General features: G+C 32.4%; 4 protein-coding genes across 9 annotated transcripts; 2 read left to right on the top strand and 2 right to left on the bottom strand.

Annotated features, from left to right (window-relative positions):
* The first annotated feature begins 26,234 nt into the window (after positions 1 to 26,234).
* LOC105790398 (trans-cinnamate:CoA ligase, peroxisomal) lies at positions 26,235 to 28,325 on the top strand. Its single transcript, XM_012617973.2, has 2 exons — positions 26,235 to 26,512; positions 26,609 to 28,325. Exons 1-2 carry the CDS (start codon positions 26,315 to 26,317, stop codon positions 28,151 to 28,153), a joined length of 1,743 nt encoding a protein of 580 aa, XP_012473427.1. The 5' UTR covers positions 26,235 to 26,314; the 3' UTR covers positions 28,154 to 28,325.
* A 3,880-nt stretch (positions 28,326 to 32,205) lies between these two features.
* On the top strand, positions 32,206 to 33,612 carry LOC105793078 (uncharacterized). The gene is made up of 3 exons (XM_052634489.1): positions 32,206 to 32,381; positions 32,620 to 32,947; positions 33,026 to 33,612. The coding sequence occupies exons 1-3, from the start codon at positions 32,206 to 32,208 to the stop codon at positions 33,518 to 33,520; spliced, it is 999 nt and encodes a 332-aa protein (XP_052490449.1). The 3' UTR covers positions 33,521 to 33,612.
* Positions 33,613 to 38,987: 5,375 nt separating this feature from the next.
* Positions 38,988 to 49,395, bottom strand: LOC105790396 (SUPPRESSOR OF ABI3-5-like). 3 transcript variants are annotated; one of them, XM_052634747.1, is made up of 15 exons: positions 48,900 to 49,395; positions 48,704 to 48,744; positions 47,695 to 48,439; positions 47,543 to 47,614; positions 47,361 to 47,453; positions 47,201 to 47,280; positions 46,340 to 46,493; positions 45,840 to 45,912; positions 45,669 to 45,763; positions 45,520 to 45,588; positions 43,871 to 44,050; positions 41,949 to 42,141; positions 40,369 to 41,310; positions 39,957 to 40,108; positions 38,988 to 39,518 (listed from the first exon to the last, which is right to left on the bottom strand). In XM_052634747.1, exons 1-15 carry the CDS (start codon positions 49,140 to 49,142, stop codon positions 39,339 to 39,341), a joined length of 3,312 nt encoding a protein of 1,103 aa, XP_052490707.1. In that variant the 5' UTR covers positions 49,143 to 49,395; the 3' UTR covers positions 38,988 to 39,338. The 3 variants fall into 3 exon arrangements, with proteins under 3 accessions (XP_052490707.1, XP_052490708.1, XP_052490709.1); XM_052634748.1 differs by lacking the exon at positions 38,988 to 39,518 and having other exon boundaries at positions 39,965 to 40,141; positions 40,351 to 41,310; XM_052634749.1 differs by lacking the exon at positions 38,988 to 39,518 and having other exon boundaries at positions 39,965 to 40,141.
* Positions 49,396 to 51,088: 1,693 nt separating this feature from the next.
* On the bottom strand, positions 51,089 to 64,095 carry LOC105790397 (transportin MOS14). 4 transcript variants are annotated; one of them, XM_012617971.2, is made up of 25 exons: positions 63,727 to 64,095; positions 63,221 to 63,544; positions 62,947 to 63,045; positions 62,604 to 62,822; positions 62,364 to 62,483; positions 62,106 to 62,189; positions 61,968 to 62,027; positions 61,660 to 61,788; positions 61,305 to 61,366; positions 60,833 to 60,889; positions 60,604 to 60,724; positions 59,445 to 59,579; positions 58,944 to 59,024; positions 58,236 to 58,349; positions 58,056 to 58,135; positions 57,715 to 57,850; positions 57,182 to 57,331; positions 55,653 to 55,738; positions 55,323 to 55,510; positions 55,106 to 55,198; positions 54,434 to 54,621; positions 54,151 to 54,262; positions 53,309 to 53,466; positions 52,309 to 52,425; positions 51,089 to 51,708 (listed from the first exon to the last, which is right to left on the bottom strand). In XM_012617971.2, the coding sequence occupies exons 2-25, from the start codon at positions 63,431 to 63,433 to the stop codon at positions 51,484 to 51,486; spliced, it is 3,027 nt and encodes a 1,008-aa protein (XP_012473425.2). In that variant the 5' UTR covers positions 63,434 to 63,544; positions 63,727 to 64,095; the 3' UTR covers positions 51,089 to 51,483. The 4 variants fall into 4 exon arrangements, with proteins under 4 accessions (XP_012473425.2, XP_052490128.1, XP_052490129.1 ...); XM_052634168.1 differs by having other exon boundaries at positions 63,221 to 63,537; XM_052634169.1 differs by lacking the exon at positions 63,727 to 64,095 and having other exon boundaries at positions 62,969 to 63,045; positions 63,221 to 63,267.
* Positions 64,096 to 72,089: the final 7,994 nt, after the last annotated feature.

Below are 72,089 nucleotides of genomic sequence, written 5' to 3'. Positions count from 1 at the left end.
GTCAATAACCACAAATATGAAACGATGCCCATTTGAGGCCTTCGGCGATATTGGCCCGATGACATCCATACCCCACATGGAGAAAGGCCATGGAGAAGTCATAACATGAAGAGGCGAAGGAGGTGCATGCATTTTATCACCATAAATTTGACATTTATGGCATTTCTTGGCATAATTGATGCAATCCCCCTCTATGGTGGACCAGTAATACCCAAATCTCATAATCTGTCTAGCCATCGTGAACCCACTGGCATGCGTTCCGCAAATACCCAATGTCAAATTAAATTTTTTATCGTATAACTAATTTTATTTTAGAGCGTATAAACTTGAAACCATATATATTTTTAAAAAAAATTCAAAGCAAAATAAGGAAAAAAAAAGATAATTTAGTATAATAAACTTGCATCACTAATTTATTTATTTAGGTCCCCAAATTTATTTATTTTAGAATTTTTTATATATTCTTTAGATTTTTTAGATTTTATATATATATATGTATTTTAAATATATATATAAATGTCTGAATTTTTTATAAATATTTGGATTTTAAAATTTAAATTTTTTTTGAAAATTTTAAATTTTTGTTAAGAGAGACACCAATTTATTCATTTTCAAAATTGAATAGGACCAAAGATATTTACACCAATATGTAATTTGAGTTATTCAAATTTTTCGTTTGTAAAATTTAACTCGACTCGAACTCAAAACTCGAATTACTCATTTGAATTGACTCGAAAAAATGAAATAACTCAAATAACTTAATTCAATTAACTCAAAATTTAAAAGGAAAAAAAAAAGTTAATATTTTCAAATCGAATCAAGTTTAGATAAGTTTTGATCGTGGTACCAATGATATCGAAACTGAAACGGATGAAGGAGATATTGGTTTAGTAAGTGCCGGAGTTATCTCGATTGTTGGGGATGAAATTGAGTTGATGGGTTTAGTATAGACTTTTCACTCTTGGTCAATTAAGTGAAGGCCCAAAAGCTTTCATTAAACTTTAAATGAGGCCAAGCATTTGGATGAGTATTTGGGCTACAAATTTGTTAGGCTCTTTTTCAAAGTTATTTTATAGTCAGCCCTTTCTATTCCTAATTGAAATAAAAGGATTAAATCGGGACTTAAATTAGGTAACTGTTTTTACATTGAGATTTAGATTTATTTGTTCAAGTTAGTCTCTAAATTTGACAATTGTTCTCGTAATGGGGTTTCAACTGTTGGGATTTCAAGGAAATATCATCAATGACTAACTTGGAAAAAAAGGTTCAAGCCCCAAATTCGGAACAATTCTCAAGTGAAGGATCTAACTTGGACAAAAAAAAAGTTCAAGCCCTAATGAGGGCATAATTACCAAATTCAGGCCCCAACAAGTTATTTAATTTAAATTAAAAATAATAAATATTAGTTAATATATTATTTCAATAAAAGATTAAATTTTATATAAAAATATATTAATCTCATTTTTTAATAAATTAAATTAAATTTTTAAATTTTATTAAAGATATTATCTAAATCACACTAATTATTATGAATATATCATAAATTTTTAATTTGAAATTTTAAAAATTAAAATATTATTGGAATCTCAAATGTTGTTACACGTATCTCAAATGTTATTATAAGTATATAACAATGACTTCTTTATAACATCTAAAATTTCAGTAAACAAATGAGATTGTTATAAAAAAGATTCACGAATAAAATTATCATTTTTAATTAAAAATTATCCTATTAAAAACATGTTTTACTTTTTAAAAATAAAATACCCTTTTGTTATAAATTTATAATAAATTGTATTTTTTATTTTTTAAAATTATTTTAATTTTCATATTATAATCGAATAAAATCATTGAATTAATTAAATTAATTAAATAAAAATCAATAACCAACAATAACTGGATATAATAGTAAGGCATATTGCGCATCCAAAAGGAGAACCTAGGTTCAAACATTAGAGAAAAATTTATTGAGAGGGATAACCACAGACCATGAGTTAGAGTTGTACATGGGATGAGTTGAGCCCAACAAAAAATTTAGGCTCATTTGCCAATAGATTTAAAATTTTGCACAAGTTCAACCCAGCCCGTTTATATTAATTTTTTATATTTTTTTAAAAAATATATAATACATTAAAAATACTAAAAATATTAAAATAAATATTTTCCAACAAATTGAAAATAAATTTTTAAAAAATATATATACTTAAATAACAAAAAATAAATGTAACTTAGCAAGCAAATATGAAAAATAATAACAAAGTAGTAATAACATAATTACGAAATTGTAGTAAAATAATGAAAAACATAACAAGAAAATAGTAAGAAAAAACAATAAATCTTTTACTTTTATATTTGAGCGAGACTAAATTTGAGTTAAAAAAACCTTACTCGAGACTGATCCAATTCTTAAACAAATATGGCTTGCCAAAACCTTTTTCGGAGACTATCGAAGGACAAATCAACCCTGAACATGATATAAGAAAAACAATAAAAAAATGGATGCTTTTTCAAGTCCATCAAATACCCATAGCCGGCACTCGGCTGCTTTTATTTGGTTTGACCATGATCTGGAAAGTCCAAATGAACAAGACTGCCCTAAAAGCCACCATCTGACATTCAATCAGTGTTGTAGGTTTTGATTAATGTTTCTTGGGTTTCAGGTGTAGATTGGTTGTTAAGTTATGTTTCCACTACAATTCTAATTATATTAATATTTGTGGGCATGAAAAATGGCGAAAACATTTGGTCAACTCATCCCCAATTTGTTGATTAAAAGTCGCCATCACGATTCACGCACACAGATGCTGTGCCTGTGTGTAACTCATTTCTACACCTACAAACCCACCTCCTCCTCTTCCTCGAGTTTCACGCTGCAACATTTTTTATATCTATTCCTTTGCACTATCATGAAATTTCCTCTTCTTTTCATATTTCCTTTCGAGTTTAAAGGAAGGGTATTAAATCGATTAAATCGAAAATTAGTTGAAATAATTTTTTAATCTAATCAGGAAGAGATGATATTATTAGGAAAAATAATTTTAAAAGTTCGATTGGCATTAACATTGTTGCAAGTATAGGAGGACGTTGGTTCGAATACGTTGAATCATATTATCTTCCTATTTAAGGGTTAGGAAAGGGTTATGGATAGTTTTACTCATTGTATTAAAAATGTAATTGATAACACGTGATTCGCAACCCCGTTGTTGAAATTAAACCAGACTAGTCAAATTGAGAATTGGTCGACACATTAGTCCAGACTAAGAGAGAGAACCGGTATGAATCAAGAAAAAAAATTGGTTAAATCAACGATTTAACTGACTGAACCGGTTTATATATATTCTTTAATATTTTTATTTTAAATAATTTATTTAATTAAAACTAGATCTACAATCAAATTAAGTACTAAAGATCTAACTAATTCGATCATCGATTCTTTTTAAAAAACGATTGTGTTAAGTAAAGTTGTACCACAAGTTTATAAGTAGGAGCCAATGTACCCATATTCATTGTATGACTGGCTTTGATTTTTTCCCCCAAATATTTCAATTCTACTTCATTTTAATTTTGGATTAGATTGTCAGACCCTTTCTCATGGCTGGTAGGAAAAAAACAACATCATGGTTGTTGAATAGACCCTTAAAATATGTGTATTATTGTTAATATAGAAAGATATGGGTTTAACTATGTAGAAGCGCATTATTCTCCTATTTATGAATTGGGAAGGGGTTGTGGATAGTTCTAGACATTATATCAAAAAGAACAGATATAATCAGAACATATAATAAATTTAATAATAAAATAATAAAAACCTTTAAAAAATTAACAATTTCACATAAAAAAAACACTCTTAAATTATTCATTGTATGACTGGTTTGACTTTTTCCCCAAATATTTCAATTCTACTTCAATTTAATTTAGGATCAAATTGTCAGATTTCATAACCTAAAAACTATTAAACCCTTCGTCTTGGCTGGTGGGAAAAAAACAACCCCATGGTTGTTTAATAATAGAAACCTCCACAAGGTACATGTTAAAGATAAATGTGCACTTTCTACACCATAAGTATAAATATATTTACAATTTGATCAACGTGTTTTTAATATGTTCAGATCATATTTGTGATGACATTTAACATCTAAATTAATATGTTACTGATATGCTTTGAAGATTCAATTAGGATATTATAAAATTTAAAAACTAATTTGAAGTCGGGATCATGAGATGAGGATGTTTAATGCAATTAACTGACAACAATAAAATGGCTCACCTTTCTTAATAAGCTCGACTGGACTTGATTCGAACTTGAATAAGAATTTTAATGCATTTTATCAGATTTGATCCAACTCAACTTTAATTCAATTTAAATAATAAAAATATTGAAATTTAAATATTAACATAAAAATATATTTTAAATATTTTGTTAATTTTGAAACAATTAAACGAGTCGACAAAATGATCGAAAAACTTGAATTTAAAAATTATTTTGAAATCAAATAAAGATCAACTCGAATCGTGAACGCCTCTATTATATGATATTATGATAGTTATAAGGGCTAAATAGGCTAATTGTTAAATATGCCACGGTGTTTTTTCAAGATTTAAGGAAATAGACAGATTTTAGAGGGAAAGAGAAAGCGCGTCCGGTTAGACAAGCTTTCCTGCTAACTGTGCAGGAAGCTCGCTTAACTGGACACATTTTCATACACTCTCTCCAAAATTGACCTATTTTCTTAAATATTAAAAAAAATCGACGTATATTTCTTATTTAGCTCATTATAAGCACGTTATCATTCATTGATTTTTTTCAAATAAAAAATTAATAGCTACGCAAAAACTCATAATTTTATGAGAAAGAAGACGTCAACATCCATGTCAAAACTTTTTAACATGACAACACTATCCGAGGTACACAATCAATTAAAATATTGCCTTGGGTAAATTATACTATTAGTCTTCTAATTAGTAGTGAGTTTTTGTTTTATTCACCAAATTATAAAAAATTTCAATTTCATCATTAATGTTTTCGATTGATTCTATTTTTGACACCCTCGATTATATTGTCAAGGACGTGACCTTTTTATTTAGACAGTAACACATTTAGTCTTCAACACTTATAAATTCTATCAATTTGGTCATAATTTTAAATAATTCAATAAATTCAACTCTTCTATCGAATTAGTCCTTGAACACATTTTGTTTTTAGTTATATAAAATTGACATGTAGGTTAAAAAGTATCAATCGTTGTGTCATATAATTTTTAATTTATTTGAATTTTCACGAATAAAAATTATTATTTAATTAATTTCTTTTAACCTAAAAGAAAATTGGTAATTATTTTTCGAAAATCGGTGATGGTACCATCGTCGACCACCATCATCGATAGTTTTCTCCAGTATCAGAAATTTTCTTAAAAAAAATTACAAGTCTAAGCAAACCTATAATCTCTAATCAACCTAGACAAAAAAAAAACCCCAAAGGCTTTGAGTAAAACCCCAAATTTACTCTAAATTTTTTTTTCAATTTAGTCATTCTAAATAAGATAATTGTGTAAATTAGTCACTATCGTTGAAATTTATGTTTTCTTTCAACAGATTATTGATGTGGCACATTAGCACATCGAGTGATTGACACATGGCATTTTTGTTGACTTTTGACTAAAGTTTAGGGACCTCCCTATAATTAGTCCAAAATCCCCCCTAAACTTTATAGAGAAGTCCCTAAACTTTAGCCAAAAGTCAAGAAAAAAAAAAGATCACATGTCAGTCATTCAATGGCTAATGTGCCACATTAGCAATCCGTTAAAAGAAAATGGAAATTTTAACGGTACTGACTAATTTGCACAATAATCTTATTTAGAATGACTAAATTGAGGACAAAAATTTGGAGTGACCAAAATAGGACAAACCCTATTTTAGAGTAACCATGAGTGTAGTTTTATCCAAAATTTTAAAATTACTACTCCTTTTATAAATTTTTTGAGAATTTTTATATATTCCTAAAAATAACTTAGTCCCTCCTAAAATAATTAAATAATAATTAAGTCCTTGTAAAATAATTAAAAATCAAATAAGCCCTTCACGTCAATATTTTTTTCACAATAGATGCCGTGTTAATCGTCACGTCATTCCATACTAGATGCCATGTCATCTACCACGTCAGTACTTAACAGTTTACCAGAGGCTTCGACAGAAAACCATGTTCGAAGAGTTCAATTGATTGCTAACTTTGGATTGAAGGATCAAATGGTTGTACTTTTCAACAATGACTTGATTAATTTTTGAATTATTTTCCAAAGAATTTTTCAATACTTGAACTTTCTAAAAGCAATACTAAATTAGTCATACCTTTGAACACTTTTATTGAAAGTATAAGCTTATTGTATTGAAAGATTCTTGGGTTATAGTCTAAGATGCCAAAGCTATAGTGGGTGACCAAGAATTTGTAAACTGCTGGTAAATTACTAGTGGGAAAGCCCAGCTTCTACTTTGTCTTTAACTAAAGAATTCAAGCTTTCATTGGAAGTTTACAGTGTCAAGGTGGCTTTGCCTCTTTCAATACTATTTCTTTTCTTAAAAGAAATTTGTTGGAAGATTGATAGTTTTTTTTTTATTTATATACTTTCAGTCAATCATATTTAGGGTGGGTTTAGATGGGCGATTAGGTGCGGTGCGGTGCGATGCGTTTAGTTTACTTTTTGTCTCACGTTACAGTATCACTACAGTATCTAATCTCACCACCACCGCTGTTTTTACACTAACCGCAGGTAAACTCACCGCCCATCCAAACCCACCCTTAGATTCAGTACGATAAATTTACAGATATCAATTTACTTTTAGTATTTATATCTATGTATTATAAAATCCTATTTCGGTTCAATTTAATAGAAGTCGAATATTGCAGGGTGTTAAACCTAACGTCAATAATGACAATATAGAACGATCGCAAAGCAGAAAGAAAAGAATAATAAAACACACAAATCTTACGTGGAAACCCTTTCGGGAGAAAAAAATCACAGGCAGAAGAAAAGAAATTCACTAATGTTGAAAATTGAATGATACACGAAGAGTTTCGACCGCATATCTATTTAAAGGTTGAAAAAACCTTATTCTAATCAAAGTCAAATAGAGGAAGTGTAGTTCTATACGGATTCTACTTATTTTTACCACTGTATTATTTATTTAACAGGAATTTGGGTCACACAACTCTAACACAGGACCAAATAAAAAAAATATTTTAGGGATCAAAATTGAATTATAATTTTTTCGAAAAAAATCAAAGTATAAATTAATCATTATAACGGGCTAAATGATAAAAATACCATATTTAGAGGCTTCCTAAATCGGTCAAGCAAAAGTAGAAGAATAATTTGATTATGGATGAGATTTGTTTTTCTTTAACGAAGGTTCTGCCTTTCTTGTACTCCAAAGAATACTTTTGAATTTCTCTAAGAAGAAAAATAAATAAAGTTACTTTCAGATAAAATTATTTTGGGTGGGAGTTGTTTTTTTCTATAGAATCTATAAATATTATTATATTACTATTTAAAAATATAATTTTATTCAATTATTTACTCTCAAATATAGATCTGTTTTCAAATGTCTGTCCAAAAATTAAGAGAATTGGATAAATATATAGGTTTGAAAAATGAGTTTGGGTAAAAAAAATAAGATGCGTTAAAAAATGGGTCGGGCCTCGGGTAAGACTTTTTTGGCCCGGGTCCGACCCGAATTAGCAAAAAGATAAAAAAAAAGGTCTATTATTTTCTTACTGTTTCGCTGCTATTTTCTTGTTGTTTTCTTATTGTTCTGCTACAATTTCGCTATTATGTTATTACTATTTGTTATTGTTTCGATATTGTATAACTTTTGTTTTATTGTTAATTTTGTTACTATTTTAGAGACATTTGTTTGTTAAGTTGTACCTATTTTAGTGTCATTTAAGTATAAATATTTTTTAATTTATTTTTAATTTGTTGGGAAATATTTATTTTAATGTTTTAGTATTTTTTATATAAAAAAGTGAATTCAGGTGGATCGAACCGAACCTAACAAACAGGTCTAAAATTTTGACAAAGCTCGGTCTGACCCGAACCATGCGTATGTCTAATTAAATAATAATGGAAAAAGAAAATTCAAGAATCTAATTTGTCTTTGACGAAGAATTCAAGCTTTGAAAAGGAAACGATAAACAATGTCTCACGGCAAGCTTATAGTGCCAAGGTGGCTTTGCCACTTTCAATGATATTTCTTTCGTCAACAAAAGGAAAGTTGGAATTATGAGAAAACTTTTTCCTTTTTTTTTTATTAGAAAATTTATTAAGCCTAGGAGTAAAAATAAAATATTTTATTTGTGAAATTAACTTTACTATTAATATATTAAATATTAATTTTATTATTTGTGAAATTAACTTTTTTAATAAATAAATAAAATGCAAAAAATTTAACAGTGGATATTCATATTAATTTTCCACTCCAGTCCAAATCTAAAAAAGGAAAAAAAGGTTCTTCCCACTTAAATTTAAGAGGTAAGTGGTCTTAGCCATCGCACCCATCATTATCATGCAAAACGAACCAAAGCATTTTGGTTCCAAATTCCTTACTTCACTTTTGAAGTTTTGGTTTATTGAGAAACTTCTATAATATAGCTTTAAATATCTAAATATAAATATTTTATCTATAATTAGAACGTGTGCGTGTGGAATCCATAAATATAGAATACTGATGTGTGTTTAAAAATAATATACGATAAACAGTGAAACGTAAGGTTTGAAACTAATAATATTAACGCATATGAGATATGTATGAAATTAAAACGAAAAATCGTTTAACGATTGTAAGTAAAAGAAATAAATAAATACATCATATTAAGAATATTTATCTTGGTACTTATCAAATTAGTGAAAAGACAATTCAATACTAGAAATATATTTTTAAAAATTAAATATCGAGTTTATTTGTAACACCAGCGTAATTAATGATGTTATCTATATATACAAATTTGGTGAGGGATATTAAAATTGGTGCACGCTACAGTATCTAATCTCACCGCCACCGTTGTTTTTACACTAACCGCAGGTAAACGCACCACCCATCCAAACTCACCATTTATCTATGATCATTCTAACTTGGGTTCAATCCCTAAGCATGTTATTTTTAGTTTTTATTTATTTATTTAAAAACTATATAAAAATATGAAAGACAAAAAAGTCCATCAAAACAATAATAGTAGCCTTTTAATAAAAGGGTATATGAGTCATTTTTTAACTGAGTTGGAACTCGATTAGCTCGAACACCAATTTAATAAGAGGTTTTGTTAATAGTATACATATATAATATGACTGTGGCAGTGAAATTAGCTACAAAATATTTTTAATAAAGTAATGTATGTTAACATAATGTTTTTTCTTTTACTATTTTTATATAAAATGCTTAAATGTTTAGATATTAAACCGAGAATGATGTGTATTTATTTATAAATACTTATCATTCTATTTATGATTTAATTGTTGAATAAATCAATATAATTATTTTAGTAAACATTATTATTTTAAAAATTGTTTCCTCAGCCATAAATATTAAGTATAATACTTACATTTAAGTTCAGTATATCACTTTTAATTGAGTGACGAAATTAGTTATAAAATTATAAAAATATTATTTCTTTCAAATCATAATTAATATTATTTTTTCGCACACGGAAAACGTTAATCATTATTCAAACCCCGAAAGTACGTCAGATTAAGCAAAAGATATTAGACAAAGATTTGTGGTTGGTAAACGTGTTTAGATGGAAACCCAAAACACTAGCTGGTTTGAAAAGGGTTAATTACTTTTTAGCTCTTGAATTATTTAATAAATTGTTTAATGTAATATTTTATACTGAAAAATAAATAAATGGAATAACCTATATAATTATGGATAATTATTTGGTCGTAAAAATTTTAAAATTTCACCAAATAATGACAAGTATCCTTTGAATTAAATAAATAAGATATTGTCACTGTGTTAATTATCGAAATTAGGAATTTTTTTTTGTTGAAGTTTAAGATGGTTTGGAAAAAAATATATTAATCTCAAAAAATATGATTGGATAAAAACCTGGTCTTGTTTAAAATATGCATCAGGCTTGATCTTCTAGATTTAAGGTTCGAGCTCGACTTAACCCAAAACACTAGAGCATGCACATCAAATATTTATTGGATCACATGATGTTATTTAGTTTGAGTATTGAATTGAATGTTGAAGCCAAACTTAAGTATCAAATTGGAACAAAAAAAAATGTAGATACTAAATTAAACATTGAAGCTAAATATAGGTACCAAATTGTATATTAACCCAATTATTAATATCTCTAACAATAATTGTTACACAAACAAAATTCATTTATTTACCTTGATAAGTTTAGGGATGGCAAAAAAAAAAATCGTAACCGTCAAGTTCCGAACTGATTTGACCTGATAGCGTTGAGCTTTTTTTTCTTGAAATTGAGTTTCGGGATGAGTAAGGTCAAGTTAGCTTTATAGAATAGTCGGGTTGGGTCAGGTCGAATTTAGCATGAAATAGCCCCGCCCCGCCTCGCCTCAAGATATTTACGAAATTACCCTTATATATTTTTAATATTAAATTAGGTTTAAAATCTTTAAACTTTATTACTACCAACATCATTTTATCATCTTTATTCCCATTTCAACTAATTTATTTTCTCCTCTCATTTTAATTTATTTTTCCAAGTCTCCTTCTCATTCCCATTTCTTATTTTTTTCTTCTTTGATGTAATATTTCTTTCTTTCTTTTTTACTTATTCATTCCAAGCATATTTAAAAAAATATTTTTAATTTAATTAATCACAATTTCAAATAAAAAAAGTTTGAACTTGAGTTAGTTGGGTCGGATCGAGATTAGATATAGAATTAATTTTCGAGTTCGTATTCGAGACAGATAATTTTTTTTTAAATTCGGAATCAAGTCGAAATCGAGGCATAAAGCTGATAGAATATAACTAATCAAGATCAGGGTAAGCAAAAATTCGACTCACCCACTCTATTGCCATCATTAGATAGGTTACATATAACTAATATAGAATTGAGGGAGGGAGAGAGGGGGGAGAAAAAGTAAAAAATTAAATTATTTTAATTATTAGTCCATGTTGCCATGCAGCCATATTGGCTTAAAAAATTATTTAAATTGATGATAACATGTCCAAACATTTATTGGTCAATAACTCAATATACATGATTGTAGATAATTAACAATATCAGAGATGGCTGTACCATTAATTAACATAATAGTAGCAGCCATGAACAGAAAAAAGAACATAGTAGTAGTATAGTGCATGTGAATCATAATTAACAGTTATACTGATTTAAAAAATCATAAAATTAGATTAAATTTTATCCCACCTGCTCGCGATATCGGTAAAAATATATTTACAAAATTATTTTAATAAATAATTATTAATAAAATGATAAGAGATTCCTATTTAAATTTGTTGATTTTTGTTGAATTTCTAAATAATATTTTTCAATTGTTTTAATTGAAATATTTTATAAAAATATTAAAAATTAAAAATATTTTTATAATAATATTAATTAATTTTAAAATAAGAATATTTTAATAATTTCACAATTAAATTGATATCGATTTCAGTATAGATGCTATAATTTAAGTGGGGTAATGAGCAAATTAAGATTTAAGTCTGAAAAAGAGAGAAATTATTATTAGCACAAATCTATTACTCCACTTTTGGCCCTAGAGGGTTGGTGTAGTCAAGTGTGAATTTGAAACCTTGATTGGGAAACATAAAAGGGACAACATTGTAGTCATTAATTTTTTTTTGACTTTCACATGTATTAAGAAAAAAATTTTAATATGTATTTAATATATTGATGGTGTATAATTTTATAAATTATTGATAAAGAAAATATCTTGTATAATATAAGTGAATCTATTTTGGTAACTAATCTTAGAAGATTGAGGGAATCATATCTTGTAAAGATTAGATTAGATTTGATATGACATATCTTGTAAATCCCTAAAATCAAAGGATATGGTTAATCTCGTCCGTTGATGTAAAGATATCTTGACCGTAGGTTTTGGGGGAGCTCAACTATAACTAGAGAGCCTCCCCTCATTTGTACTGACTCCATTCATTGTTTCATTATTCTTTATGAATAAGATAATATTGAAAGCATTTACTCAAACACTTTGTGTGCACTCTTTCTGTTGTTCTTTGTAGATTCTTTTGGCATAAATCGCTTCTGCTCTTCAACTTGGTGCCTTGGAGGAGTTCTTAAGGAACCCTCACTTGAGTAATGGCTAACTTAGGCGAGTTTAGACGAACGGATCATCTAAGGCCGCATGGATCGCGAGACAAAAGATCTAGCCCCATGACACTAAATGACAATTATAATCAAGGATCCAAGCCCCTCTCTGATCACGTAAAACCCCCTCGACAGAAACAATCCCTGCATCAAACTTTACCTAAAAAAAATTAGTTTGTACATAAAATCACTCAATTCAAACAAATCAATTAAGGTTTCAGATAATTTATTAAAAAATTTAAAATTTTATAACAATGATTTCATTTAATTTCTCTGAAATCTATTTTCAAAAAATTAAAATTCTAAAATTTTCGATTATTTATTTATGTTATTAAAATTAAATTTATTAAAATTACACGGATTCATTTTTATTTTAAAATTGTGTATTTTAAATTGTTTATTCACTTAAAATTAAAAAAGTCAATTTAAATACATTTAAAATCAATAAAAATTATATATAGATGGATTGGTGGCAGTTAATTTAAGCAAGTCTTTCAATGAAAACAAATAAAGAAAAAAATGCATGAATTAGCATTGGTGAAGAAATTTTCCATTTATTATTTTAATTCATTCAATTAAACATTCATTATAATTGAGTCCCTTAATAATCAAATGCAAGTAGGCATACACAAATAGAAGGATATGACAAACTTTGAAACCATATTATTTTTTTTATGGTACAATACAAATTTTGACCCTCAATACTTACAACTTTTATCACTTTTGCCCTAACAATTTTTTTTACAGAAATATTGATTAGACCATTAAATTTTTAACAGCGCTATCATGGCCGCCATTGTTGACATAGAGTGGCAAAAAAAGGGTTGAGATGATGCTTGCATTGAAATAAAGTACGCATAAATTACCACATGAGCTGTCATATAAATGTTGTTAAAAAAATAATAATAATTTAGTAAGTATTTCTAAAAAAGTTAACTCAAAATGAAAGGTTGGTGGTCAAATTGCTAAAAAAAGAAAGAATTAGGACATAGATAACAAAATATGTAAGTATTGAAAGCTAAACTTGTTACTTTGCCTTTCTTGTTTATATATACTAATCATTTGACATTCGCGACAAGTAGGGATGGAGTCGGAAAATTTTTTGAGGGGGGCCAGAATAAAGTTGTATATTTTTATGATAGCAAAAGTGAAATTTCACCATTTTAATATCCTATATCTTTATAATTTTTAAAAGATTAAATCAATTTTTTCTCATTCTTAGGGGCGCCAAAGTGTAATTTTACTATATACTAATTTAAATTTTTTAAAATTATAAAAGGACTAAAGGTGAAAATTTTCATCTTAGAGGGGGTTGAGGCCCTTGCCAGCCCCCCTTGGCTCCGCCCTTGACGACGAGCTTCTTTTTCAGTTGTAAAATTTTATTTATATTTTTTTGGTATGTTCTTTGTTCGCTTTACGGTTTATATTCAGAATTCGTGGTTATCCATTCCAGCAATGTTGTTTCCAAGATTCGAATTAACATTTTCTCCTTGAGAATGCAACGTAATTTACCATTGCACTCAATATTTATTAATAAAATTATATTTTTATTAGTTAATATATTAGTTATTAGCCAAAAATAAGAATTAAAAAATGATTCTTTTTATTTGTTCAAGTAATTCTGTTTTTTTTTTTATAAAAATAGCTAAAATTGATGTTCATTTTTTTCGAACAATCTCATTATAGGTTCTGATCATATCTGTTCTATTTGACATGAGGTTTAGAACACCAATAGCCTCTCCCCAACCCATAAATAGGAGGATAATGTAACCACATCCTTCTGTATTGACAACAATACCCATGTCAATCAACAATTGATAACCATATTTAAATTGATGTTTTTCTTATATATACAACGTAATAAATGAATTTTGTATGCGCATACTTTTTTTAAAGAAATAAAAAAATTATGATGCACATTTTTTTTAACTATTAACATTTTTATTTTTTAAAAATGTTTATTATTTAAAAATATTATTTCAATATAACATTTTGGAAAGATGTCAAAGTTAAATGTATTTGACACGTGATGTCAAAATTTAGTGGATGTAATAAATAAATTGTTTTGTTACAATAATAGGTACAATTTTTTGGTCGAAAAAATTATAAGTATAAATACAATAACAAATAAATATATTTGAAAAGGAGTGAAAGTCAAATTTTGGGTAAGTTATACAAGTAGTCACTTAGTTATTAGTATTTTTTTTTGATCGATCAATTATTAAAAGTTATAAAATGGTCACTTAACTATTAGTATTTTTTTGTCACCTAACTATGAAAAAGTTACAAAATGGTCACCCAACTATCAATTTTGTCTTTTTTGGTCACCAACTAGCTGACAATGGCAGCTTTTAAAATGTGCATAATAACAAATTTAACCCTCAACATTTATAAATTATGTCAATTTAGCCTTGATTCTAAAAAAATTATCCTCAACATTTATATATGGTGTAATTCAGTCTTTCTTTTTTGCAGTTTTGCACTGTTTTTTGTGACATTAAGGGTTAACTTTAAAAGAATGAGAAAAGATGAAAATTATTATCTTGGATTTTTGAGTGTTTCTATTTTTTGTACATTTTAAATCAAATTTAGCTTCTTCTTTTTTTAGCTTTTTAGGTGAAATAGTCACAAAGAAAAGCAAAGTTGCAAAAAAATAAAATAAAATTACACAATGTGTAAATGTTGAGGTCGATTTCCTAGAATGAAGACTAAATTGACACAATATATAAATGTTGAGGGTTAAAATTGCTATTATGTCAATTTTAAAAATTGCCATCGTTATCCCAATGGTGACTAAAAAAGATAAAATTGAATAGTTGGGTGACTATTTTGTAACTTTTCATAATTGAGTGACCAAAAAGAAATTTAGTAATAGTTGAGTAACATTTTGTAATTTTTATAGTTGGATGACCAAAAAGATGTCTTAATAATTAAGTTACTACTAGTGTAATTTACCCTTTTCTTTCTAGGAAAGAAATGTTAGAAAATCTATAAACAATATCGATATCTTTAAATATTTTATGTAAAATATAAACATGCTTGATAAATATTAAAACAAAACAAAATTAACTAAAAGTCGAATAGAAATTTAGCCTCCAACCATTAATTTTATATATATATATATATATATATATATATATATATATATCAATTTTTCTATGCTCCTAACAATTCACTTAATTGGTGCATATTTTTACGAATTGCCACTACACCAAAACAGGCTTTTAGCGGCGTTTCTAGCGGCGTTTTGATAACAAATGCCGCTCCAGATCAATCATTAGCGGCGCTTTACGGAAAACGCCGCTGAAGAATAAGCATTAGCAGCGCTTTACGGAAAACGCCGCTGAAGAATAAGCATTAGCGGCGATTTCTATAAAGTGCCGCAAAAACCTCGGCCGAACGACGTCGTTTTCCGCACATTCGGGGATTTAGCGGCATTTTTTATGAAGCGCCGCTAAAGCTCAGGGATTTAGCGGCATTTTTGAGAATTCACCGCAAAGAAACCTAAGACCAACGACGTCGTTTTCTGAGCATTCGGTGACTTAGCGGCGTTTTTGAGGTAACGCCGCCAATGTTTAGTACTTTAGCGGCGTTTCTGTGGAAGCGCCGCAAAGAAACATAAGCCGAACGACGCCGTTCTCTGAGTATTCGGGGATTTAGCGGCGTTTATGGAGAAGCGCTGCTAATGCTCAGGGCTTTAGCGGCATTTTTTGGAAAGCGCCGCAAAAAACCTAAGCCCAACGAGGTCGTTTTACTTAGCATTGGGGGATTTAGCGGCGTTTATTAACAAGCACCGCAAAATAAATATTTTTCTATTTGTTATTTAATTGATTTATTTATATTAATTATAATTAGAAGTTTTCATTTAAGTTACCATTAAGCTGTTAAAATTGATGCCGGCCATATCGCTTTCTCAAAACCCTTAAACCTTAAAAACATAATCCTTAAAACCCTAAACGCCTAAAAATTTCATTTGGATATTGATGTACATGTATATACACATATAGATATATATTAATGTAAAAGGTCATATATGTTTATAAAGAATTGTCGAAGCAATACTTAATATTGATTAAAAAATTTTGGGGTTTAGGGTTTAAGAGGTTTAAGGGCTATAGTTTAAGGGGTTTTATAGTTTAAGGTTTAATGTTTAGTACTATATTGTAGGTTAAGGTTTAGGGTTTGCTATATTGGGTTTGAGATATTTAGTGTTTTAAAGTTTATTGTTCGAAGTTTAGTTTTTATAGTTAGAGTCTTAGTGTTTAACTATGGTTTTAAGGGTTAGGCTGGTATTAGGGTTTAAGGGTTAGGGATTTTGATAAAAAATATAAAGAAAAGTTATTTTTTAGTGTTTAAACAAGCAATATACGATTCTTTTTAATTACTTTTAATTGTAACTTATAATATATATTTATGGTTTAAATTAAGTTTAGGGTGTTATAGGGTATATCATATTAGAGTTTAGGGTTTAATGTTTAGTGTTTTAGGTTAGTGGTTAATGTTTATTATTTGGATTTCGGGTTTACGGTTTAAGGTTTAGTTTTTTATAGTTAGTGTCTTACTGTTTATGGTTCTAAGGGTTTAAGGTTAATAAAAAAGGACAGGAATTAAATTTATTTTAGTGTTTATGCATTAGTGGCATTTTAGTAAAAAAATGCCACAAATATGGATTAGTATGAAAAACGATGACGTTTTACTTCGTTTTCCTGGTGGCGTTTATAGAAAAACGCCGCAAATTTGTTGCAGAAATGGAAAAACGTTGCGTTTTGATTTGTGTTCTCAGTGGCGTTTTCAACCGCATGCCGCAAAAGGTTAGAAATTCGTGGCGTTTTTTAAAACACACCGCAAAATTTGTGCCTGATACTGCAAAACGTTACATTTTGATGCAAAATTTTAGTGGCGTTTTTTGCAAAACGCCTCAAAAGGACTATACTTTTGGTGGACTATATTTTTTGCAAAATTTGTATCCTGTAAGTGGGAAGTTATCCTCAGAATCGGGAAGGGAAATGCCGCTTCATTTTTTCTCTGTAGTGGCGGTTTTGAAAAACGCCGCAAAGTTTTATTGGGAGTTAATAAAACTGCGCCGTTTTACGTTGCTATTAGTGGCGCTTTACATGAAACGCCGCAAAATTGTAGTTATGTTTATCGAAATGTTGTCGTTTTGTCTATGGTATTAGTGGCTTTTTTTGGAAACGCCACAAGATTGAGTTAACTGTTGGGGAAATGACTTCGTTTGATCTTATATTTAGTGGCGCTTTACTTAAAACGCCGCAAAATTGTTCTAACATTTATAGAAATGCTGCCATTTTTTAAATGTTATTAGTGGCGATTTTTTGAAAACGCCACGGGTTTGAGGTAAGTGTTGATGAAACGACTGCGTTTTGATTTATAGTTAGTGGCGCTTTAATTAAAACGCCGCAAAAATGTTTTAGCATTTATCGATACGAGGCCGTTTTGCTGTATTATTAGTGGCGTTTATTCAAAAACGCCACAGGTGTGCGCTATTTGTTGATGAAACGACTGCGTTTCGACTTATAGTTAGTGGCGTCGTTTTTTTCCATCCTTCTGACCAAAATTGGAACCCGACATTTTTCTCCATCAGTTATCCCCCAAAATTCATTCTCCCCCCAAATCCTTAAAATTTCCCCTAATTACAACTTTCCTATGAAATACGTAATTGTGAACTAGACGAAAATTTAATCAATATACACAGATAATTTATTTACAATTATGGTGATTTTGGTATCCTGGTCTATCGTAATTTTTTTTGTAAAAGAATTCTATAAAACAAATCAAACTCGAACACACCAACAATTTTCTATGTATACATACTAGCTCACCTCACCACTCCCTGGGCATAGCCCTGGTGTCGTCCCTCCAGGCGCAAGCCTTTAAGAGTTCACCTGAAACATAACACACAAAAATAAGTTCAACGGAACTTAGTGAGTCAACCACCATTTACCTGAATCATATTTCCACACCACATATGATGTTTCGAGAATCATCTTGTTGCTCTTATTTTTCAACGAGTTTCTAACAAAAGTTGCCCCCATTTTCATTTCTTCATTCATGTTCGTTGCCATACCTAACTCCGAGTCCATTTCTTTCTCTTTAGTACCTACATTCTCCATTTCCCAAACCCGACCACCTGCTACTCTGCCGTCTCCTGTGCTGCATCACATTCTCCGTCCGTCTCCGATGCCGCAACCATCGGTAAGTTCGTCCTTTTAAGCAACTAACTGTTTTTTTCCCTTTCCTCTCGTCTCGCTGCCAGTGAAGGCTAAAGCGGCTCATTTCTTTCATCTACCGACGCTTTCAACCTTCCAACTTTCCCAGAAGCTCCAAGGCTGAAACCGAGGAGAAGGCGCTAAAATTACACTTTTCGGACTCCATATTCAGTTTTGGCTGATACCCTTTCCAAGGTATAAAGCTCTCGGTATTAATTTCATCATTTTATTTCAAGCTTTGTGTCCTTGGTTCTGATATGGGGTACTTTTATTCGACTCGTTCATGCTCAAAATTTGGGAAACAGAGAGTAAATTAGTCGATGCTTTTGATTAGTTTGATAGTGGGTACCATACCATGTGTTTCTTTTATGCTAAACACTGCTTTGCTCCTTTGGATTTGGAACAAATTGATGGAAATATAATTCCACAAATAATATGACCTGAAAGCAATATTCATTTATGAGCTTGTTAAGGGAAACTGTTAAATAAATCCCGGATGTGCTACTGTTTTGAAAACTTATTTGGTCCGGTGATTGTCAGTGATTTCTATCTATATTTCGTTTTTCTTAAATTTTCATCCAAAGGTGCCTAATGGGTATTCTTCAATTTTTGTTTTAATACTTGTTTGGTTGAGTTGAAGCCAATCCATTGTTTATACAGTAGACATGAAAATGGTGATTGCAAATAGGTATAGTCGTTCACATCTGGCATGTTAAAATGCAAAATAATTTTTTAATATTTTTTTAATTTAACTTTGCAAAATAGTTTTTAAACATTCTTTTATAGTACTATATAATGTATTTCAAATAATAACAATAATAATCTAAACAATTAAATTCCATTTTTAATATATAATTTTAATTTTGGAACTAATTAATTTAATAACAAGTTTATTTAAATATTAAATTTTATTAATAAATATCAATATCTAATCCAATAACCATTCTGCTCAACTTCAATTTATCATCTACCTAAATATTATAATACAAATTTAGATATGTTTTTGTAATAATTTTTTAAATTTATAGATGGTAAAATATGAAAATGTAAGAATGTTTGCAATAATTAATTTTAGTTATAAAGCAATATTAAGATAACTTTTAAATTTCAAACTTTTAATTTATTTTTAAGTTTAATTTTAGATAACTTACAAAAATTTAGTTAAAACTAACATAACATACATAAGTTAATTCAAAGTTATTTTTATTTGTTTTGAAGTTAAAATTCACATAACATACATAAATTAAAGTTAACATTTCTTAACTTATATAATATTAAGATAAAATTTCTAATTACATAACTTATAAAATATTACATAACTTATATAATGTTAAGATAAAATATCGAATTACATAACTTATACAATATTAAGATAAAATATCGAATTACATAACTTATATAATATTACATAACTTATATAATGTTAAGATAAAATATCGAATTACATAACTTATACAATATTAAGATAAAATATCGAATTACATAACTTATACAATATTAAGATAAAATATCGAATTACATAACTTATACAATACTAAGATAAAATTTGAATTACATAACTTATATAATATTAAGATTACTTTTATAATATTAAGATCAAATTTGAATTACATAACTTAGATAATATTATGATAAAATTTCTAATTACATAACTTACATAAATTAAATAACTTGCATAACTTACATAATACATAAGATTCCTAACTTACATTATTTAGATAATACATAGCCTACATAACTTACATAACTTACATAAATTAAATAACTTCCATAACTTACATAACTCACATAACTCACATAATACACAACTTACATAACTTACATAATACATAAAAATATATCATATCATAACTTACATAACTCATTTATAGTTATATCTGGCGTTTTAACTTACCCGTGCAAATAATTGTCAACTTCAGACTTCAATAATTAAGAAATGGACCGGTCTTGAATGAATTTGTCAAGGGTAAGCAACGGCTATCGAAATGGAGTACAGACGTTTCTAAATTTTGCATTTCAATACGCAAGCCAAGAGAACATGATTCTTTGCCCCTATAAGAATTGTGTCAACATAAACTGGCATTATCGTGAGGTTGTATATGAGCATCTAATTGTTGATGGGTTTGTTCGGGGTTATAAACAATGGTTATTTCATGGAGAATGCCCGCCTAGTACTTCCTCTTCAATGATGGATGTAACTTATCCTGATACTGCTTACCATCAGTCTGATAGAGGGGATGACATGGAAGGTATGTTGCGGGATGCATTTAATATGCACAATCATGGTGTCCAGTCGTTCCCAGCGGACTTTGTAACCTCTGATGATTGTAATATTGGTGGAAATACTTTTACCGAACAGGGAAGTAGTGTACGTCATGAAGAGCCGAATAGAGAAGCGGCGAAGTTCTACCTGCTACTTAATGACATGAACGAAGCTGATGAAGAAATAGAAGATCAAATGACACCAACCGCCAAACACGCAAAGAAATAGAAGATCAAATGATGAAGCTGATGATGACTCTGATGAAGAGGACGATCCTAATGAGGCAGACTTGTGGAAAAAAAGAAGTATTTTTTTTTGAGTTGCCTTAGTGGGAGCATCACCTTTAACGACACAATCTTGATGTTATGCACATTGAGAAAAATGTCTGCGAGAACATTGTGGGTACAATTTTGAATGTCGACGGAAAATCAAAAAACAATCTTCAGAGTCGACTTGATTTAGTCCAAATGGGAATCCGACCTGATCTTCATCCCAATCCACTTCCGAATGGGAAATATCGATTGCCGCCTTCTATTTTTTCAATGTCGAAGACGAAAAAAGAAGTGTTCTGCACGGTGTTGAAGGATATAAAGGTTCCAGACGCGTATGCATCAAATATATCTCGATGTGTTAGTGTTAAAGATCGAAGATTATATTCGCTAAAATCACATGACTATCACATCTTGATGCAAGATTTACTGCCAGTGGCTCTACGATGTTGTATGTCCAAGAAGGTGACGTCTTGTATAATTGAACTATCCAACATAATGAAAGCCATTTGTGGCAAAGTTTTGGATGTTCAAGAACTTCAGAAGGTACAGGATCGAGCCGCTTTGACTTTATGCAACATGGAGAAAATCTTCCCACCTTCCTTCTTCACCATTATGGTTCACTTGATAATCCATCTCCCGCACGAAGCAATTCTTGGCGGACCCGTTTTCTATCGATGGATGTATCCCATAGAAAGGTGTTAATTAAAATTTTCAAAAATTTTCCTTCATTCACCTCTATGCCTTTAGTTTCAATAATTAAGAAATGTTGTATATTGTGTTTAGGTTCCTATCCAAATTAAAGTCTTACTGCCGCAACAAGCGATATCCAGAAGGATCGATTGCTGAAGGCTACTTGGCAGAGGAATGTATGACCTTCTGCTCAAGATATTTGGAAGATGTTGAAACAAGGTTAAACAGACCAAATAGGAATGCTGGACTCACGGACCATAACTTAGCCGATACTTATTTGTTCCAAAGTTTTGGAGAACAAATCGACAAAGTTGAAATTGCAGAATTAGATCATTTATCGTGGGTACAAGCACATCGATATATTCTGTTTCACCACGAATCATTGGAACCTTTACGAAAGTAAATTCTACAAATTTGATAAATATTTATCAAACTAATAACTGTTTATCTTCTAACAAAGTGAACATTTTTTTAACATAGTGAGTACAAACAAATATTGAGATCTCGTTCGCGCTCCCGAAGAATACAACATCGAGATATCAATAAGTTGTTTACAAAATCTTTTTATGAATGGTTAAGACAAACGGTATGCAGTTGGAGCTTCCGCTTACAAATAATAATGTTTTCTCATAACATTTTTAATTACTCAGTTTACTTTCCATTCAATAGGTTTGGAGTGGGAAGAACGTAAACAACGAAGTTAAATGGCTCTCCCAAGGTCCAAATCGAGTGGTTAAAAGATATAGTGCGTTCCTCATCAACGGATTCAGATTTCATACAAAATATCGCGAGAGGTTGATGAGAACGCAAAATTGTGGAATAGTTGTCAATTCTGCAATTACAAGTTATGCTAGTGCTAGGGACAATAATCCTATCGAGGGAAATGTGGAATATTTCGGACACCTTACTGACATAATTGAGTTGGATTACTACGGCAAATGGAAAGTTGTCTTATTTCGAGGTGATTGGGCCGATGTTAATACAGCTCGTGGAATTAAGCAAGATCAATTTGGTTTTACAATGGTGAACTTTGACCGATTGATTCACACAGGACAACAACTGATAGATGAGCCGTATGTATTCTCATCTCAAGTCAAACAAGTTTTTTACTTAAAAGATCCAACTGATGAGGGTTGGTACGTTGTACCGTAATATCCCTAGAGACTTGTTTGACATGGGCAGTGGAAGTAGAGATAACATCGACGACAGATAAGAAACTTTGCCCTTTTCAGAACAAAACTTAAACGATAATATCCCTTGTAATAGTGCACAATTTCAATGGGTTCATCAGGATACCGATGAAGAAATTTACGAATAATGATGTAGTAAGGTTTTACGATTGCTTAATTATATGTAATATCATACTTTAAATCTTGGTCTTATTATATATTTCAATTGTTTTATATGTGTTGTTATTGTTGTAATTAGTTATTAAGTTGTCAACTATTTTATATGTATTGCAAATAAAATGCCTAGAATAAAAATTCTAAGGCGAAGCATTGTTCAAAATGACCCAAACTCGACAGAAACAAATAGTATTGAACAACAGACAGCAATTGGATCTTCGAATGTTCCGATTACAGCTGAGGATCCTACAGAAGTTCAAAGTAATTTTACATTTAATTTACATGCGTGTTGACTTATAGTTGATTTATTTTTCAAATTCTTATATTATAATATACCATTTGTAGTTGAAAATGGTAGGACGCGCAGAGGTCGAGGACGTACACTACTTAGAGAGTTATACGAGTTAGATCCAGTCGAGCGTGTCAAAGTTGGACGAAACAGTTTTGGTCAGCCTGTTGGATTAGAAGCTCAACTTTTAGCAGGATACATGGGCATTTTAGCACGAAATCCGAATATGTTGCCTATTAACTACGAGTCATGGCATCAAATGCCCGATAGCAACAAAAACCAAGCCCTCGATAATATTAAGGTAACAAAATGTTAATGTCATCTGTAATGCTTGGGAAATAGTTTCATTTATATTTACTTTATTAACTTGTGTTTTTTGTTTTTTGTTTTTTGTAGGCGAGGTTTGCTTTAGAGGTCTCGGATGCTTATGTAAAGAAGGCATTGGGAAAAAGATAGAGAGACAATAAAAGTACTTTGAAGAAAATTTATTATAAGACAAAAACAACCCTCGATGAGAAATTGCAAAATGTCCCGCCGGGTATGTTGAGGTACCAATGGGAAGATGCGGTTAGATTTTGGCATTCGAAGAAAGGCGAGGTATGACGTACTTCAAAACTATTGTAATTATTTTGGTTTATAGTATTTTATATTTACGTACTAAAAGTTTCATAACGTAGGATCGTGAACAAGTTGGAAAAAGCAGCAGGCAGAAACAAAATTCACCCACACAGCCGGGTCCAGAAGTTTTGCATGTGTAGCTGAGGCGGAGGTATTTTTAATTTTTTAATATTGTCAAATATGTATAACTTTCTATTAAATAATATTTTTACTACTATATTGTAGGAACTGTCGTCCGGTCAAAAAGTTGGACGCCTTCAACTTTTTGAAATTACACATAGGAAGAAAGATGGATCTCCCATGACTCCTGACGCTGGTGAAATAATGATATGTTTACTTAATACAATTGGACTTGTTTTAGTTATTTATAGTGTTTATTTTCTAATGGTTTAATTCATTGCTTGTAATGCGACTATTGTTATGTTGCAGATGTTTTTAATATATAATATTGCGTTCCTAACTATGTGATTTATTTATTAGGAAAAACTAAAAGATAAAAAGTATGAGTCTGAAGGCGATTGCTTCTAGTGATAGTTTTGTTCATCTTGAAGACATTGATAACCGGATTATTACTGAAGTTTTGGGTCCCGAAAGGTATGGTCGGGTTCGATTTCAAGGATCTTTTGTTAGCCCAACCCAATACTTTGGATCCAAATCATGACAATACATGGCTTGGGAGTCGTGCTCAAGTCAAGTTCAGAGGTTAAAAGACCAAATGGCTCGGATGCAAGCGACCACGATTGAGGTTCAAAGGAAATATGAAGAACTCCGGCTACAACTTAAAGCGAGGCGTGAGGAAGCGGCAATTGCAGCGAGGGAAGCAGAGGCTACAATGAGAGAAGCGAATAGAGCAAAAGTACTGACGAACTCAATGCACTTCAGATTATGATGAAGATGTTTCATCATAACTTCCGCCGTCATAGTGTATGGCATAAATATTTTATCATTTTAACATTTAACATTTTGCAAAAATAATATGAATTCACTTTTATTTATTGATATTAATATTATTTTATTCGTTTAAGTTGAAATATTATATAAATTTATTGCTTTTGGTGGTTTAGATCTGGTTGCTTTTGATTGGTTGCTACTGAGGAGGTGAAAAATGAAAATTTAATATAAAAAATCTCAAAAATAGTGGCGTTTTTTATAAAAGCGCTAATCTAACATGTTCTTTAGCGGCTTAAAAAAACGCTAAAGATAATGTTCTTTAGCGGCACTTAGAAAAAAACGCTGCAAACGTTTGCGACGTTTTCGTTAGCGGCCTTTTTTGCGGCGCTTGTGGAAGTGCCGCAAATACCTTTAGTGGCGCTAAAAAGCGCCGCTAAATGCCTAAAAAAACGCCGCTAAAGACCTGTTTTGGTGTAGTGTGCTGAATATAGGAACCTCTTCATAGCTTCTATATATAAAGGTATGCATATGTACGTTTTTTCATTAAAAATAAAACATACCACATTCATAATTTTTTTCAAATGAAGCATTAACATCTTCAATAAATACTAAGCACCATTTATGTTAATCATCATTAATAATGTTTTTAATTAACATAACTTAAATTGATCAATAAAGAACAAAAAACGTTTGAAAGTTTTATATATTTAAAGAAGAAAAAATTTAGGAGAAATTCATGGGAGGAGATTTTGTTTTTGAACAATCTCATTATAAGTTTTGATCATATCTATTCTTTTTTATATGATATCTGGAATTACCCATAATCCATAAATAGGAGTATAACAATACCCATGTCAATCGAGTTAAGATTCAATCGAAACATAACGAGATTTCAACCTCGAGGAAATAAAAAAGCAACTAATTTGAGAGGGAGGAAAGAATAAGATGGAAACAAAACGAAAACCATTAGCATCGGTTGGAAATTCAAGCAGCCCCACAATATGGTGAAACCCATAATCCAATTTCAAAGCCGAAGGAGAAAATAGTAAGTGGGATAGTGACTTGAGACTCTATGGGGCCAGTGTGTGTGAACGTGCATTGGTTAGTTTGGGTCAACTCAACAATCCTTATTTCCAAATCTAAGTTAATCAATCTTCATTAAAGTAATTTGAAATAAAATTAAATTGCCTTGCAATATCTCAGCAATTTCCCTATCAGTTTCCTTAATAAAAATTTACTCCTTATTTTTTTTTTTTAATAAAAATCTCTTTGCCCTGCCTATATATATTACTCCTTCCATCCTAATTCCTTCACAATTCCATCTTTTTTTTCTTTCTTCTCTCAATCAAACAAATAACAGAGTTCATAAAAGAAACCAATCTTTCAAAAAAATTTAGAATGGACCAACTCTCGAAATGCGAAGCAAATTATGTGCCACTTACACCCTTGACGTTCCTCAAAAGGGCTGGCAGTGTGTATGCTAATCGTACGTCCATCATCTACGAGAGCATTCGTTTCACTTGGCGTCAAACCTACGAGCGGTGTTGTCGTCTCGCTTCATCTTTACGTTCTCTCAACATACTTAACAACCATGTTGTAAGTTTCTTTCAATCGCCATTTGTGTTACATGTATGTATGTTAGTGTTTTTCTGTTCTTTTCATTGATGTTTAGAAAACATGTCTTTTTCGTAGGTATCTGTGCTGGCTCCTAATGTTCCGGCTATGTATGAGATGCATTTTGCTGTTCCCATGGCTGGTGCTGTTCTCAACACCATTAATAGCAGGCTGGATGCTAAGAATGTTGCCACCATTCTTCGTCACTCTGAGGCCAAGGCCTTGTTTGTTGATTATCAGTATGTGCAGTTGGCTAGCGAGGCTCTTCGGATTTTGATGGCGGATTCACAACAAGGGCAGTCATCGATGCCATTGGTGATTGTCATAGATGATGTAGACTCCCCCACGGGTGTTCGACTTGGGGAGTTGGAATATGAGCAGCTAATCCAAATGGGTAATCCGAGATTTGTCCCCATTGAGGTACAAGATGAGTGGGATCCTATTTCACTCAACTATACATCCGGAACCACATCCGAACCCAAAGGGGTTGTTTACAGTCACAGAGGGGCTTATTTAAGCACTTTAGCCTTGGTTTTAGGGTGGGAAATGGGGAATGAGCCTGTTTATCTTTGGTCTCTCCCTATGTTCCATTGCAACGGTTGGACCTTCACTTGGGGAATCGCAGCACGAGGTGGAACCAATGTATGTATACGCAATACCACCGCGTACGACATGTACCGAAGCATAGCGACCCACAAAGTGACCCACATGTGTTGCGCGCCCATCGTGTTCAACATCCTCCTCGAAGCCAAACTAAACGAGCGCCGGGAAATTTCCTCTCCCGTCCAAATACTCACCGGCGGTGCACCCCCTCCAGCCCCATTGCTCGAGAAGATGGAACACCTCGGTTTCCACGTAACACATGCTTACGGTCTAACAGAAGCCACCGGTCCCGCTTTAGTGTGCGAATGGCAAGCCAAGTGGAACCATTTACCCGAAGAACATAAGGCGAAAATCAAGTCCCGACAAGGAATTAGCGTACTGACGTTAGCAGATGTAGACGTGAAGAACATGGAAACCATGGAAAGTGTCCCGCACGATGGGAAAACCATAGGGGAAATCGTTTTGCGTGGAAGTAGTATCATGAAAGGGTATCTCAAAGACGAAGTAGCCACCTCCAAAGCCTTTAAAAACGGATGGTTCTTCACCGGCGATGTGGGAGTTATACACCCCGATGGGTACCTCGAAATAAAAGACCGATCAAAGGACGTAATCATATCCGGAGGCGAAAACATCAGTAGCGTCGAGCTTGAATCGGTTCTTTACAAACATCCCAGAATTCTAGAAGCAGCCGTGGTTGCAATGCCGCACCCACGGTGGGGGGAAAGCCCTTGTGCTTTTATATCATTAAGAGAGAACGAAACCGGCCAAAAAGGCGACGTGAAAGAAGCCGATATCATATCATATTGCCGTAAAAACCTCCCACACTTCATGATCCCAAAGAAGGTGAAGTTTCTATCACAGCTGCCCAAAACTTCAACGGGGAAAATACAGAAATTCCAGCTAAGAGCTATGGCCAAAACATTCCAAGTTACAGAGAAGAAGTCTACGCAAGTCAATAAAGAAATTCCTCAATATCACGTGGAGGGTCATGAACAGATTCTTGCAATGTCACGCCTTTGAAAGTCAAAAAGAGATTAGTTAATTAGTTGAATTGGAATAAACTATACATGCGAGTACTTGTATAGGGGCCGTTCCTTGATATTTTTTATTTGCTTATGTACCCTCTTGCAGATGGCTTGTGAAGAAACACTACTGCTTAATTAATGTTATAAATAAACAATTTTGTTGCTAACTTTTTTTATGGTCATGGATCTGATTTGGCATTTTCCTATTGAAAATGGATAAAGATGATATGGAATTACAATTTCATACAATCTTTCTTAATTTTGAGTTGTTATTTAGGGTCTGTTTAATTGGCGTATTTCATTTTCCGGAAAACATTTTCCCTCTTTTACGGTGTTTGATTGACCAAAGGAATTGATTTTCCGGAAAAGTAACTTCAAAACACGGGAAAATCAAGCCCTTCTTTGCGTAAAATGTCTTACAGATTTTTTTTCCGTAATACATTTTCCGGAAAACACAGCTTCAACCTCTCATTTCCTCCTCATTTCCTCTCCGTCCATCAACGTCACCTCTCCTCCTCATCGGTGTGCTTCTTCTTCTTGGGTTATCAACAGGTTCTGTTCTCCTTTTCTCTGTGTATTATTTTTGTTCATCGTGATTTTTTCTTGGGTGTGCCTTTCCTCCTTTTCTCTGCTGTTTTTCCTCCTCTATGTTTTTCCTCCTCTACTTTCTTGATCTATTTTTTTTGTTTCTTTGATTGAGTTTTTATTTCAGTTATTTTGTAATTTCAGTTTTGATTGTTAAGGGTTTCTGCAAATGGGTAGTTTTCTACAAATCAGTTTCTGGGTTAACTGGAAAATGGGTAATTTGGATACTTTAGCACCCCATCATGCATGCGTATGCTATATAGCTTCTGCAATGTTTGCTAAATTTCATCTGTAAGTTTTCTTGACCTCCAACTTGGTCGATTTAGAACCGGCATTTGGAATTTAGATTCTTTGGCAGTTTTCTTTCCTTCTTCTTCAATCATATAAATTTAGTGATGATTGTTAAAGAAAACACTAAACCTCATCTAAAGTATAAACTACAAAACTATGGCTACTCTTGCCTCTTCCTACCGCCGACACCCCGCAGTTGGATCTAAAAAATCCACAACCTTTTTTGTATAACCAAAGTTGTAAGTGAGAGAAGTAAAAGATAAAAAGAGGCGATGACGTTTGAAGGTGATGGAGGTGTTAGGCCACCAATAGTTTATGTTTTACAAATCTTTTAAGCTGCTTTAAGGAAGGAGAAAAGTATGAGTATTTTGGCTGAGATCAATGTCTCATTTACATTCTTATAAAAAAGAATACATTTTTTAACTAGAAGAATATCAGTCTTATTTTATCATACATTATAGATGGTTAAAAGTCAGCAACTGCCATGTTGAAAATATTGAAGGAGATAGAAGTAGAAATAAATAAGGAGGTGACAAAAATAAGCAAGTTAGAAAAGAGGTGGGAATGGATTGACCTTGGGAGGGTGGGGTGATGAATAAGAGGGGGTCCATGTGCATGCTGGCTCCAGCCAGTTCATTTACTCACCTTTTTTCCAACACTTGTATTTGCATTTACATGGCCTTATCATGGTCAAGCTCAATAAAAGCCTCCTCTTTTTTCTTTTTTTAAATGAAGTCCAAATTTAAATATACATTGTAGATATCTATTTTGTTTTTACAATACAATCACGCTGAATTGATTAACTAAAGAACCTTGATTTGTTCTTAAATTTCTGGCTATTCAATCAACTTGGAAGCTTAAAAAGTGTTGAAACCTGTTCTGCATTTGTAGCTTTTAAAGGTGCTTTAGTTGGATGGTCATGATTATCAGATTGTTGCAATTTATTGTCTTGTTTTATTAGTTAATAGGAGTAAATGTAAAATGTTCATTGGCTTTTAAAATGTTGGAATTCTTTGAATTACTTGAAATGCTTAATGATGTAAACTTGAAGTGCTTTTTTTTTTTTGATAAAGATGGTTACTGATATTATTGGATTCTTATCAATTTGGTTTTCTTTACTAAAGGTGGTGTTGATTTTGTTTCTAGTTTTTTCTCAACTGCAAGAAATGAATATATTTTGATAGATTCTTTGTGCTATTTATGAGGCACTCATTTACTATTCCATTATCTAAACTGAATGTTATCTGCTCTTGAGATTTGATTTTTGATGGTCTCTTAGGCAGTAGTTACTGATTTGATGGCTGCAAATTTAGCCTTTGCTTGAATGAGTGCCTCATAAAAGAAAAATTGAATACATTGCCCAAGTTTAAGGACACCGAACGACTAAAACACTTAAACCAGGATGTTTTAAAGTGTAACTTGTCCCCATATTTGCCCAAGGTGTTTGCTCAACCCCCATCCCACCTCCTTTTGCCTCCAAAAACCAGAACTGTTTGTCTTGCTGTTCAGAACTGGTTTTAACTGTTTATGTTTGATTCTATTATGTGGGTAATTCATGATTGGTGACAATTTGGTCTTCTTCTTTTTTTCCTGCTCAACATCCTATATATTTAATTTTCTTTTCCATTCCATAAGGGTTGCTGACAGTCAAAAGAGTTGTAACTTTCATCTTCATGCGCTTTTTTCTAATCAAGTGGGTAATATATTTAAAACTCTTTAAATACATGAAACATATTATAATTTAAAACTCTTTATAAATACATGATCAATATATTTTACGTCATGGTAACTTTAAAAAAACATATTATTAACTATGATCAATATGTTTTAAGTCATGATAACTTAAATAATAAAAATATTTTATATTTTTACATGAAAGATAACCTAATAATATATAACAAACTCTTGCACCAATTGAAGTATTGTATTAACTATGATCAATATATTTTAAGTGCTACTTTCAAAAAATTATTATTGGGCAATTATAATTAGCTTGATATGTATGTATGCACTTTTTTAGTCATTGTAACTTTATGTGATCTTATGAAAATCTTGCATCTTTTGTAGTAGTTAAAACATATTTGTGTGGCATTATTTTGTGTAGATGGATCGTAATCAACATCAAATGGCAATTGCCGGAGTCGTGGCTTCAATTTTAGCTTTTGGGGCTCTTTGGATTAAAAAATTAGAAACTTGGAAGGAAATTGCTTCTCGCCCTCGTGTGAATCGAGATTATGAAAGAGAAAACTATATTAATAGTATTTTATATAGTGGTGACCAACATTGCATTGATATAATAAGGATGAGACCGATCGCCTTTTTTAATTTATATGATACTCTTAGTACGAATAATTTGTTACAATCGTCTAAATCTGTCGATATTAGGGAGCAAGTAGTTATATTTTACATATAATTGGTCATAATGTAAGGTTTCGAGTGATTGGATCTAGATATTATAGATCAATTCCGACAGTTCACCATTACTTTAGGGTTGTATTGAGAGCTATTTTGAAATTGTATATACTAGTTATTAGATTACCTGATGAGTCAACTCCTAGTGAAATTAGAAACAATTCAAGGTTTTATCCTTATTTTAAAGATTGTATTGGAGCATTAGATAGAACTCATATTCGTGCATTCGTTCCACTTAGCATGCAAGGAAGATTTCGTAGCCGTAAATGGGGGACGACACAAAATGTATTGGCTGCCATTACATTTGATTTGAAATTTGCCTATGTTCTAGCTGGTTGGGAAGGTAGTGCACATGATTCTCGTATTTTAAGTGATGCACTTTCACGCCCAAGAGGATTAAGAATTCCAGAAGGTAATATTTATCACAAATAGTTCCAGTAAGCTCATAGTTTATCAGTATTAATTACGTATTGTAAAATTGTAGGTAAATATTATCTTGCTGATGCTGGATATGGCATCCGAATTGGATGCATTACCCCATATCGTGGTGTCCGATATCATTGAAAAGAGTTTGCTGCTGAAGGGCCTGAAAATGCAAAGGAACTCTTTAATCTTCGACATTCATCATTACGGATCACTGTTGAACGTGTTTTTGGGATTTTGAAGAAACGGTTTCGTGTATTAGATGCTGAACCATTTTGAAATTTTCAAACTCAAGTAGATATAGTTTTGGCTTGTTGTATCATTCATAATCATATAATGAGAGTTGATCCTAGTGATTTAATTAATCAAGGATTATACGAGGAGTCTGAGTTTGATTCGATAATACAAACTCTCACGGAGCGAGAAGAAAGAGAAGAAGCAAGAGAATGGTCTGCTAAGAGAGATGAGATTGCACAAACTATGTGGACTGATTATATGGCTAGAAATATTAGGTAGATTTAGGGCTTAGGGTTATTGTTTCTATGTTATGTATGTTTTAGACTGATGTTTTTTTTTTTGTAATTGTTGGTTGGATAATGATATTGAAATTTTAGATTGTTGGATTTTGATATATGTCTTGAATTTGTTAGATATTGATTATGTTTTAACATTGTTGGATATTGAATTGATTATTATGTTTTAAGCTTGTTGGATATTGAAATTATTGACGATGACAATTATTTAATGTAGAATGGGTAAGGGCAACAAAGAAGGGACCTCCAAGCAATTCAGGTGGACAAAACCGATGGAACATGTTTTCCTTGAAATTCTAGCAGAGGAGGCTCGAAAAGGAAATAAGCCTTCTAATACTTTCAAATCAGTTTCTATTAATCGAGTTGCCGACGCCATTTCTGAAAGATTCCAAGTCCAATGCGATACGAAGCACGTGGAAAATCATTTGAGGACAAGAAAACCAAAGGCGATTATATGCAAAATTCGAGGTGAAAGTGGTTTTGGATGGGATGATAACATGAAAATGATCACATGTGATAGAGCGACATACGATGCAACAGTGATGGTAATATATGTATATATATGTTAAGTATATTTCAATTGTTTTTTACTTGTTATTCTAATTGTGTATAATATCCAACAGGCACACAAGAAGTATGAACCATTTTTGAATAAAAGCATTGATCATTATGATGAAATGGCTGTGGTTGTTGGCAAAGATATGGCAACAGGGAGTTTTGCCAGAACATTTGCTGACATAGATTTGGATGATGGTAATGAAGATTCAATGCCTGTAGACTGCGACAATGAAGAGGCTGAAGAGGTAAGAACAAATGTATCTTCATCTGGCACATCCAAACGTAAAAGAAAAAGTGGTCAAGAAAGTCTCGTTAATGAACAAATTAAATTTGTGGGTGAGCAACTTGGCGAAATTGCTAATGCTTTGAAACAATTTACTGCCGACAAGACAGCACAGCTTTACGAACAAGTGATGTCGATGCAGGAAGAAGGATTTGATGATGAATTCTTGTGTTCTGTGTGTGATTATCTAGGGAGTCATGAATCAGAGGCCAAAATGTTTTTAGTTAAAAGTAAGAAGCATAGAAAAATTTGGCTTCAAAAATTTTCTCAGGGTTGAAGATATTGATACTTTTATGTGGTGTAATATTATGCACTTGGACAATGTTGTTACTATGTGGTGTACTACTAATTATGTATTTGGATAATATTATTTCTAGTACTCATTAAGGTTTCGAAGCAATTTATAATTATTCAATATTCTTACTAGTACTCATTGTGGATAATGTTTTTCAATTTATAACGATCAATATTGTAGCTTATTATTGAGTATTATTATAAATAAATCATTGCAATATATGTAAAAATAATTTAAAATATAAAATTTATTAATATATATTAATATATGTAAAAAACAACTTTTCCGAAAATATTTTCGAAAATCATCAAACAATGAGAAAATATTTTACAGATTCAATCAAACACCGAAAAATATTTTCCAAGAAGTCATTTTACGAAAAAGTAAAACATTTTCTAGAAATCATTTTACGGAAAATATTTTACTGCCAATCAAACAGACCCTTAGTCTATTCCCGAAAAGTAAAACAAAAACTTGTATGCCCATCATATGATGATTACTAAAGATATTTAAACCAACTTAACCAGTGAGTTTGACTTTTAAACCCTTTTTCCTCTTTTAACATGATTTGGTTCCAAATCGTATTACCTCAAAATGTTAAAAAAAGAACATTCAAAGAATCGAAAATAAAAACCATTCAATTAAAAGAAATCATAATAATCATAAAACCCAAATTGATTATGATTAAAGTTCACTTTAGGCAGATGGTGCGGTCAATTTTGGTGAGATTAGTGTGACAAATTACTATCAAAGACAAAGGACCCAAATAATAGGTTTGTTAGTTAGTCTCTTAAATTTTTGTAAAATTATATTTTAGTATAATAATAAAATTATACATTGACCCCGCAATCATTTATGATTAATCTCTAACCCTCTTAAAGCAAAGAATATTCTTATTTTCACACACAATTTCAAGCTAATTTAATGGTTTGTCGTCTCGAAAAATTTAACTTCAATGGATTGGTCAATTCATCCATCAAAAGAGGAGGTGGCTAAGTCCTCTGATGTCAGCTGTGCATTTCTGTGGGGGCAATGAAATATAGGTCATCCTCAATCCATGCTATATATAATCCATTCATTTTAGCTTATAAATAAAGGGGATAATCGTACCTCTTCTTTGAACGAATATTAAGTTGGTACCCTCTAGCTTTAAAATATTTAAATCTGAATTTGATTTCTTAAGGAAAAAAAATATTACAAAAATCGATGGCGGATTTTTAAAATATATATATATATTTTATTATAATGTTTAAGGTTTTAAATTTTTTAGAATTATGGTTAATTGTTTTATAAAGGTGTGAAAATAAAATTTTAGCTATAATTCAAGGGTTAAATTAGTAATTAACTATTTAAATTAACATGCCATATCACCCTCTTAAAGGTAGTTAATGGAAAAGTGACCAAATTGTAATAATTTGATAATATTAGTGACTGTTATGTAACTTTTGAAAGTTGGGTGACTGAAATATAACTTTAAACAAAGTTTAAGGACAATTGGTGGAGTTTACCCTTTTTTTCTGTTTTATACCAGAGTTGAAGTGACTTGAAAGAGTATACTATTTTTCTTATGTTAGTATAAAGGTCTAAAATAGTTTTTAATATATATATTTTAAATTTTAGAATTAGGATTAAATTGATAAATTTTATAAATATTGAAGACTAAATTTGTTAAATTTTTAACATGATTTTTAATATTCTAAATAATTTTAATAATTTATTTTTATTTTTTACATTTCCAAATATATAGGTTATGTCCCCTGAGTCAGTGAAAGCTACCGTATTATTTGGCATGTTATTAAGGTAGATGCTCTTTCGAGCTGACCATTGTCCCCACTCCGGTGTTAATATGTGGCTATCCTCTCTCAGGCTAATGAAATCCGTGATCTATTGCCACGTTTTAGTTCATATGACACATTCTGATAGTTGTCACAATGTCACATGTCAATCCATTTTTTACCGATGTTAAATAAATAGAGTGAAAAATATTATTTGGAAAGTCAAAATTTTAAATTAGTATATGATAAAAGTATACTGTTCTCTCAAAAAAATAGCTTTTTTTTATTTAGTCATTTAAAAGATTATAAAATATAATTTATTAAAATGATAAAATTGTATTTAGCTCTCGTTAAAGTATACAACTACATTCCACTCCAAAAAAATCCTTAGCTTCACCCGTGATTTCATGATTAATTTTGACTAGTATTCTCCAAATCCAATTTAGCTTGTAGGGTTGCCTCCAGAAGATTTCATCTTATTCTCTTATAAGTTTTGCTCGTATCAAGTTTTAGTGCCCCAAAATCTCTTTTATATTTTTTTGAATATTAATCTCATTATATGTTCTTATTATTTATGTTCTTTTTTATACAATGCATCAAACTACTCATAGCCCCTTTTTAACTTTTAAATAAGAGGATAATACACTTGAGTACACTCGTATCCACGTCCTACATTGTCAAATTTTTTTAATTTTATATCAACTGGACTAATTTCGCTCCAAGGGATATGGTATCACTTATTTGTTATTATTGAATAATGCGATGACAATTAATTTGTATTGAATCAAAGTGACCGGTAAAATATAGATGAGTTTAGAAAATCTAGTAACCATTTAACTAGGACACATGAATATACTAAATTAAAGAGTCTCATTAATTGTCGATTGAGTCTTAATTTAATTGCCATCGACATTGTTGTTAGTGTAGAATGGTGTTTATGAGCCAGACTAGATTTAGGTTGGGCTTAAGCATGATATTAACATACTTTATACTTGCTTAAGACTGACCCGACTCGAAATATGGACCTAAAATTTTTTTCAAGCTCACACATATTTGCAAAAGACTAACTCAAACCCATTTTAGGCCCACTCATATTATTTTTAATTTTTTTAAAATATTTATACTATTTTAATTTAATATTTTTTATTTATTGAAAAATTTTATATGCTCCTATTAATATTATTTCAATGTTTACATTAGAGTAGTGTTATATATTTAGTACAAGTTTATTTTTTTAATGTGTTATAAATTACATAATATATAAAAATAGTATAATATAAAATATTATAAACTTAAAAACTGGTCGGACTGGACTTAGACGTTGAATATTCAAGCTCGAATCTGACCCATATTTTAAATAAACCTATTTTTTTTTGTTCGAACCCATTTTTAAAACTTAATTTTTTTACTTAAATCGTACCAAATTTTGGATAATAAATTACGAATTGATAGTTCATTGACCGAAGTAAACCATTACACAACATAAATGCTTCTAACTCCAACCCTTACGAATGAAGGACAGTATTTTATCAGAAGTCTAGCTAAATTGATGGATGACTTTTGACCAACAATTGAAGTATGAGAGGTATGGATGAATAGGAATGAGATATGTCCATTTTTATTCGATTCTTATTAGCGTTTCGTCTTTTCTCATGTCGATATTTAAATGAAATATCGAAAAAACTGATACAAATTACTGAATCATTGTTGATACAAAGCATCAACAGAAGTAAATATGGAGGTCCGAAAATGAGAGAAAAGGGTATCCCTGTTTTTTGAGAAAGATGGAAGTAAAAGGAGGAGTCCCTTTTCCATGCCCTAGAATTTTATGATATAGGTCGAGTAATTTGGATGTTGGGTCGAATCTCTGATAAGTTGTAATTATTATTATATAACACATATGTTTTATTTATCAAGCACCTTACTAGAGATGTGATGATAAATTTTGAAAACGATCATATCAAATAAAGTATACATTTAATTAATTTTAACATTTTCATGATTTTTTATTAACAAAACATAGTTTTTTTATTAACAACCAAGTAATTTAATAGATTTATTTTTAAATATTATTTACATATTTATTTTCAATAAAAAATCATATACTGTTAAATAAGCATATATGATAGTACTTAAAAAAAAGTTCAAGACTAAACAATTTTTATGATTTTGTGAAGACAAAAAAATTAAATAAAAGGTGAATTTTGTTTTAAAAGATTATTTTAACTTTAATTACACATGGATGACATGTTTGGCTAATCATTGTAATTAGTGGACCCATCGAATTGGGTGTAATTGGAACACCCTAATTACACTCTTCAATTCTTAGAGGGAGAGTGAGAATTAGAGTAATTACGCATGTAATTCCAATTTTAAAAAATTATATCATAAGCATGAACATGTATGAGTGTTTCGCATGAATATTACAAAAGTTTCTTATATTATAAATCTTAAAAAAATCTATTATAAAATGATATGTATTTTATAAAGTTATAACAAAAATTATATTATTTAAATCCTAAAATTTTTCTAAAGTTATGGTAAAAAAGTCTATTAAAAAATTAAATTATGTGTTATGAAGGTGTTATAATATATTTATTTATAAAATTTATGATCAAGAAATAAGGACATAACTTATTTATGTATTCATGTTATATATTATAAAAATAATATATTTAATCATAAAAACTTGCTATGATTTTTTTTATCATAACTTGTTTATAAATAAAAAAATAACTTTCTAAAGTTATGACAAAAATTATATTATTTATAAAAAGTATTATGAAAGTTATTAGACAATTTATAAAACTTTTTTTATAAATGTTATATATTATAAATTATATTATTTTTACTTAATTTATGTATTATAAAAATTATAAAACTTAGTATGAGTCTTTCTCCAAATTAAGTTTATAAAAATTTTTACAATTGAAGTTATAGACTGTGTGGATTGTGAATCTGACTATTATAAGGTCAATACTAATTATACAAATACAAAATGTTTTTTGTACACCATACTCATGAGGGTATGATACTATTTGAGTGGACGGTAACAAACTTAAACACTATTGACAACTCGTGGGCTCTTTAGACATTTGTTGTTCTAAAAAAATTTCTCATTTTAACATCACCCTAGTATAGCATAAAAAAACAAGGTTCGGTCGTACTAGCATGTTGCATATCATAGGTGAAATTAGAGATTTTGGCAATCTTAATTATGCAAATTTAAATTCAGATGATGATAGACTCGATCAAGAACCAATAGTTGATAGAGAGCATATGTTAAATATTAAAAAGGGAATAACCCAACAAATATTTTTCGTGTTATTCTTATTAGTAATCGTATTATCAACAATTTTTTAGACTAACATAATATATATGTTGCTTATTTAGAAATTATTTTATCATACTAATACTTTTTATAATAATTAATATTTTAAAATAAATTATGTAACTGTATAATTATAATTGTAATACCAAACATGACATGTGAAGAACAATGTAATTATGATCTTTTTCATTCTAGCTATTTGAGTACTCAACAAAACATGAAACCAAAAGGAAATCTTGCATCTTACCAACAAAAATGAAAATTGGCATAATAAACTGAATCGCTCTTTTAAGTTTTAACCCTATATGTTCCGGATAAACATAAAGATAAAAAATTAAAAATATATAAATACGGGTAACCTATTTGTATGGTTAAAATTCATGTAAAAACAACAAAATAAAAGAATTTTTACAATCTTTTCATATAAGAAAAGAAAATCACATCTTTAAAAAGCATTTTCACTTTCCTAAACTTTTACCAAATTTGGGTAGATATTTTACAGTTTACCCGAACTTTCCTTACTTTCGCTCCCCTTATCCAAATCCAAACATGGGGAATCATGTACCTTACCAAGATGATCTAAGGGCCTAGACAGACCAACTCCATTCATCCAGGCAAATGAAATATAATCTCAAACCTAAGGATTTCAAAATATGTTTATAAACAAAGACTGTCCACATCTGTGTGATCCAACCTATGACATTTGGTGGAACCTAGCAAGTGCTTTCTTATGAATCACAGTTTTGTAACTATCGCCAGCTTGCACCTCAAGGCTAGGGTCCAACTTCTTCACCTGAATTCCAAGTCCCGCTCTTTTATCCATTCCCTGTGCTTCAACTGCTTCTGTTACTCCACTTCCATCCTTCCCCATTCCCTATTTTATCACATCAAATGCACACAAACATCAAAACCCAATCCCCCCAAATCTAAAATTGGATACAACTTTCGGCTTCAAAGTTACAGTTGTTAACAAAATGTCAGCTAAAGAAGATGAGCCTAGTGTTATTTTCTCTGTATGCATATCAACTATTACCTAATAATAGAATGCAAAGGTCCAAAACTAGGGAGCAAGTGCTGGATAGGGGGATGCATCAGACAAGGATGTTCAGTTATTTCCCAAAATTTTCTACATATTTGTAAGCTCAAAAAGCCATTCATATCCAGATAATATGTGTTCGAAATTAGCAATTAGGAGAAGTTAGGAATCAAGTCAGACATAATGGGGACAGAAATTTCAAGGGGAGACGTGTAGGAGCTCAATAGCACTTAAATATGTAATCAACAGCTAAAAGGTGCAAGAGAGAAACAATACCAATCCTTCATGCCAACCCATACTGCGGAGCATTCGGTTGCCCACATTGTTCTTATCAATTGCTTTCTTTGCTGTGATAACCTCGAAACTTTGTACATCATCTGATACAGCCCACCGTCCACCACCAACTCCAGGTGGGAAAGGCATTGGATCTGAGGAGAATTTTTTGAATGCTAAATCTCAATCTTCAGAATACACAAACGCACAAATTTCTCACAAGTTAACAGAAAATCTTAAAGATAAATAAATGAACCAATCAAGTTACACAACCAAGGCCTTTAAACCACCAACATTGGAAATAAATCCAAGGGATTTTGGAGATAATTTCGATGGTATGAAACAATGATTGGCATAACATGAACAAAGAAGATTCAATAATCTTAAACAAGCTTACTTGAATTCCAGAACTCACCGTCAGGTATATCATCAGCGGTGGAAGATGATGAACCATACAAGTTCCTCCTCTCAGCTGCACGGTCCCTATAAGTGGTTTGAGACTGCCCCTTGTTGGTAGTTGGAGGCACTGGTGCTTCAGAAAACCTTCTTTTACCACTCCCAGTTATAGTTGAAGGTGCAATAGAACCCGATGCAGATGCATCAGTCCTAAAGGGAGTCATAGATGCAGGATCCGAAGTTGATGACAATGAACCCTCAGCAACTCCACCAGCAGAAGAGGTTGAAACTCCAGCAGATGATCTGGGAAATGGAATATCAGATTTCACCAGGACCCTTGCAGAACCTCTTATTACTCCCATTAAAGTCCCCCCTGAGCTGTTATTTATAGGCCTTGGCTTGGCTGGAGACCCCAAACCCCATGTCGATGTAGCTTGGGCAGTTGTATTGACTCCTGAACTTCTTGTATCACCCTCCTTCAGGTCCATCATATCAAATTTATCCTTGCTTATTGCATGTTGTTCGGCTGAAAGAGGCCTATCTTCTGATGAAGCGGACAGGTGATTGTCATTAAGACCTGATCGGGATGCCTTCCCTTCATGACTCCTCTGTTTCCACATTGTTAACACATTATTCATCTTCTTCTTATTAGCCAGTATACTACTCTTTGAAGCAAGTTTTATCTCTCTTGATTTCTCCTTCTCTTTCTTCTCTGCAGCCAGTGCTGCCGCTGCTGCAGCTTCAACCGCATCTGGTAGTGAGGCTGCCTTCTCAACTGAAGTGACCGTAGCAGCTGGTGCAGATGTTATTGCTTTTGAATTATTGGAACCATCAGCTTCTCTAGAAAGCTCAGATTCTTTACCAGGTATTATGTTGTCATTCCGATCACTGCAAGGGATGTACTGCTGGGATTGGTGGTCGTACGAAAACCAAGACCCACTGTTACCATCATAATAAAGGCCTGCATGTTGAAGCAACCGAAAACAAATTAGGCCTAAAATTGCAACTCTTTAGGTGTGTTTGAATAAGGAATTTTTGAAATTTTGAAATACATGAGTTAACCAAACACCAACTCAATAAGAAATAACTAAAAAACCCTTCCATTTAAAAGGTAACAAATATTATTATGAATGTATTTTTGTTTTTTTATATTTTTATATAAAATCTATAAAAAGAACAATTTAAACCTAGAATAAATCTGTATAAAAACAAAGAGCTCTGAGCTTTTGTCATTAGAATTGACAAAAATAAAAGCTATATTAGAAAGGGAAACAATCCCTAAGTTTTATTCAGCTTTCACATCAATATATTCTTGGTAACGACTGAAGCAATAACCCAACCCCACCAATAACAGCTTGAACTTCGGACACCATGCAATATAAAATGATTTTGAACCAAAAAAGCATTTGAAAGCAAGGGACGCACCCCCAATAAATCAATATCTAATAAAATAACAAATTTCATTCTACTGTTAGAAAATTTTTAAGTTCTCTGAGAATAAATTTAAAAAAGAAAAATCAGTATCCTAATATTTTGACTTCTAATGTGCAAAAGGAAAAAAGCAATGGCATAGAAAACTTCAAGAAAATGCATGCAAACCTGTATTCCCGTCATAGTAAAACCCAGAAGCAGCATCAAAGTAATAACCAGAGGCTTCATCCCACACAAATCCAGAATGCAAAGCTGAATGATCCTGTTGAACTGCAAATGAACCACCAGCCTGCTCCTGCCAGGTAGTAGACTGTTTGTCATCTGGGTTATATTCCTTTCGTGTCCATCCAACAGCATCATACTGAAAGGAAATATAGCAATACCGTAAGTCCAAGAAACATTTAGAACTAAGATGGCAACTAGGATGAACAAAATAAGCAACACCTTGCATGTTGCATCCCATAAAATTACATAAAAATGCAAAAGCTTAAGAAAAGCAATATACCAGAGGAGCAGCATGGAATCATCAGCAGGGCCATTATATATATATGCATGTATGCATGCAGATGACTGAACTAATTAGTAAAATCCAAGGTAGTTTGCCTTCGGGTTTTAAGGGTTTATTGTAGGGTATACTCTAGCTAGATTTATAGGGTACTAGATAACAATAAATAAATAAATAAAAGCACCATCTCTGATAATGACCATATGAACATCAAACACTAATAACCATGAAACAGAATAATCATGGCAGCAATAGAACAAAACCCATGGCTATCAGATTATATCCCAAAAGTATTCAGCTAGAAACCCGTGAATTTACATGCCGAATTTTGCAGTCATGAAATTGTAAATGCCATAAATTGCATCAGAATAAATTGACTATACCGAAAGCAAAGAAGTTGTAGTCTATATACATAACGCATTAAACAGTCATGTCTCAGTGACCTTACAACATTTTCCTTCTTTGCATTTAAAACAATAAAAAATAGGCATTTTCACTCCTAAATGCTCATGATTCCTAAATATCTTTTATTACCTTCTGTACCACTAGACCATGGACACTGACAACAAAATAATGAAAAGAGCTGAAACACTCTGATCAGTTCATCGTATTAGTAACAGAGATGATTCTACATAGGTATTTATATTCTCAATAGAGTAAGGGTTCTTAGTCCATGGAACTCCATTATGATTGATTCTTTTAAGCTTCTAAACTACAACACATCCTAGAAATATGCCACAGCAAGGAGTTGACCAAGGAAGCCAAAATCCAAGAGTAAACCTCACAATATTAGTTCTTTCTTCAAAAAAGGGTCCGAGTTCAGAAGACATTGGATAACAATTGACTTTGCAGGGACACCTTATAGTGACATGATTGTCTACAATTTTTACAACTAACTAGTGCTTCGTTTTTCTCATTATTACTTGATACTTATCACTTCTGTCATTAGAGTTTACCAGATATGGAGTCTTCTTTCTCTCCTTCAGTTCCACGTACACATTTAGAGCTTCTTTCAGTCTTCCCATGTTTTTCTTTTGGGTTCTTATCAACTTTCGTGTAAGTAGTAACTGATTCAAAATCTTCTTTCACTCAGTTCGAAGCACCAAACTACTTCATTGTAAAGCAAACATCATGACCATTGCCTCCTAATATTTTGTTTTCTTCCTACATGTTATCTCTCCTTCACATCACATCGAAGAGCAATATCTACAATTACATTGACAGTGGTAATTCCCGTTTCTGAGTCTTAAGTGTATTGTCATTTTTGAGTCTTAAGAGACTTTAGCAGGTGGTAGAGGTGATATGGAAGTAGTGTGCAGGCCAGAGCTGGTGATAATGATTTTATTCTTGGGCCTTGTACTTCTTTTTTCCAGTTAATCAGGCAAACTAAACCCAGATTTATCCACAATCTGGTTTTGAACACTTTTGACCGGGTTTTAATCTTACCTCAGCTGACAAGATTGTCCAGCATATGCTTGCCAGTACAAGCAGGAAAAAATATATTTATAGTAGAAACTATCATCCATTCAAAAGTACAAACATCTTTGCAGACATCATCATTAAAACTAAAGATACATTCACATACCTGTTGAGAAAAAGCTGCTGCCTCAATCGCAGCAGCTGCAAGGCTACTTGACTGTAAAGATCCCAATGTCCCTGATCTTGGCCCAATAATGCTCCTTGCATATGCTACTCTTAAGATTTGCCCATTCTTCTCAAGGGTTGTCCCATTTGTGGCTTCAAGGGCTTTTGTGGCATCACCAACCTACATGACATCAAACATTCACAGGTATATAGCTCATTTCATAAATAATTTTGCCAACCAAAAATTCTTAGACAAAATAACAAAAGCAGAAAAGTATAAGTACAACAGCTTTCAGCCTATAAGGGAGCACGGAATTCTAGAGCATCGTATATTGAGAGCGACCCCAGGACATAGGATAGTAATATGCATTAAGTTATCCTACCGTGTTGAAAGTGTATTAATGGAGAATAAATCAGTTGATGAAATTTATGGATGCAGATATTTTCTCTTCATCACCTACAGACATGATGCTCTTCATTTGAACAAGAGAACAGAATTTGTGGTATTCTTCATATATTACATTGCAGGATTAGTAAAATAACATTTGGAAAATAGCACTATTCTTTTACTTTTGAATAGCCTCTGCTATTATGTATAATATTTATAATGAACTAAAAATAAATGTACAAAACTCCAAAATGTCATTGGTTGTAAAGAAAAAGGCTTTGCCAATAAATATACTAGTGTTTGAACCAAAATGCACAACAGAGATGATAAATTTCAAATTTTTAGCATCAATTTTTTTCTTTATTTGCTCAAGAGAAGTGAAACACGCTAAAAAATTTGGGAATACACATTCTCAGGATTGCTTCTAGACAGCTGCCAATGTGACTTATTAGCAAGACACGACTATTATCAGATTAATGGCACGTAATCATATTAATAATAAAGAAAACCATTTATAACCCATTCTTATTTGCAAGTATTGTACTTAGGGCCAGTTCTTCATTGCTTTTGAAAAGTGTTTTTAAAAAGTGCTTTTGAAAAATTTGGTTTAAAATTTGGGTGTTTAGCATTGCTGTCAAAAAGTGCTTTTGAGAAATAAAATGTCCATTTTAGACATGTTATTATCAAGTAACAAATATGTATTTAAATAATATTTAAAATAGTTAATATTGTTATACTTTAGTAATAATATAAAAAAATTATTATAACTTATTGTTAATATTTTAATATATGAAATATAAATTGTAAATATTTTTAAGCAATAAATATTAATTATTTATAAAATTTAATTAGAATATATAAACTATATTTTAAATATTTAAATATAACCATTAAATATTTGTAATTAGTATTTTAAAAAATATTTTTTTTATTTTTAATTAATGATTTTAACACAATTGTAATTAAGCACCAAGAAAAATACTATGTTATTGGAGGGGTGAAAAAGTAATTAAGCACCCAAAGTGCTTTTGGGAGAGGAAAAGCTAAAATTTTTAGCTTCTCCTTTTCAGCTCCTTTTTAGAAGTGCTTTTGAAAAGCACTTTTAAAAAGCTAAAAATTTCAGCCAAAAGCATCTTATTCTTCACAGCTTTTCTTTCAAAAGTACTTTTGGAGTCAAAAGTGCTTTTTTTAAGCAATGAAGAACTGACCCTTAGTTTTAAATATAAAGCACAGTCAAATTGCCATAAAGAAGCAAGTCATACCGAATGGTAATGTACAAAAGCAAATCCCCTTGAAACATGGGTGAACTTGTCTCTAACAAGGCGAAGATCCTGCAGATTAAATCCATAAGATTTTGCATGTGCTAGAAAAGGGTTTTCCTTCAAAAGAGTATCATGATAAACACACAGACCTTAATTGGGGCATATTTAGAAAACTCATAACGAAGCATTTCGTCATCAGCATTTTCATCCAATCCACGAACAACCAATACATGGGTAGGACCTACTACAGATCAAATTAATATGATGTGGCAATTACACAAAGATGATAAAAGCCTGCTCAAAATAAGATCTGAACCAACCTGACTCAGATCCTCTCTTTCCTGATAAAGATATGTCAGCTGCTGGAGCATCATTAGTACGTGGCTCATTACACTGCATAGAAAGTTGAGAGAAAGGACACATCAATTTTGCACTAACTCAGCTGGAAAAATCTTAAACAGTCATTAGGAAAACTGCAGGCTAGCACTAAACTTAATGCACCATCAATAAAAGAAATAAATCAACATAATAGGATTCAGTTGTCACACTTGGGTACACAATATATCAAATTTTCAACAGCAAATGTAAATGCATTGCAATTTTTGACATCTCAATCCATGTCATCTCTAGCCTAGCTCCTAGCATCACTTTATGGTGTGCCTTAATAAAATGGCACATGAAGCTAGCCAACTGTAGTTACCTAATTCTGGCTAGTGATAACAGGAAGGTGATCTAAAGATATATCACTGAAAGAAGGCTTCAATAAGTTAAGATTTTAGCCCCCAAAAAAAAAGAGATAGAATGGGAAATAAAAGCTGACCTGAAAACATGCAGTTCGACGTGCAAAATTGACACATCCGCAAATTGTGCACATCCAATCAGACGGTAATGTGGTGCTCTTATGATTTGAGTGACCCAATTTCACAGCATTATTATGAGCAGAAGGTCCACCAGTGCCCCCAGTTGGCTTACTACTGTAACAGAATAGAATTCAACATGGAAATAGTTTTGTACGCAAACACATTGTAGGAAAAACATTAAATGAGAACATTCTTTTTTCTTTTTATCATTTAAAAGAAAGGGGAAATAAGTGAGTTTTTTCATCAACTTTAAAATGTGGTACTGATTTCAACCATATTCATTCCTCAATGTACAGAAGCTTTAGATAATATTAAAATCAATCAACAAGCATGGAGTAACCCAATGATCCAGGTTTGAACAATGTGCATATAATATACCTCAGACATTTAAGGTTGATGAAGCGGTAATTGTAAGATTTCCATTGCATGGCACCTCATAACTTAAGAACACAAAGGGAGAGTATGGTTTTATGTTTAAAGCAGTTCTGTACTTCAGTTGCCATTTTAAGATTTACAGCTAAACAGAATCATTTCGGCAATTAAATAAGCACTCTTTGGCAAATATACAAGGTTCTTGTGTTCCCTGTTTTCTTCTTTACGTAGATATGGCATTATTCTCTTTAATTTCCAGCCAATTATACTCTCAAGTTGAAATTAATCAGATTTTATTTTGTTAAAACCTTATAAACTCATTTTCTACTATCAAACCTGCAAAGGAATCGAACCAACTGATAAAAGTATTCTGTAAAACCTAGCATCACAGAGCAACATAAGAACTGTGCCATGTAAAAACTGCAATCATGATTGTAGGGAGAATTTACCTGTAATCAAAGAAAAGCTTCCTACCATCCACAACAAGACCATCATCACCAATCTTGTCCATCATTGAGCGTGCTGCCCCCTGTTTCAGAAGCAGTTTCCCTCATATAACATTCAATAACATCAAACACAAAGCATTGACTAGTAAGATGTGATAGGTACCACTGAAGGAAAATCAATAAAAGCAAATCCACGAGAAATGCCAGAGGTTCGCTCCTTGATCACACGAACATGACGAAGTGGGCCCCATTCAGCCTTATGGTCATATAAAAACTGTTATTTATGTATAACAAGTGACAGAATAATAATATACAACCCCCAAAAAAACAACAAAAAAATATTACAAGAATCTGGCAAAGATCTTCCTCTGTCGTTTTGTGCGATAGACCCTTTACAACAATAGTTGCAGATGGTGCCTGCAAGAAAACATAATCTTCACCCAAATTCAAAGTTTAAAACAAATGCAACGGTAAGAACATGGAAAAATGAAGCACACCACAGAATATTGCTCCAGCTGATATTTCTCTTCTCGGTCCCTTTGCTTCTGAGTTTTCTCATTTTGATAATCATCATAGCTGTCCTCTCTATGGCTTCGACCATGGCTCCAAACTCGAGGTGACCTTGATCTTGGACGATCATCACATCCATGGGAACGTGACCAAGACCTCTCATGCCTTTTATGTGGACTCTGATCTCTTTCTCTACTGAAAGAATCTCGATCACGTGATTCACGCTTCCTCCAACTACCATCTCTGCAACTGCCTCTTTTATGATAAGAATCATAACTATTTCGACTATATTCATAATTCCTCTCACAGCTGTTGTCCCTGCTCTGATGGGAAATGTGAGGCCTATAATCATAATAATCATACGAGTAGTCTTCCCAATCTCGCCCCCCATACCTAGAGGGCCCGCCAAATTCATGATCACAGATGTTGTCAACACAACGATAGCCATCCCGAAACTTATCAAAATCTTGAAAAGCGATCTCATGATCACAATATGTATCCAAGTCCCTATATGAATCCACATAAAGCTTCTGATGATGCCTAGAATCCTCATCACGGGGATATTCTTCCTCATAACTTCTCCCCCTTGATTGAGACCAGACACCAGCAGCAGCAGGAGGGGAATGATTATCCTTCTCTGGAAAATAATGGTGGTAGGCACTTCTTGGATAAAAACTAGCCCTGGAGTATCTTTCATCTAGAAATCTCCTCTCATCATAAGAACCACGGACCCTGCCACAGTATTAAAGAGTGGGAGTGAAGATAAAAATGGGATACAAGGAATCCAAATGTTTGTGTAAACAAGTATTTCAACAGTGAATGAAATCAAAATTGGCATGGCAACATGAAAGCAAAAGAAAAACACAAAATTACGCCTTGCCATCACATAATTTTGCGAAGGACAAAAAAGACTGGTACAGAATTTCTAACCATCAAGCGTTACAGCCATTGGGAGTAAATGAATGGAGACCATAATAAGCAGTGGGAAGCACTCACCGGTAATTGGGTACAGGAACAGCAGAAAACCCCTCAAGAGCCTGTGGATTCAAGAGAGAAGCTATGTCAGTGCGAGGAAGAAATATGAATTAGGCAAATGGAGAGTCCATATCCAGAACGCCGCAGGGCTTTGTTTCATATTGGTATAAGGGATGAGATAATTATCCCATTTTATAAAGGAGGAAACCGCAATTACGCTGTTATTATCCGATCCTCGCTGAAGAGGGTAGCGAGCAGGAGCATGATCCATTTTCTCCCTACAAAAGTGTTTCGGTTGGGGGCGTAGAAGAAATTGTCTAAAAACCCTTTTTTTTTTCAATTCCCTGTAATGTAATCCACAACAACAACAAAAAGAAACAGAGACGGTTATGCCATTACGAAGAAGCATGAAACACAATTGCCACGACTTTGGACTTGGCCTTCGAAACCCTCTTTCCATCTTCCATATTGGATTGGTTGATTGATTGAACTAAATCAGGGGAATTTAATTTAAGCTAACCTAATATAATCGACGTTTCCCCTTATGAACATAGGTCAAACTCCACAATCTGCATCCGACTCCTTTACCTGCCTAGCCTGCGGTATGATTGAATCAAACCGAATTCAATGAGAAAACCAATCAAACACCTTCGCTTGATCGCCCTTCTCACGATTTGGCAATATGTAACCCTTTCCGCAGAATTCAGTTTTAAGGTGGGTTTTTTGCCTAGCCAGACAACTGAGTATTTAAAATTTTCTTTAAGGGGTTAAAATGTGCTGTTAGTCCCTGTACTTATCTAGAAATTGAGATTTAGTTCCTATACTTTTACATCTATTTTTTCAATTTAAAAATTATAATCTAATCATTATCTGTCAAAATTGGTCATCTTAAAATGTTTATTTTTTATCAATCATGTATAATGTCATATGAAGGCAGTGTAATCAACATCTTAAAAAGACTAACAATGTTAATTGATTGGTTGAGATTTTAAATAAAAACAAAGATACCTTATATTTTAATTTTTAAGTACAGGGATTAAATTTCAAATTTTATCAAAGTACAAAGACTAAAAACGTATTTTAACCTTTTAAAGTCATGTTGCTTTCGAAAGTCCTCCAACTATTGGTACTCTTTTAACCATTCCACTCTGAAAAGTTAGAAAAAACTTAAAATGATCAATCAACCACGAAAAATTATAAAATTTCTAAATTTCTTACCGAAATTGACATAAGTATTGTATCAATAGTTTTAATAAGAATCATTCATTAGAATCACTAAATAAGTAACTAAATTCTTATATAAATTAGGTTTTAACCAGGCAATATTATCTAACCCAAGTACTTTGTTGTTGAAAGTTCTGAGAGATAAATATTTTCTTAGAGCTCTAACCCTAGCTCTACTTAATGCTAAAAGTTGCTGAGGTTGGGTTTATGGTAGCATGTTGGTTCAGGGGATAACATTATGGTCCGTGAAGATCCTTGGTTGCCGAGGGACCATGGCTTTTATGTTGATGATAGTGGGAACCAAATTGGTTGAATTTTTAATATGGAGACGAATAGGCAAGTATGAGATATGCAGAAGTTGCAAGTTTTGTTTTCGAATAGAGACATTTGGAGTTGGACTATTGCTCAAATTTCGAAAGTTTGTATGGGGTAAGGGATAGATTGACTTGGCATTTTGATAAAATAAAATAAAAAAGAATGATACAAAGTGAAATCGTAAGGTAAAGGAATGCATGTGATACTCATTAGAAAAAATTTTTCCTTTCAAAATACAGTTACGAGGGAAATGTGACGATATGAATTTGAGTTGCAAGAGTTGTAATCGGTGATAAGGACATCTCACACGTCTTGATTTTCTGTCTTAAAAAGCGTTGTACTGTTAGAATCTTTGGGGTCGGATGGGTACCTGTACTAACTTTGCTTTTGTTGATTGTTTCAAGGTCTTGTTCGACAATCTCCGCAAGAGGCCATGGAAGAGTTTTGTATGATTTGCTGGCGGAATGGATCGGATGTACCTTGCTCAATGGTTTTGTCCTGGGTTTCAGCCTCTTGTTCAGCTTGTAACTGATGGCAGTCATGGTGTGGCAGTGGTTGAGGAGTATCGTGCAGGATAAGGAGAATGCAAATGAGGTTCAGTTATTATAACACGACGATACAATGGAGAGCGTTCGTGCGACATCTATGTTTTCTACAGGCTTCTGTTCGCCTACAATAGCGGAGATAATGGCTTTGCAGGAAGCCTTGAAGCAGGCAGTGGATAACCTTGCTGCAAGGAACACCATTATCACTGATGCACAGGACATTCACTTGCAGTATATTCTACAGAGGATGATTGGTCCGAATTTGGCAGTAAGAAAATTTTAATTGAAAATATTAAAAAGATACATAAACTAAATGGTAGTGTAAATGAATAATTATAATTTGTATTATTAATCTGACAATGTTTTCGAGTCAAGAAAATTGAAATCAATGGTTACGTTACATCCCTTTTTAAGTACAATGTATTTCTCTGGCGCAAATAAAAGAGAGAAAAGTAGGGCAGTAATAATTCCCATTTTCAAATGCTCTCGCCCAATGTCCTAATCTCACTTTATAATTGGTCTAACAAAATTGGGGGCAGGGGCCAATAAGCTGTACAAGAAGTAGCCTTTACTTTTCAATGGTAACTCCCAGTCCCAGAATTGACTGAGCTTCAATAACCAGATAATTACATTCCCTTTTTATGGCAGTAACAAATGCTTCGAGCAAATAATGTCGAAAGCTGCAGGCAACACATGCTTTTTATCTATGGGTTGCAGTCAAGTGAAATTCGGGATATTGCGGTGACTATCTGCAAACTCTCGGATCACTCGTTTCAGCATTCTCCCTCCTTTCCCTTGCATGTAACCGTAATCGCTTGTCCTTCCATTGGAGCTCTTGCTCTCGAGATAATCTGAGGCAGCACCGGCAAGGGCCTTCAACCAAACTGGCACTAGCGTTTCAGCTTCTCCCTGCTTCAGATAATCGGCAGGAAGAGCCTGCACCTGGTGAAACAGAAGAAATTTAACAAATACGACAGATTGAACCAACACAGCAGTTCAAATTAGATGGCCTCTCTCCCCCACAGAAACATAATACCATTTATATATAGCATACACGGAACAGTAGGATGCCTGATCTACTGGTATTTATTATTCCCTCAACATATACAACTGCCTCAGATAGCCAGGCCTATTTTTGAGTGACTGCCATTGTCTTAGACTACTAGCCACGAAAGCTGACATTTGGCATATCTATTTAAGAAGAAAAGCCTAGCAAAGTCAATTCAGCATTGGCACAATGGTAAGATTGTTCAATGGTGACATGGTCGTCGTGCGTTGAACTCACAAAAATAATGTCCTACTTAAACACAGCATATCCAATGAGTGGTCTTGTCAACCCTACATTCATTTTGGCATCTCCATGACATGCATATAGGAGAAGCCAAAATAGAAATTGACATAACAGGATATAAGTCAAAAGGAAAATCAAATCAGCTGCATATATTTGCTTTATTCACATTGGTAAAGCACTAAGATTTGAACGTACACAGTTAGCAAAGATATTCATATGCATCTTAAAGGAGAAGGAAAGCGAGAACAGACCGCTGCTTGTAACCATGAATGCAAGAATTCCCAAGAAAGAACGGTCTTCCAGGTTGTTCTCTCACTCAAACAGCAAAATGCAGCCAATTGCTGCAATATTGTCGCACACTTGTGGACCTATTAAGTTAAAAGGAAAAGAAGAAGAATGATTTCTGAGCTCTGTTGAGTACATATATACATGTGCATGTGCATTCATTTATGCATGACATGCTTTGATATATCATGGAAGGTGAGTGGCTTCATTGCCTTTACACTGGATTAAACATATACATAAAGTTATAACAAACCAAGATCTGAAGCTAGCAGCATTAATTTTCATAAAATATGCATTTTAGCAGGCTTATTTATGAGACCATTACCATTATACTACAAAATATTGTTTCCATATCTTCTAGTTAATAGAACATTTTCTAATGTCAATGCCACTGGCACAACAAAATGTTCATAGATGCACAACTAATCAACCATAAAACAGTTTTTTCTTTTTTACTGATTTTCCATTTGCTCCAATTTATGCAGCTACTTCACTACATGATCACCCAGAGTAGAAATTTTATTACATAATCAGAGTGACATGGAAATTGTAGCCCGCTATCTTGAGGCCCTCTATAAACTCCTCATTTTCCTTTATCATACCTTATTCCATAACTTCTGTCAGTAAGTAAAACTAATTGTCAAATCATCACCTACCAAGTTGATGTATTCTTGAACCCAACCTCAACAATTATAGTATTTGTAAAAAAATGCAAGATTTAAACTTCAATTCTGCACCAAATATTCTCTCATTATCATCTCAATACTTCAACAGATGTTAAGTAAGACCTAAACATTTAAAATTTCCAAGTTCACAATGAAATATCAGTTAATGCCCTGTAATTAAATTTTAAATGTAATAACAAATACATCATATGACATCAAGAATTTATACCAAAACAAGGAATGAATTTTCAAATGAAATGCAGTCAATAATCTATTTAAGATTCAAGAATACTGAATTTACCCGTGACATTGCTGAGACACCAAGTAAAGCATATACTATATTTGATACAAGTCCCTCCCCACTATGGGAAATAACCTGAATTGATGTGGCCCCAAATGATCCTTCAGGAGAAAAGGTCATTGATTCCAACAAAGACGCCAGACCAACTTCCAAGAAACCTAGAAGGCTCAGACAAATCACTAAAATATCCTTTACCAGACGATAACTAGAACAGAATGTAAACCCCCAAAAAGGATAAAACAAAATTCATCAAGATCATTGAAGCACACCTAAAGAACAAATACAAGCAATTATAATCACTAACATGGGCCACAATTCAGTAATCCAATCGTGTAATATGTTATGAACAGACTCCATATATATGTGTGCCTATGTCGTGGCTTCATCTGATATTCTGTATTTGCCAATGCCAAAGAACCTTAAAGAAATCTAATAACAGAAATAGATATATCATACATAAACTGGAACTGCTGAAGCAATGTTGTGTGTTGCCAAATGCTATTGCAGGGATAAAACAGAGTGATCATACATGATACCAGAGTGAACATTACTTCCTACTAACATCCACGCCAAGTGAAGCTCAAATACTACAAGTCAAGGAATATATATGTGTATCCATATTAGAGAAAAGGACAAGGAGTTGGTTGGTTTAAATTGATACATAGGGTAATTTCCAAAGACAAATTGAAACTGTAGACATCAATTGATTGCTTCCTTAAATAACGCCATTCTAATTGTGATTGTTAGGATGACAGATCCCATTAGAGTATAACAACTAGTGTCTCTTATCTTCGATCTCACAAGTACAGGGAAGCAAGTAGCAGTTAACATAAAGTGCTTACAAGATAAGTATGACATAGCTGCAAGTGCTGCCCCGCGATGCATAGCAGTGCAGCATATAGCTGCCTTTTGAAAAGAAATTTCTAGAAGAGCACCAGATGCAGCCAACACTTCCTGAGATTTTTATTGAACAGCAAAAAAGAACATTCGAATTATTTCCTTCTAGAAGGCTAGTCTTAATAAAATGTGTATAAAGTACACTTCCAGGATTATATTTCCACTGAAAGACAAAAAAAAAACAATATAAAGAAAAGGATAAACAGTGAAATAAGATGTATACTACACCTTACGAGAACTACGAACAAATGTCGATGCAAAATTTGTGTACGCCTCTACTAGGTCGGGCTCTTGGTCACATACATACGAAGAATTTAGGGCCCTTACTGAAGATGCTCGAGTAAATCGTTCAAACGTGCTAATGAACAAAGGACCATACCCCTCTTTGAGACCAAACTCTTCGATAACAAGAGAAGCTGAGGAGGAGTAAATATCTTGTAAAAGAAAGCTCATTGAATGCTGCTATCTACTACAATATAAATTAAATAAGTATATGCATGTGAGCATTTGAGATGTGACTTCAGCATGCCATGTGCCATATTTACTTCTTGGGAAAAGAAAAAAATAGCATCCACATTATACTACCACATCAGAAAACACCGGCCAAAAACATCAGTGATAAACAAGAAGATTATTACTCCATATTTTGGTTCAGAACTAGAGGATAAAAATTGGCTATATAAGAAAAATGCACTATACAAACCATCTTAAGCAACCCCAACTGTACTTTAGATAATTCTTCAATCATGAGGAAAGATAATAATGATAATTCAGAAGGGCTATTGAGCACTATTACGTCAAATACAAAGTAGACTTTGTATTTATTACAGGATTACTGGAAAAAAATACCATGATACCTAATTGCACCAATTGCTTCAGAACTAGAGCCTGTGTACTTACCAGTTCTGATGTAGCATTCGTGACCTTGAAATGACAAAAAGTTTGTAGACAAGCAATCTAATATCTTGGGCAGAAGCATTTCAAAGTGCTCCCCTGCATAATTAAGCAACATCCAGCATTGTAGCATCATGCAATCAAAAGACTCCATGCCCCCAAGTAAAACCCCAATAGTTGATCCTAGAAAAGGAAAGAAAAAAGGTGAAACATTGTCCAGCACCTGACGATTGAATTGCCAGCGAAAGAGCACGACAAGCTGCAGTAGATAAACTACTGTTCTCCATATGTTCTGATCTAAAAAGCTTCTCCAGCATAGGCCAAAAAACCCTAATTACAGCAATGATGGGATTATCAGCAGAAGCCTCGGACAGCAGAGGCATTTCTAGATGACTGAAGACAACTCCCATCCTGAAAAACCAGACAACCAAAGATTACACCTCAACTCAAATAGCCACATATCCCATCTGAAGCTCCACCAAGGATAGAGTACAACTGCAAAAACTGCATCAAGTAAAGAGTGATATCCAATTCATTACTCTGAATAGAATACCTGTGCAGCCCTCTCGTTGCAAGGCCCAAAATTTGTGTATAAGCAGCTGGATTCTGTCTTAAAGAATGGTTATTATCATCCTCAATCTGAAAGAAAAATAGGCAGTTAGTTTAAATCCAAAACTTAAGAATGTAAAATAACAAAGTCTGCCAAAGTTAACATCAAAAGGAATACAAAGAAGATGCTTCCACAATAAAACTCAAAAAGAGCTGAGTGGTGAATTGACAGTGACATCAAGAACTAAGCAAATAAAATCTAGAAATATTTATTCATTCTCATCAGACAACTGCTCCCTCCAATGTCTACTACACATCTCTCTTTCCAATCAGATGTGTATCTAACACCACAGCACCCCTCTCAGTATCATTCAGCTTATAATATGACTAAACTGTCCTTGTGAACTTATTATCAACCACCATAGAACAACACCGCACCCCATACCAATCTAAGAGGACAGACAGAATTTAAGATTATGGAGTAATGGCTGGAGTAGAAAACATTCAAAAACCTACATGAAGAAACCACCTAGTCTTTTTATTCAAAGGACAATTACTGTTGATTCTCTAAGCTCACCCAGTTTTTGCAGACAGTAAGCAATCTTCAGACTGAACCATTACTATATTACACTGAAGCATGTCAAAGGAATGCTCATATTGTAGACAAAAGTTTTACTCCTCAAAGAACACTAAAATCTCACATACAAAATAGCAGCAAGTGTGCTAAGGAGAATATAAAGGTATACATTCTTATATATCCAATGACTGCAAGTTTGTCTCATTTTTATTCATAATACTCTCATTATGTTTTCTAACTCCCATATATTTCAACAAATAAGAGTTGCACGGTTAAAATGCTTAAAACAAAAGTAGTCTGGTGAAAAAAGACTAGCATAACAAATGGCATGCTGATGAAACATTTTAACACAATAGAAAATTGAAGATACCATGTGACTTGATGTCAAGAAAGTAATATATAGCAGAACATTATCTGGTACGAAGTCGTAAGATTAGACTGAAAGCAAAATAAAGATATCCTACATAGTTGATCCAATTTCATTACAAAGTACAAATCTGAAAGAATCTAAAAACCTTATATTTTGCCTTAGTACCCATCTAACTACTGGTTTATGTCTAAGCTATACCTGAGTAGAAGTATCTGCTATGTTATACATATCTCACCAGTTGTAGTTATCATATCAGACCAGTTTTACTCTACAGCGAAACAGTTCCAATCGCTCTTCACTCCAGCATCATCATGCAAAGTTACTATCTCAAATTGCAATACCTCATGGTAATTGTCACAATAGCAGGCAGAAAGTGCAACATCCATTAAAAGAAATCACAACTTTTTTTGTTAGCTCCTTTACAACCAATTTCTTGATTTAGACTTTTTAAAGCTAACAACTTGCTTCGGTGAATCATGGAAGAATTTTGTACAACCCAGTTAATACAGCTACTAGCAACAACACCAAAAGGGAAAATAAGAACAGAACCATAATAATAGACCAAGTACTGTAAAAAGAAACTGACAAGTTTCCCAATAGCATCATAGCTAGATGATAGCAATTTAGACAACAAGTTGTTCTGCAGCTCTTTGTTGGAAACATAACCAAGGACTTGGCTGATTGCAGTAACAACTTCTTCTTCATCTTCCAAAGGAAGACACTTCTTCTCCAAAGCCTGTAGGAAGAAATGATAAAGAAATCAGAAAACAGGATAATGAACAATATAATTAGCAACTACCTATTCAATGAGATATACTACAGCAGTAGAAGAGGTAGAGAGGAAAAAGAACACAATAACAAGAAAACAAATTAAATAAAACCAAAAAAAATGATAATCAGGAACATGTTGGCAACCAAATGTCGATAACCTGTTTGATGATCAGTTATATCTAATGAGTTATTCTGAAGTTATGCTTATGCAAACAGTAAGCATGAAAAATGACAAGGCTTGGAGAGTATACATGTATCTCAAATAAATCCAGAAAGCTTAACCACAATTAGATGAAGTATTAAGTATTTCCACTTTAAACGTATAAAAAGAACACGAAGAATAGTTACCTCTCCTATCCACATAAAGATATCCAAATTTGATGGCTCATACATCACAGCAGAAGCATCTTCACAAAGTTTACGGAGGGCAGAGGCACAAGCATTTGAGGAGAGAGGTTCTGAAATCCCTGCAGCAAGAAATAATCTGGAAGTAGCAAATTAGTGAAACAATGAAACGGTGCTTCACAGAAAAATTAATGATAGATGTTGCACAACAAATCTTTTTTTCTCTCCTTCCATAAAACACTTCCCTATCATAACAGACAATTATTTCTGTAAAGAATCAAAAACATAAATCTAGTAGAAAGGGAGCACATCATTGCTAAACAATAGGAAATGGGCATCCTTACAGTAAAGGTCTAGCATTAGTTTCCAGGGTAGATATCAACTTGGAATAGGAACCAATAACATCTGCCACTGATCTGTAAACCTAGTTAAGAGAAAATTCCTCCTGAGCAAAATCATTTTTTAACAAACATACATTAAGAAATAATATTCATTGCAAATTAACCAATAACAAACTGACATACAATGCACATGAATCCCTTGAGGTCATCAGAAGGCCAGGAAGACAGCACTGTAACCAACTGCATAACCACTGAGAAATCAAAAGTTTGGCCTCCTTGCAGAACTACATCAGAAACCTGTAATTGCAGGATTCCCGCATTATTAATGTTACAAGAAAATATGAGAAATTATACACTTGTCAAGAGTCAAGAAGGATTCCTCCAGTCATATCTCTTATGAAACATATTACAAAACCTATTGAGGAGTTGCACAAGGATATACCATTAGGTTGATGCCACATTAACAGCTGCTTGGAAAAGCTAGAGCTTTTCGAGCATCAAAACAGTGAACTGTGACAAGTGTGACTTAAACATAAAATAGATGGAACACAAAAACCTTCAAGAGAGGTATAAGACAAAAGGACTTGCCAATTAAATGCAAAATATGGACATACATATGTTACATTTGCACATGTATAGATTTAATGCATACAACCTCATTGACCATTAGCTCAAGAGGTAAAAACAGCAAATTGGAGTTGGTAGGAGTTCATCATAAAAATTAAAAGGTACACAAAGTGGCATCCCATCGAACACCAATTGTCAGGATCAGTCAGCAAATAACTCATACTGTGCAAGACTTTTAGTAAGCTTAGGAATATGGAAAATGAATAAATTCACCAAGAATTCAGAAGAAACAAAAACCAGTACAAAGGTGTACATTGTCCTTACCACATTGAGGGCAAACAATTTGATTTCAACCTCTTTCCAAGGTATTGCCACGTTTGTGGAAAACCAACCACTGAAGAAAAGCTGCAAATTGAAACAAGAATAAAATTATACAAGATTGAAAGAACACCATATTTTACAATGGAAGCAACTATGGGGAAAAATCCATAAAAAATACAAATAAAAACATGCTAGAATTATTGGTGTATTATATATGCTGATTAACATTCCTCGCAAATAGGTAAGCAAGCAAAATTAACTGAGTTAGGGTTCTCCAAATATGTAATAGTGAAATGAAGGTGAAGCCATGTTGGTTCCTAAACTTCAGTGATCATGATGGTATACTAAACTTGACCAATATGGAAAACAAACACTTGAAGAGGCATCAAAAAGAATTAAACCGACAAATATGATCTTCATCTTTACGCAAGAGATATCATCAACCAGAACAAATATTAAACCAGGAAAACCATATAAACTTGGATTATTATACAGTATCAGCACCTTCTGTACAAATGTAGCAGGTTGTAGTAGCTGACATATATCCACCAAAAGTTCAACGAGATTCATCCTAAATTGGACAAGACCATCAGGCAAGTCGAAAGTTCTACTCTCATCGCTAAATGTAGATTCATCCAGCTACAAAAGACAATTTCAACATATTAGTCCTTATTTTAAAATATTAATGGCATAACCAAACATCCACCAGCACACGCACACGTCACACATGACACAAAAATGCTAAGTGATATTGAACAGATAGTTACATTAAGTTGCAGCAATGATTCAGCCTTTGAGACAACCATTAAAGTAAGCATTCATGCCAATTGCTGAGTTACTAAAAGTATATCATAGATGAGCAAATTAGGGGCCATCAACCCAATTAATCCCCTAAGGGTGAGCAGTAGGACTAGCGATTAATCATTTAGACCCCTTTTCTCACCTATCAGCATGTATTAATAATAAAAAGCATGAAAATGAAGAACAGATCTGATATCCACTGAAAATGTGTTCAGATAGTATAGTTCTAAAAAGGCTTTTATGTCCAAGAAGCATTCAAATAAAGACCAATTACATCACTAGGCTACAAGAGTTGCAGAGTTCTATTGAGGTTTCCAAACGCATTCATCCAAACACAAGCGCAAAAGGTGTACAATTGGACCTCCACTGCAAATTAAAGGATGGTTCAGCATTACAACAGAATGCAGCAACTCAAGACAATAAATAAAAGAATGCACTATGCAGCTCAGATTTAAGCTTAGACCCCAAAATGACACAACCTATCATTTATGTTCAAATAATTCAGTTTCCTCTGTCCTTGTGCTTCAACCAAAAAATCTGCTGTTTTGATCAAGATGCTAGTACAATTAACCGGAAAAACTGAAAATAGAATTTAGCCAAACTAGTTGAGACATCCATAAGTTGGCTCCCATTGGTTGCAATATCACCACTTACTTGCAGCTATTACTTTTAGCTTTTTCAGTTTTCTTTTTCTTTTTTTTTTTCGTTCGCAGGACAAAAAATCTAATTTCCGCAAATGACTAAATTGAGTGCCAGAGCAAACATGATAATTACAAATCTTGGTTACACCTATGAAAATTTTCCTTTTTGATAGAGAGAATAGAAAAGATAGCAGAGGGCAAGTAAAGGATTAGGAAATAACCTGAGCACGTAGCAAAAGAGCATCAAGTAATGCTGAGAATACAGAAAAAAACATGCCTTCGACATTTTTTTTATTGGTACCATCAACATCAGGGCCAAGTATATAGCTTGCAAGACTAGACCTGGAAATGAAAGAAGATTGAGATCCTCCAAATAACTAAATTCAATAAAATAGGAAAAAAATTATACTGCAAAACAAGATTTCTTTCCACAAATGTTTCGGGAATTACCAAAATTGCAAAGTTGAGTCTGCAATATCCCAGTCTTCACAGGGAAAAGCCACACAGCTGAAAGCAGAAATTACAGGTTATATACTAAATTTGTGGTTAAAAGAATGCAAGGAAAAGGTTTATGAACAAAAAGCCCATGATAACAAAACTAATACAAAAATACAGCAAATTATTGAGGAGAATGCATCCCATCATGGGCCCTTCTCAAATTGTCATCCCTTTTGCATATTATGATTCATATCATACTTATGCTGGATCTATTACATGTTTAATAGATCTTTGACACACAGATTCTCAATTTAGTTACCATAAACCTCTCAAAGCAAATGGTTATCTGTTCATTTTACCACAATTGGATTTTGACAGAGCAAGGCAAAGGATGAATATGGGAAAAACATGTTCAACAGCCTTCACAGCAATATCAGAATGCAGTTGTGATGGTGAATTGAAAGTGTATAGATCAAAACATCACCTCAACAGAGCATCTGTCAGTGCACGTGCCTCAGCACTTGCCTCTACAATCAACGATGGTGCCTATAGATAGAAAAAATGGGAAAGGTTAATAAGCAATGAGATGCCCTACATAAAATTGTCCGTGTATATGTGAAACCAGTGTTTACAAGAAAGCAAGGTGCAAGCAAGGCACCAAAACCCATATATTGCCCAAGGCACGGGGTGCAAAACAAATGGCACTCACCTGAGTGAAGCAATACGCAACAGATATGTATGTATATGCCAAAATTAAATATGTGTCTGATAATAAATCTAAAGAGTGGCCTAATAAAAATATTATTATTAACGCCCATGAGACCAAACAAAATACTTACAGCCTGCCCAATTTCGGACATCAAACATGCAAGGCCAGCAATCACCTTCACATCTCCCCCAGTAAGCGCAGGTAAAAGAAGCATTTCTTTAAGAAAAGGTACTCTACATAGCAAAACTTGAGGAAGCCCCTATGAAAGCAAGCATAACAGAAACTAGATAAACACATGTAACAAACAAAGTTACAAACAAGTAAAGCAAAGAACAAAGGCTCGAAAGCAGACTATTGCACAGGAAAAAATGAGTTAAATAAATAGTTAGTCACATCAAACTGCATCCTTAGACTTCAAAAAATTTGGCAGAACAATACCTCATGACGACTCACTAGTTCAACAAGAACTTCGATGGCCAAGTCAAATGAAGAGGATACCTACAACCACCAGAGCAAATATAAGTATATTATAACTACTTGAGCTCAAAAGTCATTATATTGATAGTGAAAGTTTACCTGCAGTGAATTGAATACAAAATTAAGCAGTGGATGTGTTGGAAATGAACCTTCAGGAGTCTCAGAGAAGCACCCAGCTCGAACCTAAATAAATAAGAGTAATTGGATAATAAGAGCCATATAATCAGTTGTGTAACAGGTTCTTCTTTCTTGTTTTGTGAGTATGTGTTGTAAATAAAAACATGTGAACTCAGGCAGATGTAGCAATAAAAAATGCTATTGTGTTAGGACTGCCATAATTTTGATTAACCATCTTACCCAACTGAGTAAGCATCGGAGAACTTTTCTGTTCCTTTCATTTGGCTGCAGGCCACATTGAAACTTATTTTCAGATTGTTGGAGTAGGAATTCTACAACCATGGGAGTATGAGAAAGAAGCTGCTTTACGTAGAAAATAGCAATGATGATAAGTGTTCAATAAAAACCCAGCAGCCAAGGAGAGTAAAATTAAACACAAAACTAGAGAGGGTGGCAAGCACAAAATGGAAAATAGTAGACCTCTTGGCCATACTGGTTTCTGTGGGATGCACTTATTTCAGTATTTTGGGTGTCAACAATTTCTTCCGGTAGAACAGTGAGCATCTCAAGTACAGCAACAATCCCATCATTCTGGGTCTGCAGATTTTGTAGACTATAAAACAGCTGCTCAATAGGTTTCCCATGCTCAACAGAACGAAGTATAAGAGCAGATAGTGCAAGGCAGATTTGGGTTAAAAGCTGTTATCAAGAGAAGAAAATAAGCTTAGCAAGGACAGGATCTTTTTCTTTCTACAGAAAAATAAAATAAAATAATATGGTTTAAACAGAGAAAGTCTTCAGACAAAAAATAAAAAAGCAGCACCTGTGGAGGTCCCGAACTTAACCTTTTAGCAGCCACAAGAAGGGCATTAAGCAAAGCATCTTTAACTCCTAACTGCAAATAATACCCTTCATTCTGGATCTGCAACAAAATATTTGGGAAATAAAAGAGTATTTTTATCTAATCCCAAAATCTCAATACTAGTAAAAACAACTTGAACACTTTGAGAAAAAATAAGTATGTATAGAGAGAAAACAAGCCTGGTGCTATTAACGAACTCCTTCAAAGATATAAAAATTCTCCAAAAAGAGGATACCTTCCGTTTGAGAATCTGAGCCGCAAAAAATTCCACTTCAAAATCAGAGGGAAAAGGTTGATGATCGGAGGTAAGAATGGAGGTGGCGACCTCCCAGGCTGCCTCAGTCTGCTGGAATTGAACCAACCACTGATTGGCTGCAACGCGGTTAGAAGATTCAGTGTCGTGATTCAGCACATGGACTGCCTGCGCCACCTTCATCTGCAGCTCCATTTTTCTGATTCTAAAATGCTTAACCAAGCATCAAAAGCCAACGGTGGGAGACCACACGACGATGCCAGAAATTCCTTTGATTCATTACTTCATTTCCCTTCTCACTAATTCCTTGAAGAAGAGCCAAAATTAATCATGCCAATAAATGAAAATTATATAAAACATAAAAACTAGAACACAGTGAAGTCAAAAGCTACCCTAGTAAGATATGAATTCAATACAATTTCCTGCAAATCAAAGAAAAATGATATTCGCAATTTTAAATTTTCTAAACCAAAAAAAAAAAAACTAACCTTTGAATTTCGGGATTTGAATGGAGAAAGAAGGGTGAAGCAAATGAAGTGAGACGGCTGATTCTAGGGCTGACAGCAGTGGGTCATCCCTTATGAGCAGCTTTTCAAGTTTTCATTTAGGGTACAAATAAAGGAAAAGGAAATGACGGAAGAAAGAAGGAAGACCACAAAGGTGGAAAGTAGAAATAGCAGAAACGGCGGAAGAAAGGATAGAGGTGCTGCCTGATGACGGCGAGAGAGTATAATTTTAGGATTGCAACACCGAGGTCGAGGGGTAAGCGACGACGGAGAGAGAAAATGAGGGAATAAAAATATAAAATGAAAAGAGAAAAATGCTGTGTTTTTAGGGTTCCCCAAATTATTGCGACGGACGATAAATCATTACTACGGACTATTCGTCGCAAATATTTCTTTTATCTTTTACCAAATTACACTTTGTTTTATGTAAAAATATATATAGTTTATAATTTAATCCCAAATATGAGTTAAGTAAAAAAAAAAAAAGGCAAGGCAATATTTTTCCCAATAAATTATTAAAAATAAAAAAATAAATTTATTTTTTCTGGTCTGTGCTCATGTATAAATTAGTTGGTTCATGGTTCAGAACCTTCAAAAAAAAAATTCTTTAAACTGTTTGCATCTTATCTTTTGTTTTGCCCAGCGGCGATGCCAGCCTTCGGGTTGGCTATCTCCACTTTTTTCTCTCTCCCTCGAACTCTTTCTTTCTTTTTTTCTTCTTCTCATTCACTCCACATGTCTTCTCTCTTTTTGAGTTTGCATATCTATTTTGTAGATTTATTTGTTATCTTCACAAGTTGTGATAGACAGATAACAATGTTTGTCGTTCACTAAAACTCCACTGGCCACCAGTAGTGATTTCACGAATCGATTTAAACTCATGTTCTCTTAAGTTTTATATGTTTTTTCCATTGTTTAATAAGTCTTCAGTTTTAGAAGTTTTTGTCTGCTCTTGTAGTACGGTTTTTAGTCCTCTTTATGCATGTAAAATTAATTTTACAAGTGATTTTAGGGATGATTTTGTTGTCGTCCTTTATAGTTTGGTGAATGCTTGATTTTTTTGCCTATTTTTGCTTGCCTCTTTAGACCATTTGAGGCTGATTTCCTTATCATGATAAATGTTTGCAATCACTCTAGATATGTCATGCTTGAGTTCTGACAAAGCCAATTGTCAACGTGTTATAAAGTTCTATTGATGCTGAGGCTAAAGCCTTTATTATGTTGATGGAGTTTGTCATTTACCACCTACGATGAGTGTTTGTTATTTTTTTCCCTAGATTGTATGGTTCCATTCATTGAATGAATTAATGAATTTACCTTTCAAAAAAAATGTAAGGCAATAGGGTTTATTATTATAGTATTGAACTTTTAGGCTTAGGCTTAGTTTGGATGGGTGGTGCGTTTAGTTGCAATTAGTATAAAAATAGCGGTAGCAGTGAGATTAGATACTATAGCAATAATGTAGCATGAGACAAAAAACAAACTAAATGCATCGCACTGCACTACATCGCATCCAACCACCCATCCAGACCCCACCTTAGTTTAGCATTATTGTTGATAAGTGCTTTCAAAAGGTGTTGTGCAAAAATGTTTATCAAATGTGATTTTGAAAAGTTTGGTTTAAAATTTGAGTGTTCAGCATTGATGTGAAAAAGTGTTTTTAAATAAATAAATTGCAATTTGAATATATAACCCATATTAGATATTAACATAACATAGAAAACATAAACTTAACAAATTAAAACATTCTATGTATTTGAATTAAGTTTCAAAAAAGGGTAATAATTGTATACCCAATATAAATATTAAAAATTTTATATTAGCATTTGCAATTTAAAGTGAATTCATTAAACTATAAGCTATGACATATCTAGTTAATTTCATTTCATAATCACTTGAATTGTTTGATTCCCTATCATCGTCACTTTCTCCATCATGCACATATTTTGGATCAATAATATTCCTGTAACACCCCTAACTGGTATCTGTCGTCGGAACAGGGTTACGGAGTATTACCGAAATTTACAGATCAAATAAACAGATAATTTATATCATATAGCATTTATATCATAAATCAATCATAATGTCCCTTATATGAGCCCTCGAGGCCATACACATTAGAAACAAGTCGGGACTAAATCGGGTGCTCAGAAAATATAAAAAATTTTCAAAAATGCAGAGGACACACACCCGTGTGGTCAAGCCGTATGGCTCACACGACCAAGAGACACATCCGTGTCTCAAGCCATGTGGGCATTAGAATTAGGGATACACGGTTGTGTCCCAGCTCATGTCTAAACTTGGGAGCTCTCTGACTTAGGTCACACGGCCAAGCCACACACCCGTGTGTTAGGCCGTGTGACCATACTGACTTGCATAAATAAAGTGTAGGGGTCACACGGCCAGGCTACACGCCCGTGTGCTAGGCTGTGTGAGCATTCTGTTTTGCTCTAATTCAAAAATACAGGGGACACACGGCCGTGTCACCTAGCCGTGTGTGACACACGGCTGAGACGCACGCCTGTGTCCCTGCCCATGTAGACAAAAATATGACATTTCCAAGCCATATTTCTCACCCCAAATTTGTCATCAACTAATCAAACATTTTTAAACATCAATATACCATAATAAGGCTTCCAAATCAAGCAAAAGTCAAGTTTTATTCATAACATATATCTACTTATTCCTTATTATCCAACTTACCAAATTGATCAAAATCACATGTATGCTTATTTATATCATACATACTAGCTCAACCCAATTATCAACATACCTATAAATTATCCATCACTCAACCATATCAAACACATAACAAACATGACAAGGCCACACATATATACACATCAAAATATGTCAAATTCAAGCCATTTGAATGGTTGTTTACAACAAAATACTTATATGCCAACATTGGCCAAATTACCCTATACATGCCATTATAACCAAAATTAGTTTTCTATATGTACCAAAATGGGTCGATGGATAGTGTGATGTAGCTTCGACCAGCTTTCAACCCTAATGAGCTTCCGAGTTACTATAAAACAGGGGAAATAAAAGAAAGTAAGCATTTAATACTTAGCAAGTTCGTATAAAGATGGAAAAATTAACTTACAAGTATACAAGAAATATCCAAATCAACTTGGCCAAAAAGCCTAAACACATATCCTCATCATGTTAGCCATGTATACACATATAATAACCCATAAACATGGTTGAAAATAGTCACCAAGCAAGTTCCATACATGTATCATCCTTCTCATATTTCAACATTTCATGTAATATCATTTCCATGTAATTTTATGTATACACTCATAATAGTTCGTATCGGATTCACATTTTCTTATAACAGAACATTGCCTATTGAACCATTTAAATATCATTGGATACACGGGTAGTAAATACAAAGTGTACAATCTGTAATCTATCAACTCATATACAGGTATGCCTATGTGAGTATGTAATCGAAAAGCTCTTTCGAGCTATATAATGGGAAGCTCATGTGAGCCATGTAATAGGAAGCTCTTACGAGCCAAATATCGGGAAGCTCCTACGAGCCATTAATCAGGAAGCTCATAAAAGCCAAGTATCGGGAAGCTCATAAGAGATAAATAACGGGAAGCTCGTGAGAGCCTATTATTATGACATTCATAAAAGTTGTGGTGTGTCAGTCACACATGCAAGATCACATCCAATCGGGAACACTTAATGACAATGTCATTTGTATCTATCGAATTTTTTAGGTTCAAACGGGACTTGATACTTTTCAAATATTTTCGAATATGTGATCATAATTATTCATGGCAATTTTGTACATTTCACAAACAACAATGTTCAATTTAAAATATTTAAATACACAAGTTGGGTACACGAACTTACCTCAATAAGTGTTCGTGTACATAAAAGCTACTAATCCGATATTTTCTCTTTTCCTCGATCTAACTCCATATTGTGTCTATCTGGATCTATACGAATGAATTTAACTCAATTTAAAACAATTCATATTCAATTCAGTCCAATACACATCTTTGGCAAAATTACTATTTTGCCTCTATACTTTTAATTAATTACGATTTTGTCTCTAAGCTCAGAAAATAAAATTCACACAATTTAATCATTATTCCAAGCCTTGTCGATTTTCATATATAACAATAGCAGCCCATGTATTTCATAAAATTTAGAATTTTTCCATGAATTTTCCATCTTTTTATTTAGTCCCTAAATCACAATTTTATCAAAATTCTCTTTACAAAAGTTGTTTATCTATCAACAACCTTTCATTTTCTACCATAAAACTTCATAATTCAACTATACTCATCCATGGAAAACCCTAATTCTTAGATAGTTTTACAAATTAATCCCGAGATAGCTACATTAAGCTATTACAATATTGGAAACATAAAATTATTAAAAGCGGGACAAAGATACTTACCCAATTAAGCTAAATAAGCTTGCTTACTTCAAGTTCTCATAACTAGGGTTTCCATGTTTTTAATTTTAGGAAAGATGATGAAAATGATGATATTTTTATTATTTAATTCATTTATCATCTTTCCAATTTAACCCTTAATAATTTACTAAATTCCAATGATGAATAATCATCCTTATCTACTAACTCCATTAAATGGTCTATTTGCCATATAAGGACCTCCAAATTTGAATTCCATAGCTAATTGATACCTCTAGCTACTAGAATTCAACTTTTTCACTTTATGCAATTTGGTCCTTTTGAACGAATTAGACATGTAAACAGTAAAATTTCTTAATGAATTTTTCATATGATATTTTTATCATGTTATAGACCATAAAATAATATTAAAATAAATTTTATTCCAACCTCGAATTTGTGGTCCCGAAACCACTGTTCCGATTTTACTAAAAATGGGCTGTTACAATTCCCATATGCCTTGTCAATATTTTCGCAGTCTATAAAATCTGCATCATTTCGACTGACATGTTTTTTGATAAAATTGTGTATCGCCATTGTAACAACAACAATCATCGTTTGCTTTTCAAAATTATAACTTAACATATCCCTTAAAATGACCCAATTTTTTTTCAAAACACCAAAAGTTTGTTCAATCACACTACATAATGATGAATGAGAATGATAAAATATCTCTTCTTTACCAGATATAAGTTTACCTTTACAAATGTCAGGTAAATAATATCGCTATCCTCTATATAGTCCAAGATAACTTTTATTTGAGGATATCTAGAATCAATAATATAATAATTCATTGCATGTCATAATATGATAAACAATTAATTTAAGGGTTGTTTATTTTTTAAAATTATCAATTAAAGAACTTATACTTTATTGTTAGTTGCATTGCATAATTTTTCAATTTGATTGGACAATCTTACAGCCCTCTAATTTGCTTTAAGGATTTCTTCCTTCTAGTTTTAAAATGTGAAGTTTCTGCCTCAGGTGTTTTTCTTTTTTGATTGTTCCCATCAATGTGAACATCATTTATCACAGATTCTTCCTCATTCTCTTCAAGCATGTTACTGTCAATATCCTCAAAAAATTCACTAGGGAGTATACCCAAAAAAGGTGCCCGTACTTTTATCACTGATGGCAACTATCCCCATAAATATTAGGTTCAACTTCCTTTCGAATTCAGGATCAACGCTCGAAGTACTAAATTTTTAAGCTTCAGGCACAACCTACATATAAATTGATAATTTAATAAGAAATCATCAATAATCTCGTAAACAATAAAAAAAACAATAATAATAAGAATTATTAATGTACCTTTAGCCCACTCTCCCACAAATCATCGGATGCATCAACAGTCCTTTTTATTAAATTCCACCCTAAGCCAGTATATTCGCCTTTAAGCTTTTTCCAAGCCTTTCATTATTTTTTCAATGCATCCCACCTATTTTTAAATTGTATTTGTGAATAAACCTTAAATGTTTCATTCTCGAAGTTGGCCATTATTTTCGGTCATCATTCTTTTGTTAAATGAGTATCAGGTTTATTGTCTTTTAATATCTCTTTAATACAAAAATCACAGAATATTTCTGTCAATCTCTTATCTCATATTGCTTTGACTTTTTCAGAACTAACTTCAACCACTGATATAAATACACATGATCACATATAGAAAATTGAAAATCAATACATGATTGTAATACCCAATTTTAGCCCGGGCTCACATATGGAAACATAATTTTTGAGGATATGCAATCTTAGATATGATATGCAATCTTAGATATGATATATGCAATCTTAGATATGATATGCAATCTTAGATATGATATATAATCTTAGATATGATATGCAATCTTAGAATATATGATTTTGCAATCTTAGAATTTAATTTGTAGATACCCTTTAATCTCAGCCGTTGATGTAATTAATCTGTACCATTGAATTTGGGGAGGCTCAACTATAAATAGAGGCATCTCCCTTCATTGTAAAAAAAAAAAAAGAGAGAGGAGGAGGAATAAAAAAAGAACGATTGGCAGTTTTTTAAAGGTGGCTTACTATTTTTTTCTTTCGATTATTTTTTTTACTTATTTACGATTTTAAAAAAGGGAGAATGTGATACCACTGCGAATTTTATTTATTTTTTATTTAGCCCCTCCGCCTTTTAATGTTTTTGTAATTAGGTTTTCTTTATTTTTTTTAATTTACCCATTTTATTTATTTTAAATTCCAATTTAATCCTTTTGAACGACATCGTTTTAGAGGAGAAGGGAAAATTTCCCTTCCAGCCCTTCTATGTAACTCGCGCGTTCAAATTAGTCCTTTTACTTTTATTTATTTGCGGATTTACCCCAGATATTGTAATTGCAATTCAATTTAGTTTTTTTATGTTCTTTTTATTTATTTTATTAATTAATAGTGTAATTATTATTTTTATTCTAATTTTTTTATCTATATATATTCTTTTTATATGTACAAATATATATATTTTAAAAAAACGAATATTTTCCTATTTTTAATGAATATTTTCATATATATATATATTTACGTTTTAAGTGATTAAATACTCCTTTTTTTTTCCTTTTTACAATATACTTATTTTTATTATTTTATATATGTATGTATAATTATTTTTTTCTTTATTTTCATAAGTATATTATGTGTTGTATTTATATATAAATTCTATAACCTAAAATTTTATTTGTAAATTATATGTATATTTTTAATCTTAATAATTTCCATGTGTACATCTTTTGATCCTTATTTATTTGTTTGCTATCCCATCCATTGTATAATTGTGCTTACATTTAATATTTTGCATGTCATGGATCACCTTTTTTATTCATTTGCTTATATAATTTTTATGTTGATGATGTATTTATTATTGTTATTATTATTATTATTATTATTATAGCATTTGTATGTATAAAATCACATTACATCATTTTTACTCAAATTTAAAGATAGAAAATTTTTAAAATTGAGATAATGTTCGATTTAGGATTTTCAAGGAATTGAGCCCTAACGTATTGGGTTCCGGTTTTTCTTCATTAAATCCGACAATCGAGCATTTCTCTTCAATAAAAAAAAATAAAAACTCATTATTGGGAATTCAACACGTTGTGTCCTAACGTATTGGATGTGACGCATTGATTTCTCGAAATGAAGATTTTTTTAAAAATAATAAAGGAAATATTCCGAGTTTGGGATTTTAAAGGAATTGTGCCCTAACGTATTGGGTGTGATTTCTTAAATCTTGGATAAGTGGATGTTCTTTTGAAGTAAAGGAAATATTCCGAGTTTGAGATTCTAGAGGAATCGTGCCCTAACGTATTGGGTGTGATTTCTTAAATCTTGGATAAGTGGATGTTCTTTTAAAGTTTTATTGTACAAGTATTTTGACCCAATTCATTTTGGGGAAAATTAGAATGCTGTGCCCTAACGCATTGGGTGTGGTATCTTCTTTCTCTGAAATAATAAGGGTCTTAATACGTAACCTTTTAAGTTTTGCTAAGGATTACCTTTTTTCCAAATTCTCGACCTTAAGACACTAATTAATTAACTAGGTACCAATTTTGGGCGTTACGAGGGTGCTAATCCTTCCTCGTACGTAACTGACTCCCGGATCCATTTTTCTAAAACTCGTAGACCAAAGCCGTTTTTTAGGTGATCCAATCACACCTCAATAAAAGATTGGTAGCGACTCCCAAATTTTCATTTTTTTAGAGTCGACAACCTAAAACATTTTTTTGTTTTTCAAAAGATGGTTTCGACAGCTTGGCGACTCCACTGGGGACTTAAGAGAGTCGAGCCACAAAGTTGATTAATTCTTGTCTTATAGTCGAGAAAATATTTTTTTTAAAAACTCATGACATCCTTCATTATCTTCTTGTTTAAATATTGTTTGCATTAT

The sequence above is a fragment of the Gossypium raimondii genome, chromosome 8, assembly GCF_025698545.1.
Source record: "Gossypium raimondii isolate GPD5lz chromosome 8, ASM2569854v1, whole genome shotgun sequence".
NCBI classification, from domain to species: Eukaryota; Viridiplantae; Streptophyta; class Magnoliopsida; order Malvales; family Malvaceae; genus Gossypium; species Gossypium raimondii.
The sequence above is the reverse complement of the archived record's forward strand: the minus strand, read 5'-3'. Positions and strand labels throughout refer to the sequence as shown.

What these genes read in the sequence shown, in the direction of transcription:
- LOC105790398 (XM_012617973.2), top strand. Translation starts at nt 26,315, where the DNA reads ATGGACCAACTCTCGAAATGCGAAGCAAATTATGTGCCACTTACACCC. An exon ending in ACATACTTAACAACCATGTT is followed by an intron (nt 26,513 to 26,608) that starts GTAAGTTTCTTT and finishes TCTTTTTCGTAG; the next exon opens with GTATCTGTGCTGGCTCCTAA.
- LOC105793078 (XM_052634489.1), top strand. Translation starts at nt 32,206, where the DNA reads ATGAGAGTTGATCCTAGTGATTTAATTAATCAAGGATTATACGAGGAG. An exon ending in TATATGGCTAGAAATATTAG is followed by an intron (nt 32,382 to 32,619) that starts GTAGATTTAGGG and finishes TATTTAATGTAG; the next exon opens with AATGGGTAAGGGCAACAAAG. An exon ending in CATACGATGCAACAGTGATG is followed by an intron (nt 32,948 to 33,025) that starts GTAATATATGTA and finishes AATATCCAACAG; the next exon opens with GCACACAAGAAGTATGAACC.
- LOC105790396 (XM_052634747.1), bottom strand. Translation starts at nt 49,142, where the DNA reads ATGGAAAGAGGGTTTCGAAGGCCAAGTCCAAAGTCGTGGCAATTGTGT. An exon ending in AAGCTTTTCTTTGATTACAG is followed by an intron (nt 46,494 to 47,200) that starts GTAAATTCTCCC and finishes ATTCTGTTACAG; the next exon opens with TAGTAAGCCAACTGGGGGCA. An exon ending in CAGCAGCTTTTTCTCAACAG is followed by an intron (nt 42,142 to 43,870) that starts GTATGTGAATGT and finishes ATTTCCTTTCAG; the next exon opens with TATGATGCTGTTGGATGGAC.
- LOC105790397 (XM_012617971.2), bottom strand. Translation starts at nt 63,433, where the DNA reads ATGGAGCTGCAGATGAAGGTGGCGCAGGCAGTCCATGTGCTGAATCAC. An exon ending in ACTAATGCTAGACCTTTACT is followed by an intron (nt 57,851 to 58,055) that starts GTAAGGATGCCC and finishes TGCTACTTCCAG; the next exon opens with ATTATTTCTTGCTGCAGGGA. An exon ending in AGCTATGTCATACTTATCTT is followed by an intron (nt 53,467 to 54,150) that starts GTAAGCACTTTA and finishes TGAGCCTTCTAG; the next exon opens with GTTTCTTGGAAGTTGGTCTG.